Here is a 72,089-nt window from a genome sequence, read left to right as displayed (position 1 = left end):
GCCTGAAGCACAGTCCGGCTGTTTCCGCGGTCTCACGATGTTTTACGCGACGGTGCCCTCTGCTCAGCGTCTTCCCGATCGCCCGCGACATCTTATGAAGCAGAGTTTGTAACTGTTTGCGTCCTGTTTCTTGTGCTTTTTTACTGAGGGCAATCATATGAATCATTGATATCCATTGCAACACCCAGAGGACTAAAAAATAATTTTACAAAATAGGGGAATGCTGTGATCGGCGGACTTTGACCTACGCACGCATGCACGCAGTCGCCGGCAGTCACGAGACTCTAATCATGTATAATGAGCACTGCATTAATCAGCGTCTCCGTAGCACACATGGGAAAGGCAGCGCTGTGCTACATAGCACTTTAAGAATGGCATCGCCAGTTCGAATCCGGCCTGAAGGTCCGGCAGTTTCCGCGGACTCACGTTGTTTTACGCGACGGTGCCCTCTGCTCAGCGTCTTCCCGATCGCCCGCGACATCTTATGAAGCAGAGAACCTGAGTGTTTGTAACTGTTTGCGTCCTGTTTCTTGTCTTTTTTTACTGAGGGCAATCATATGAATCATTGATATTCATTGCAACACCCAGAGGAGTAAAAAATAATTTTACAAAATAGGGGAATGCCGCGATCAGCGGACTTTGACCTACGCACGCACGCACGCAGTAGCCGGCAGTCACGAGACTCTAATCATGTATAATGAGCACTGCATTAATCAGCGTCTCCGTAGCACACATGGGAAAGGCAGCGCTGTGCTACATAGCTCTTTAAGAATGGCATCGCCTGTTCGAATCCGGCCTGAAGCACCGTCCGGCAGTTTCCGCGGACTCACGTTGTTTTACGCGACGGTGCCCTCTGCTCAGCGTCTTCCCGATCGCCGGCGACATCTTATGAAGCAGAGAACCTGAGTGTTTGTAACTGATTGCATTCCTGTTTCTTGTGTTTTTTTACTGAGGGCAATGATATGAATAATCATTGATATCCATTGCAACACCCAGGAGAGTAAAAAATAATTTTACAAAATAGGGGAATGCTGCGATCGGCGGACTTTGACCTACACACGCACGCACGCACGCAGTAGCCGGCAGTCACGAGACTCTAATCATGTATAATGAGCACTGCATTAATGGTGTCTCCGTAGCACACATGGGAAAGGCAGCGCTGTGCTACATAGCACTTTAAGAATGTCATCGCAGGTTCGAATCCAGCCTGAAGCACCGTCCGGCCATTTCCGCGGTCTCGCGTTGTTTTACGCGACGGTGCCCTCTGCTCAGCGTCTTCCCGATCGCCGGCGACATCTTATGAAGCAGAGAACCTGAGTGTTTGTAACTGATTGCATTCCAGTTTCTTGTGTTTTTTTACTGAGGGCAATCATATGAATCATTGATATCCATTGCAACACCCAGGAGAGTAAAAAATAATTTTACAAAATAGGGGAATGCTGCGATCGGCGGACTTTGACCTACACACGCACGCACGCACGCAGTAGCCGGCAGTCACGAGACTCTAATCATGTATAATGAGCACTGCATTAATGGTGTCTCCGTAGCACACATGGGAAAGGCAGCGCTGTGCTACATAGCACTTTAAGAATGTCATCGCAGGTTCGAATCCGGCCTGAAGCACCGTCCGGCAGTTTCCGCGGACTCATGTTGTTTTACGCGACGGTGTCCTCTGCTCAGCGTCTTCTCGATCGCCCGCGACATCTTATGAAGTAAAGAACCTGAGTGTTTGTAACTGTTTGCGTCCTGTTTCTTGTGTTTTTTTACTGAGGGCAATCATATGAATCATTGATATCCATTGCAACACCCAGAGGAGTAAAAAATAATTTTACAAAATAGGGGAATGCCGCGATCAGCGGACTTTGACCTACGCACGCACGCACGCAGTAGCCGGCAGTCACGAGACTCTAATCATGTATAATGAGCACTGCATTAATCAGCGTCTCCGTAGCACACATGGGAAAGGCAGCGCTGTGCTACATAGCACTTTAAGAATGTCATCGCAGGTTCGAATCCGGCCTGAAGCACCGTCCGGCAGTTTCCGCGGACTCATGTTGTTTTACGCGACGGTGTCCTCTGCTCAGCGTCTTCTCGATCGCCCGCGACATCTTATGAAGTAAAGAACCTGAGTGTTTGTAACTGTTTGCGTCCTGTTTCTTGTCTTTTTTTACTGAGGGCAATCATATGAATCATTGATATTCATTGCAACACCCAGAGGAGTAAAAAATAATTTTACAAAATAGGGGAATGCCGCGATCAGCGGACTTTGACCTACGCACGCACGCACGCAGTAGCCGGCAGTCACGAGACTCTAATCATGTATAATGAGCACTGCATTAATCAGCGTCTCCGTAGCACACATGGGAAAGGCAGCGCTGTGCTACATAGCTCTTTAAGAATGGCATCGCCTGTTCGAATCCGGCCTGAAGCACCGTCCGGCAGTTTCCGCGGACTCACGTTGTTTTACGCGACGGTGCCCTCTGCTCAGCGTCTTCCCGATCGCCGGCGACATCTTATGAAGCAGAGAACCTGAGTGTTTGTAACTGATTGCATTCCTGTTTCTTGTGTTTTTTTACTGAGGGCAATGATATGAATCATTGATATCCATTGCAACACCCAGGAGAGTAAAAAATAATTTTACAAAATAGGGGAATGCCGCGATCGGCGGACTTTGACCTACACACGCACGCACGCACGCAGTAGCCGGCAGTCACGAGACTCTAATTATGTATAATGAGCACTGCATTAATGGTGTCTCCGTAGCACACATGGGAAAGGCAGCGCTGTGCTACATAGCACTTTAAGAATGTCATCGCAGGTTCGAATCCAGCCTGAAGCACCGTCCGGCCATTTCCGCGGTCTCGCGTTGTTTTACGCGACGGTGCCCTCTGCTCAGCGTCTTCCCGATCGCCGGCGACATCTTATGAAGCAGAGAACCTGAGTGTTTGTAACTGATTGCATTCCAGTTTCTTGTGTTTTTTTACTGAGGGCAATCATATGAATCATTGATATCCATTGCAACACCCAGGAGAGTAAAAAATAATTTTACAAAATAGGGGAATGCTGCGATCGGCGGACTTTGACCTACACACGCACGCACGCACGCAGTAGCCGGCAGTCACGAGACTCTAATCATGTATAATGAGCACTGCATTAATGGTGTCTCCGTAGCACACATGGGAAAGGCAGCGCTGTGCTACATAGCACTTTAAGAATGTCATCGCAGGTTCGAATCCGGCCTGAAGCACCGTCCGGCAGTTTCCGCGGACTCATGTTGTTTTACGCGACGGTGTCCTCTGCTCAGCGTCTTCTCGATCGCCCGCGACATCTTATGAAGTAAAGAACCTGAGTGTTTGTAACTGTTTGCGTCCTGTTTCTTGTGTTTTTTTACTGAGGGCAATCATATGAATCATTGATATCCATTGCAACACCCAGAGGAGTAAAAAATAATTTTACAAAATAGGGGAATGCCGCGATCAGCGGACTTTGACCTACGCACGCACGCACGCAGTAGCCGGCAGTCACGAGACTCTAATCATGTATAATGAGCACTGCATTAATCAGCGTCTCCGTAGCACACATGGGAAAGGCAGCGCTGTGCTACATAGCTCTTTAAGAATGGCATCGCCTGTTCGAATCCGGCCTGAAGCACCGTCCGGCAGTTTCCGCGGACTCACGTTGTTTTACGCGACGGTGCCCTCTGCTCAGCGTCTTCCCGATCGCCGGCGACATCTTATGAAGCAGAGAACCTGAGTGTTTGTAACTGATTGCATTCCTGTTTCTTGTGTTTTTTTACTGAGGGCAATGATATGAATCATTGATATCCATTGCAACACTTAGGAGAGTAAAAAATAATTTTACCTAATAGGGGAATGCCGCGATCAGCGGACTTTGACCTACGCACGCACGCACGCAGTAGCCGGCAGTCACGAGACTCTAATCATGTATAATGAGCACTGCATTAATCAGCGTCTCCGTAGCACACATGGGAAAGGCAGCGCTGTGCTACATAGCACTTTAAGAATGGCATCGCCGGTTCGAATCCGGCCTGAAGCACCGTCCGGCAGTTTCCGCGGACTCACGTTGTTTTACGCGACGGTGCCCTCTGCTCAGCGTCTTCCCGATCGCCGGCGACATCTTATGAAGCAGAGAACCTGAGTGTTTGTAACTGATTGCATTCCTGTTTCTTGTGTTTTTTTACTGAGGGCAATCATATGAATCATTGATATCCATTGCAACACCCAGGAGAGTAAAAAATAATTTTACAAAATAGGGGAATGCCGCGATCAGCGGACTTTGACCTACGCACGCACGCACGCAGTAGCCGGCAGTCACGAGACTCTAATCATGTATAATTCGCACTGCATTAATCAGCGTCTCCGTAGCACACATGGGAAAGGCAGCGCTGTGCTACATAGCACTTTAAGAATGGCATCGCCGGTTCGAATCCGGCCTGAAGCACCGTCCGGCAGTTTCCGCCGACTCACGTTGTTTTACGCGACGGTGCCCTCTGCTCAGCGTCTTCCCGATCGCCGGCGACATCTTATGAAGCAGAGAACCTGAGTGTTTGTAACTGATTGCATTCCTGTTTCTTGTGTTTTTTTACTGAGGGCAATCATATGAATCATTGATATCCATTGCAACACCCAGGAGAGTAAAAAATAATTTTACAAAATAGGGGAATGCTGCGATCGGCGGACTTTGACCTACACACGCACGCACGCACGCAGTAGCCGGCAGTCACGAGACTCTAATCATGTATAATGAGCACTGCATTAATGGTGTCTCCGTAGCACACATGGGAAAGGCAGCGCTGTGCTACATAGCACTTTAAGAATGTCATCGCAGGTTCGAATCCAGCCTGAAGCACCGTCCGGCCATTTCCGCGGTCTCGCGTTGTTTTACGCGACGGTGCCCTCTGCTCAGCGTCTTCCCGATCGCCGGCGACATCTTATGAAGCAGAGAACCTGAGTGTTTGTAACTGATTGCATTCCTGTTTCTTGTGTTTTTTTACTGAGGGCAATCATATGAATCATTGATATCCATTGCAACACCCAGAGGAGTAAAAAAATATTTTACAAAATAGGGGAATGCTGCGATCGGCGGACTTTGACCTACACACGCACGCACGCACGCAGTAGCCGGCAGTCACGAGACTCTAATCATGTATAATGAGCACTGCACTAATCAGCATCTCCGTAGCACATATGGGAAAGGCAGCGCTGTGCTACATAGCACTTTAAGAATGGCATTGCACGTTCGAATAAGGCCTGAAGCACCGTCCGGCCATTTCCGCGGTCTCGCGTTGTTTTACGCGACGTGCCCTCTGCTCAGCGTCTTCCCGATCGCCGGCGACATCTTATGAAGCAGAGAACCTGAGTGTTTGTAACTGATTGCATTCCTGTTTCTTGTGTTTTTTTACTGAGGGCAATCATATGAATCATTGATATCCATTGCAACACCCAGAGGAGTAAAAAATAATTTTACAAAATAGGGGAATGCTGCGATCGGCGGACTTTGACCTACACACGCACGCACGCACGCAGTAGCCGGCAGTCACGAGACTCTAATCATGTATAATGAGCACTGCACTAATCAGCATCTCCGTAGCACATATGGGAAAGGCAGCGCTGTGCTACATAGCACTTTAAGAATGGCATTGCACGTTCGAATAAGGCCTGAAGCACCGTCCGGCCATTTCCGCGGTCTCGCGTTGTTTTACGCGACGTGCCCTCTGCTCAGCGTCTTCCCGATCGCCGGCGACATCTTATGAAGCAGAGAACCTGAGTGTTTGTAACTGATTGCATTCCTGTTTCTTGTGTTTTTTTACTGAGGGCAATCATATGAATCATTGATATCCATTGCAACACCCAGGAGAGTAAAAAATAATTTTACAAAATAGGGGAATGCTGCGATCGGCGGACTTTGACCTACACACGCACGCACGCACGCAGTAGCCGGCAGTCACGAGACTCTAATCATGTATAATGAGCACTGCATTAATGGTGTCTCCGTAGCACACATGGGAAAGGCAGCGCTGTGCTACATAGCACTTTAAGAATGTCATCGCAGGTTCGAATCCAGCCTGAAGCACCGTCCGGCCATTTCCGCGGTCTCGCGTTGTTTTACGCGACGGTGCCCTCTGCTCAGCGTCTTCCCGATCGCCGGCGACATCTTATGAAGCAGAGAACCTGAGTGTTTGTAACTGATTGCATTCCTGTTTCTTGTGTTTTTTTACTGAGGGCAATCATATGAATCATTGATATCCATTGCAACACCCAGAGGAGTAAAAAAATATTTTACAAAATAGGGGAATGCTGCGATCGGCGGACTTTGACCTACACACGCACGCACGCACGCAGTAGCCGGCAGTCACGAGACTCTAATCATGTATAATGAGCACTGCACTAATCAGCATCTCCGTAGCACATATGGGAAAGGCAGCGCTGTGCTACATAGCACTTTAAGAATGGCATTGCACGTTCGAATAAGGCCTGAAGCACCGTCCGGCCATTTCCGCGGTCTCGCGTTGTTTTACGCGACGTGCCCTCTGCTCAGCGTCTTCCCGATCGCCGGCGACATCTTATGAAGCAGAGAACCTGAGTGTTTGTAACTGATTGCATTCCTGTTTCTTGTGTTTTTTTACTGAGGGCAATCATATGAATCATTGATATCCATTGCAACACCCAGAGGAGTAAAAAATAATTTTACAAAATAGGGGAATGCTGCGATCGGCGGACTTTGACCTACACACGCACGCACGCACGCAGTAGCCGGCAGTCACGAGACTCTAATCATGTATAATGAGCACTGCACTAATCAGCATCTCCGTAGCACATATGGGAAAGGCAGCGCTGTGCTACATAGCACTTTAAGAATGGCATTGCACGTTCGAATAAGGCCTGAAGCACCGTCCGGCCATTTCCGCGGTCTCGCGTTGTTTTACGCGACGTGCCCTCTGCTCAGCGTCTTCCCGATCGCCGGCGACATCTTATGAAGCAGAGAACCTGAGTGTTTGTAACTGATTGCATTCCTGTTTCTTGTGTTTTTTTACTGAGGGCAATCATATGAATCATTGATATCCATTGCAACACCCAGGAGAGTAAAAAATAATTTTACAAAATAGGGGAATGCTGCGATCGGCGGACTTTGACCTACACACGCACGCACGCACGCAGTAGCCGGCAGTCACGAGACTCTAATCATGTATAATGAGCACTGCATTAATGGTGTCTCCGTAGCACACATGGGAAAGGCAGCGCTGTGCTACATAGCACTTTAAGAATGTCATCGCAGGTTCGAATCCAGCCTGAAGCACAGTCCGGCTGTTTCCGCGGTCTCACGATGTTTTACGCGACGGTGCCCTCTGCTCAGCGTCTTCCCGATCGCCCGCGACATCTTATGAAGCAGAGTTTGTAACTGTTTGCGTCCTGTTTCTTGTGGTTTTTACTGAGGGCAATCATATGAATCATTGATATCCATTGCAACACCCAGAGGACTAAAAAATAATTTTACAAAATAGGGGAATGCTGTGATCGGCGGACTTTGACCTACGCACGCATGCACGCAGTCGCCGGCAGTCACGAGACTCTAATCATGTATAATGAGCACTGCATTAATCAGCGTCTCCGTAGCACACATGGGAAAGGCAGCGCTGTGCTACATAGCACTTTAAGAATGGCATCGCCAGTTCGAATCCGGCCTGAAGGTCCGGCAGTTTCCGCGGACTCACGTTGTTTTACGCGACGGTGCCCTCTGCTCAGCGTCTTCCCGATCGCCCGCGACATCTTATGAAGTAGAGAACCTGAGTGTTTGTAACTGTTTGCGTCCTGTTTCTTGTGTTTTTTTACTGAGGGCAATCATATGAATCATTGATATCCATTGCAACACCCAGAGGAGTAAAAAATAATTTTACAAAATAGGTGAATGCCGCGATCACCGGACTTTGACCTACGCACGCACGCACGCAGTAGCCGGCAGTCACGAGACTCTAATCATGTATAATTCGCACTGCATTAATCAGCGTCTCCGTAGCACACATGGGAAAGGCAGCGCTGTGCTACATAGCACTTTAAGAATGGCATCGCCGGTTCGAATCCGGCCTGAAGCACCGTCCGGCAGTTTCCGCCGACTCACGTTGTTTTACGCGACGGTGCCCTCTGCTCAGCGTCTTCCCGATCGCCGGCGACATCTTATGAAGCAGAGAACCTGAGTGTTTGTAACTGATTGCATTCCTGTTTCTTGTGTTTTTTTACTGAGGGCAATCATATGAATCATTGATATCCATTGCAACACCCAGGAGAGTAAAAAATAATTTTACAAAATAGGGGAATGCTGCGATCGGCGGACTTTGACCTACACACGCACGCACGCACGCAGTAGCCGGCAGTCACGAGACTCTAATCATGTATAATGAGCACTGCATTAATGGTGTCTCCGTAGCACACATGGGAAAGGCAGCGCTGTGCTACATAGCACTTTAAGAATGTCATCGCAGGTTCGAATCCAGCCTGAAGCACCGTCCGGCCATTTCCGCGGTCTCGCGTTGTTTTACGCGACGGTGCCCTCTGCTCAGCGTCTTCCCGATCGCCGGCGACATCTTATGAAGCAGAGAACCTGAGTGTTTGTAACTGATTGCATTCCTGTTTCTTGTGTTTTTTTACTGAGGGCAATCATATGAATCATTGATATCCATTGCAACACCCAGAGGAGTAAAAAATTATTTTACAAAATAGGGGAATGCTGCGATCGGCGGACTTTGACCTACACACGCACGCACGCACGCAGTAGCCGGCAGTCACGAGACTCTAATCATGTATAATGAGCACTGCACTAATCAGCATCTCCGTAGCACATATGGGAAAGGCAGCGCTGTGCTACATAGCACTTTAAGAATGGCATTGCACGTTCGAATAAGGCCTGAAGCACCGTCCGGCCATTTCCGCGGTCTCGCGTTGTTTTACGCGACGGTGCCCTCTGCTCAGCGTCTTCCCGATCGCCGGCGACATCTTATGAAGCAGAGAACCTGAGTGTTTGTAACTGATTGCATTCCTGTTTCTTGTGTTTTTTTACTGAGGGCAATCATATGAATCATTGATATCCATTGCAACACCCAGAGGAGTAAAAAAATATTTTACAAAATAGGGGAATGCTGCGATCGGCGGACTTTGACCTACACACGCACGCACGCACGCAGTAGCCGGCAGTCACGAGACTCTAATCATGTATAATGAGCACTGCACTAATCAGCATCTCCGTAGCACATATGGGAAAGGCAGCGCTGTGCTACATAGCACTTTAAGAATGGCATTGCACGTTCGAATAAGGCCTGAAGCACCGTCCGGCCATTTCCGCGGTCTCGCGTTGTTTTACGCGACGTGCCCTCTGCTCAGCGTCTTCCCGATCGCCGGCGACATCTTATGAAGCAGAGAACCTGAGTGTTTGTAACTGATTGCATTCCTGTTTCTTGTGTTTTTTTACTGAGGGCAATCATATGAATCATTGATATCCATTGCAACACCCAGAGGAGTAAAAAATAATTTTACAAAATAGGGGAATGCTGCGATCGGCGGACTTTGACCTACACACGCACGCACGCACGCAGTAGCCGGCAGTCACGAGACTCTAATCATGTATAATGAGCACTGCACTAATCAGCATCTCCGTAGCACATATGGGAAAGGCAGCGCTGTGCTACATAGCACTTTAAGAATGGCATTGCACGTTCGAATAAGGCCTGAAGCACCGTCCGGCCATTTCCGCGGTCTCGCGTTGTTTTACGCGACGTGCCCTCTGCTCAGCGTCTTCCCGATCGCCGGCGACATCTTATGAAGCAGAGAACCTGAGTGTTTGTAACTGATTGCATTCCTGTTTCTTGTGTTTTTTTACTGAGGGCAATCATATGAATCATTGATATCCATTGCAACACCCAGGAGAGTAAAAAATAATTTTACAAAATAGGGGAATGCTGCGATCGGCGGACTTTGACCTACACACGCACGCACGCACGCAGTAGCCGGCAGTCACGAGACTCTAATCATGTATAATGAGCACTGCATTAATGGTGTCTCCGTAGCACACATGGGAAAGGCAGCGCTGTGCTACATAGCACTTTAAGAATGTCATCGCAGGTTCGAATCCAGCCTGAAGCACAGTCCGGCTGTTTCCGCGGTCTCACGATGTTTTACGCGACGGTGCCCTCTGCTCAGCGTCTTCCCGATCGCCCGCGACATCTTATGAAGCAGAGTTTGTAACTGTTTGCGTCCTGTTTCTTGTGCTTTTTTACTGAGGGCAATCATATGAATCATTGATATCCATTGCAACACCCAGAGGACTAAAAAATAATTTTACAAAATAGGGGAATGCTGTGATCGGCGGACTTTGACCTACGCACGCATGCACGCAGTCGCCGGCAGTCACGAGACTCTAATCATGTATAATGAGCACTGCATTAATCAGCGTCTCCGTAGCACACATGGGAAAGGCAGCGCTGTGCTACATAGCACTTTAAGAATGGCATCGCCAGTTCGAATCCGGCCTGAAGGTCCGGCAGTTTCCGCGGACTCACGTTGTTTTACGCGACGGTGCCCTCTGCTCAGCGTCTTCCCGATCGCCCGCGACATCTTATGAAGCAGAGAACCTGAGTGTTTGTAACTGTTTGCGTCCTGTTTCTTGTCTTTTTTTACTGAGGGCAATCATATGAATCATTGATATTCATTGCAACACCCAGAGGAGTAAAAAATAATTTTACAAAATAGGGGAATGCCGCGATCAGCGGACTTTGACCTACGCACGCACGCACGCAGTAGCCGGCAGTCACGAGACTCTAATCATGTATAATGAGCACTGCATTAATCAGCGTCTCCGTAGCACACATGGGAAAGGCAGCGCTGTGCTACATAGCTCTTTAAGAATGGCATCGCCTGTTCGAATCCGGCCTGAAGCACCGTCCGGCAGTTTCCGCGGACTCACGTTGTTTTACGCGACGGTGCCCTCTGCTCAGCGTCTTCCCGATCGCCGGCGACATCTTATGAAGCAGAGAACCTGAGTGTTTGTAACTGATTGCATTCCTGTTTCTTGTGTTTTTTTACTGAGGGCAATGATATGAATCATTGATATCCATTGCAACACCCAGGAGAGTAAAAAATAATTTTACAAAATAGGGGAATGCTGCGATCGGCGGACTTTGACCTACACACGCACGCACGCACGCAGTAGCCGGCAGTCACGAGACTCTAATTATGTATAATGAGCACTGCATTAATGGTGTCTCCGTAGCACACATGGGAAAGGCAGCGCTGTGCTACATAGCACTTTAAGAATGTCATCGCAGGTTCGAATCCAGCCTGAAGCACCGTCCGGCCATTTCCGCGGTCTCGCGTTGTTTTACGCGACGGTGCCCTCTGCTCAGCGTCTTCCCGATCGCCGGCGACATCTTATGAAGCAGAGAACCTGAGTGTTTGTAACTGATTGCATTCCAGTTTCTTGTGTTTTTTTACTGAGGGCAATCATATGAATCATTGATATCCATTGCAACACCCAGGAGAGTAAAAAATAATTTTACAAAATAGGGGAATGCTGCGATCGGCGGACTTTGACCTACACACGCACGCACGCACGCAGTAGCCGGCAGTCACGAGACTCTAATCATGTATAATGAGCACTGCATTAATGGTGTCTCCGTAGCACACATGGGAAAGGCAGCGCTGTGCTACATAGCACTTTAAGAATGTCATCGCAGGTTCGAATCCGGCCTGAAGCACCGTCCGGCAGTTTCCGCGGACTCATGTTGTTTTACGCGACGGTGTCCTCTGCTCAGCGTCTTCTCGATCGCCCGCGACATCTTATGAAGTAAAGAACCTGAGTGTTTGTAACTGTTTGCGTCCTGTTTCTTGTGTTTTTTTACTGAGGGCAATCATATGAATCATTGATATCCATTGCAACACCCAGAGGAGTAAAAAATAATTTTACAAAATAGGGGAATGCCGCGATCAGCGGACTTTGACCTACGCACGCACGCACGCAGTAGCCGGCAGTCACGAGACTCTAATCATGTATAATGAGCACTGCATTAATCAGCGTCTCCGTAGCACACATGGGAAAGGCAGCGCTGTGCTACATAGCTCTTTAAGAATGGCATCGCCTGTTCGAATCCGGCCTGAAGCACCGTCCGGCAGTTTCCGCGGACTCACGTTGTTTTACGCGACGGTGCCCTCTGCTCAGCGTCTTCCCGATCGCCGGCGACATCTTATGAAGCAGAGAACCTGAGTGTTTGTAACTGATTGCATTCCTGTTTCTTGTGTTTTTTTACTGAGGGCAATGATATGAATCATTGATATCCATTGCAACACTTAGGAGAGTAAAAAATAATTTTACCTAATAGGGGAATGCCGCGATCAGCGGACTTTGACCTACGCACGCACGCACGCAGTAGCCGGCAGTCACGAGACTCTAATCATGTATAATGAGCACTGCATTAATCAGCGTCTCCGTAGCACACATGGGAAAGGCAGCGCTGTGCTACATAGCACTTTAAGAATGGCATCGCCGGTTCGAATCCGGCCTGAAGCACCGTCCGGCAGTTTCCGCGGACTCACGTTGTTTTACGCGACGGTGCCCTCTGCTCAGCGTCTTCCCGATCGCCGGCGACATCTTATGAAGCAGAGAACCTGAGTGTTTGTAACTGATTGCATTCCTGTTTCTTGTGTTTTTTTACTGAGGGCAATCATATGAATCATTGATATCCATTGCAACACCCAGGAGAGTAAAAAATAATTTTACAAAATAGGGGAATGCCGCGATCAGCGGACTTTGACCTACGCACGCACGCACGCAGTAGCCGGCAGTCACGAGACTCTAATCATGTATAATTCGCACTGCATTAATCAGCGTCTCCGTAGCACACATGGGAAAGGCAGCGCTGTGCTACATAGCACTTTAAGAATGGCATCGCCGGTTCGAATCCGGCCTGAAGCACCGTCCGGCAGTTTCCGCCGACTCACGTTGTTTTACGCGACGGTGCCCTCTGCTCAGCGTCTTCCCGATCGCCGGCGACATCTTATGAAGCAGAGAACCTGAGTGTTTGTAACTGATTGCATTCCTGTTTCTTGTGTTTTTTTACTGAGGGCAATCATATGAATCATTGATATCCATTGCAACACCCAGGAGAGTAAAAAATAATTTTACAAAATAGGGGAATGCTGCGATCGGCGGACTTTGACCTACACACGCACGCACGCACGCAGTAGCCGGCAGTCACGAGACTCTAATCATGTATAATGAGCACTGCATTAATGGTGTCTCCGTAGCACACATGGGAAAGGCAGCGCTGTGCTACATAGCACTTTAAGAATGTCATCGCAGGTTCGAATCCAGCCTGAAGCACCGTCCGGCCATTTCCGCGGTCTCGCGTTGTTTTACGCGACGGTGCCCTCTGCTCAGCGTCTTCCCGATCGCCGGCGACATCTTATGAAGCAGAGAACCTGAGTGTTTGTAACTGATTGCATTCCTGTTTCTTGTGTTTTTTTACTGAGGGCAATCATATGAATCATTGATATCCATTGCAACACCCAGAGGAGTAAAAAAATATTTTACAAAATAGGGGAATGCTGCGATCGGCGGACTTTGACCTACACACGCACGCACGCACGCAGTAGCCGGCAGTCACGAGACTCTAATCATGTATAATGAGCACTGCACTAATCAGCATCTCCGTAGCACATATGGGAAAGGCAGCGCTGTGCTACATAGCACTTTAAGAATGGCATTGCACGTTCGAATAAGGCCTGAAGCACCGTCCGGCCATTTCCGCGGTCTCGCGTTGTTTTACGCGACGTGCCCTCTGCTCAGCGTCTTCCCGATCGCCGGCGACATCTTATGAAGCAGAGAACCTGAGTGTTTGTAACTGATTGCATTCCTGTTTCTTGTGTTTTTTTACTGAGGGCAATCATATGAATCATTGATATCCATTGCAACACCCAGAGGAGTAAAAAATAATTTTACAAAATAGGGGAATGCTGCGATCGGCGGACTTTGACCTACACACGCACGCACGCACGCAGTAGCCGGCAGTCACGAGACTCTAATCATGTATAATGAGCACTGCACTAATCAGCATCTCCGTAGCACATATGGGAAAGGCAGCGCTGTGCTACATAGCACTTTAAGAATGGCATTGCACGTTCGAATAAGGCCTGAAGCACCGTCCGGCCATTTCCGCGGTCTCGCGTTGTTTTACGCGACGTGCCCTCTGCTCAGCGTCTTCCCGATCGCCGGCGACATCTTATGAAGCAGAGAACCTGAGTGTTTGTAACTGATTGCATTCCTGTTTCTTGTGTTTTTTTACTGAGGGCAATCATATGAATCATTGATATCCATTGCAACACCCAGGAGAGTAAAAAATAATTTTACAAAATAGGGGAATGCTGCGATCGGCGGACTTTGACCTACACACGCACGCACGCACGCAGTAGCCGGCAGTCACGAGACTCTAATCATGTATAATGAGCACTGCATTAATGGTGTCTCCGTAGCACACATGGGAAAGGCAGCGCTGTGCTACATAGCACTTTAAGAATGTCATCGCAGGTTCGAATCCAGCCTGAAGCACAGTCCGGCTGTTTCCGCGGTCTCACGATGTTTTACGCGACGGTGCCCTCTGCTCAGCGTCTTCCCGATCGCCCGCGACATCTTATGAAGCAGAGTTTGTAACTGTTTGCGTCCTGTTTCTTGTGCTTTTTTACTGAGGGCAATCATATGAATCATTGATATCCATTGCAACACCCAGAGGACTAAAAAATAATTTTACAAAATAGGGGAATGCTGTGATCGGCGGACTTTGACCTACGCACGCATGCACGCAGTCGCCGGCAGTCACGAGACTCTAATCATGTATAATGAGCACTGCATTAATCAGCGTCTCCGTAGCACACATGGGAAAGGCAGCGCTGTGCTACATAGCACTTTAAGAATGGCATCGCCAGTTCGAATCCGGCCTGAAGGTCCGGCAGTTTCCGCGGACTCACGTTGTTTTACGCGACGGTGCCCTCTGCTCAGCGTCTTCCCGATCGCCCGCGACATCTTATGAAGCAGAGAACCTGAGTGTTTGTAACTGTTTGCGTCCTGTTTCTTGTCTTTTTTTACTGAGGGCAATCATATGAATCATTGATATTCATTGCAACACCCAGAGGAGTAAAAAATAATTTTACAAAATAGGGGAATGCCGCGATCAGCGGACTTTGACCTACGCACGCACGCACGCAGTAGCCGGCAGTCACGAGACTCTAATCATGTATAATGAGCACTGCATTAATCAGCGTCTCCGTAGCACACATGGGAAAGGCAGCGCTGTGCTACATAGCTCTTTAAGAATGGCATCGCCTGTTCGAATCCGGCCTGAAGCACCGTCCGGCAGTTTCCGCGGACTCACGTTGTTTTACGCGACGGTGCCCTCTGCTCAGCGTCTTCCCGATCGCCGGCGACATCTTATGAAGCAGAGAACCTGAGTGTTTGTAACTGATTGCATTCCTGTTTCTTGTGTTTTTTTACTGAGGGCAATGATATGAATCATTGATATCCATTGCAACACCCAGGAGAGTAAAAAATAATTTTACAAAATAGGGGAATGCTGCGATCGGCGGACTTTGACCTACACACGCACGCACGCACGCAGTAGCCGGCAGTCACGAGACTCTAATTATGTATAATGAGCACTGCATTAATGGTGTCTCCGTAGCACACATGGGAAAGGCAGCGCTGTGCTACATAGCACTTTAAGAATGTCATCGCAGGTTCGAATCCAGCCTGAAGCACCGTCCGGCCATTTCCGCGGTCTCGCGTTGTTTTACGCGACGGTGCCCTCTGCTCAGCGTCTTCCCGATCGCCGGCGACATCTTATGAAGCAGAGAACCTGAGTGTTTGTAACTGATTGCATTCCTGTTTCTTGTGTTTTTTTACTGAGGGCAATCATATGAATCATTGATATCCATTGCAACACCCAGGAGAGTAAAAAATAATTTTACAAAATAGGGGAATGCTGCGATCGGCGGACTTTGACCTACACACGCACGCACGCAAGCAGTAGCCGGCAGTCACGAGACTCTAATCATGTATAATGAGGACTGCATTAATCGGTGTCTCCGTAGCACACATGGGAAAGGCAGCGCTGTGCTACATAGCACTTTAAGAATGTCATCGCAGGTTCGAATCCAGCCTGAAGCACAGTCCGGCTGTTTCCGCGGTCTCACGATGTTTTACGCGACGGTGCCCTCTGCTCAGCGTCTTCCCGATCGCCGGCGACATCTTATGAAGCAGAGAACCTGAGTGTTTGTAACTGATTGCATTCCTGTTTCTTGTGTTTTTTTACTGAGGGCAATCATATGAATCATTGATATCCATTGCAACACCCAGGAGAGTAAAAAATAATTTTACAAAATAGGGGAATGCTGCGATCGGCGGACTTTGACCTACACACGCACGCACGCAAGCAGTAGCCGGCAGTCACGAGACTCTAATCATGTATAATGAGGACTGCATTAATCGGTGTCTCCGTAGCACACATGGGAAAGGCAGCGCTGTGCTACATAGCACTTTAAGAATGTCATCGCAGGTTCGAATCCGGCCTGAAGCACCGTCCGGCAGTTTCCGCGGACTCACGTTGTTTTACGCGACGGTGCCCTCTGCTCAGGTCTTCCCGATCGCCCGCGACATCTTATGAAGTAGAGAACCTGAGTGTTTGTAACTGTTTGCGTCCTGTTTCTTGTGTTTTTTTACTGAGGGCAATCATATGAATCATTGATATCCATTGCAACACCCAGAGGAGTAAAAAATAATTTTACAAAATAGGGGAATGCCGCGATCAGCGGACTTTGACCTACGCACGCACGCACGCAGTAGCCGGCAGTCACGAGACTCTAATCATGTATAATTCGCACTGCATTAATCAGCGTCTCCGTAGCACACATGGGAAAGGCAGCGCTGTGCTACATAGCACTTTAAGAATGGCATCGCCGGTTCGAATCCGGCCTGAAGCACCGTCCGGCAGTTTCCGCCGACTCACGTTGTTTTATGCGACGGTGCCCTCTGCTCAGCGTCTTCCCGATCGCCGGCGACATCTTATGAAGCAGAGAACCTGAGTGTTTGTAACTGATTGCATTCCTGTTTCTTGTGTTTTTTTACTGAGGGCAATCATATGAATCATTGATATCCATTGCAACACCCAGAGGAGTAAAAAATAATTTTACAAAATAGGGGAATGCTTCGATCGGCGGACTTTGACCTACACACGCACGCACGCAGGCAGTAGCCGGCAGTCACGAGACTCTAATCATGTATAATGAGCACTGCACTAATCAGCATCTCCGTAGCACATATGGGAAAGGCAGCGCTGTGCTACATAGCACTTTAAGAATGGCATTGCACGTTCGAATAAGGCCTGAAGCACCGTCCGGCCATTTCCGCGGTCTCGCGTTGTTTTACGCGACGTGCCCTCTGCTCAGCGTCTTCCCGATCGCCGGCGACATCTTATGAAGCAGAGAACCTGAGTGTTTGTAACTGATTGCATTCCTGTTTCTTGTGTTTTTTTACTGAGGGCAATCATATGAATCATTGATATCCATTGCAACACCCAGGAGAGTAAAAAATAATTTTACAAAATAGGGGAATGCTGCGATCGGCGGACTTTGACCTACACACGCACGCACGCACGCAGTAGCCGGCAGTCACGAGACTCTAATCATGTATAATGAGCACTGCATTAATGGTGTCTCCGTAGCACACATGGGAAAGGCAGCGCTGTGCTACATAGCACTTTAAGAATGTCATCGCAGGTTCGAATCCGGCCTGAAGCACCGTCCGGCAGTTTCCGCGGACTCATGTTGTTTTACGCGACGGTGTCCTCTGCTCAGCGTCTTCTCGATCGCCCGCGACATCTTATGAAGTAGAGAACCTGAGTGTTTGTAACTGTTTGCGTCCTGTTTCTTGTGTTTTTTTACTGAGGGCAATCATATGAATCATTGATATCCATTGCAACACCCAGAGGAGTAAAAAATAATTTTACAAAATAGGGGAATGCCGCGATCAGCGGACTTTGACCTACGCACGCACGCACGCAGTAGCCGGCAGTCACGAGACTCTAATCATGTATAATGAGCACTGCATTAATCAGCGTCTCCGTAGCACACATGGGAAAGGCAGCGCTGTGCTACATAGCTCTTTAAGAATGGCATCGCCTGTTCGAATCCGGCCTGAAGCACCGTCCGGCAGTTTCCGCGGACTCACGTTGTTTTACGCGACGGTGCCCTCTGCTCAGCGTCTTCCCGATCGACGGCGACATCTTATGAAGCAGAGAACCTGAGTGTTTGTAACTGATTGCATTCCTGTTTCTTGTTTTTTTTTACTGAGGGCAATGATATGAATCATTGATATCCATTGCAACACCCAGGAGAGTAAAAAATAATTTTACCTAATAGGGGAATGCCGCGATCAGCGGACTTTGACCTACGCACGCACGCACGCAGTAGCCGGCAGTCACGAGACTCTAATCATGTATAATGAGCACTGCATTAATCAGCGTCTCCGTAGCACACATGGGAAAGGCAGCGCTGTGCTACATAGCACTTTAAGAATGGCATCGCCGGTTCTCGAATCCGGCCTGAAGGTCCGGCAGTTTCCGCGGACTCACGTTGTTTTACGCGACGGTGCCCTCTGCTCAGCGTCTTCCCGATCGCCCGCGACATGTTATGAAGCAGAGAACCTGAGTGTTTGTAACTGTTTGCGTCCTGTTTCTTGTGTTTTTTTACTGAGGGCAATCATATGAATCATTGATATCCATTGCAACACCCAGAGGAGTAAAAAATAATTTTACAAAATAGGGGAATGCCGCGATCAGCGGACTTTGACCTACGCACGCACGCACGCAGTAGCCGGCAGTCACGAAACTCTAATCATGTATAATGAGCACTGCATTAATCAGCGTCTCCGTAGCACACATGGGAAAGGCAGCGCTGTGCTACATAGCACTTTAAGAATGGCATCGCCAGTTCGAATCCGGCCTGAAGGTCCGGCAGTTTCCGCGGACTCACGTTGTTTTACGCGACGGTGCCCTCTGCTCAGCGTCTTCCCGATCGCCCGCGACATCTTATGAAGCAGAGAACCTGAGTGTTTGTAACTGTTTGCGTCCTGTTTCTTGTCTTTTTTTACTGAGGGCAATCATATGAATCATTGATATTCATTGCAACACCCAGAGGAGTAAAAAATAATTTTACAAAATAGGGGAATGCCGCGATCAGCGGACGTTGACCTACGCACGCACGCACGCAGTAGCCGGCAGTCACGAGACTCTAATCATGTATAATGAGCACTGCACTAATCAGCATCTCCGTAGCACATATGGGAAAGGCAGCGCTGTGCTACTTAGCACTTTAAGAATGGCATTGCAGGTTCGAATAAGGCCTGAAGCACCGTCCGGCCATTTCCGCGGTCTCGCGTTGTTTTACGCGACGTGCCCTCTGCTCAGCGTCTTCCCGATCGCCGGCGAAAAATAATTTTACAAAATAGGGGAATGCTGCGATCGGCGGACTTTGACCTACACACGCACGCACGCAAGCAGTAGCCGGCAGTCACGAGACTCTAATCATGTATAATGAGGACTGCATTAATCGGTGTCTCCGTAGCACACATGGGAAAGGCAGCGCTGTGCTACATAGCACTTTAAGAATGTCATCGCAGGTTCGAATCCGGCCTGAAGCACCGTCCGGCAGTTTCCGCGGACTCACGTTGTTTTACGCGACGGTGCCCTCTGCTCAGCGTCTTCCCGATCGCCCGCGACATCTTATGAAGTAGAGAACCTGAGTGTTTGTAACTGTTTGCGTCCTGTTTCTTGTGTTTTTTTACTGGGGGCAATCATATGAATCATTGATATCCATTGCAACACCCAGAGGAGTAAAAAATAATTTTACAAAATAGGGGAATGCCGCGATCAGCGGACTTTGACCTACGCTCGCACGCACGCAGTAGCCGGCAGTCACGAAACTCTAATCATGTATAATGAGCACTGCATTAATCAGCGTCTCCGTAGCACACATGGGAAAGGCAGCGCTGTGCTACATAGCACTTTAAGAATGGCATCGCCAGTTCGAATCCGGCCTGAAGGTCCGGCAGTTTCCGCGGACTCACGTTGTTTTACGCGACGGTGCCCTCTGCTCAGCGTCTTCCCGATCGCCCGCGACATCTTATGAAGCAGAGAACCTGAGTGTTTGTAACTGTTTGCGTCCTGTTTCTTGTCTTTTTTTACTGAGGGCAATCATATGAATCATTGATATCCATTGCAACACCCAGGAGAGTAAAAAATAATTTTACAAAATAGGGGAATGCTGCGATCGGCGGACTTTGACCTACACACGCACGCACGCACGCAGTAGCCGGCAGTCACGAGACTCTAATTATGTATAATGAGCACTGCATTAATGGTGTCTCCGTAGCACACATGGGAAAGGCAGCGCTGTGCTACATAGCACTTTAAGAATGTCATCGCAGGTTCGAATCCAGCCTGAAGCACCGTCCGGCCATTTCCGCGGTCTCGCGTTGTTTTACGCGACGGTGCCCTCTGCTCAGCGTCTTCCCGATCGCCGGCGACATCTTATGAAGCAGAGAACCTGAGTGTTTGTAACTGATTGCATTCCTGTTTCTTGTGTTTTTTTACTGAGGGCAATCATATGAATCATTGATATCCATTGCAACACCCAGGAGAGTAAAAAATAATTTTACAAAATAGGGGAATGCTGCGATCGGCGGACTTTGACCTACACACGCACGCACGCAAGCAGTAGCCGGCAGTCACGAGACTCTAATCATGTATAATGAGGACTGCATTAATCGGTGTCTCCGTAGCACACATGGGAAAGGCAGCGCTGTGCTACATAGCACTTTAAGAATGTCATCGCAGGTTCGAATCCAGCCTGAAGCACAGTCCGGCTGTTTCCGCGGTCTCACGATGTTTTACGCGACGGTGCCCTCTGCTCAGCGTCTTCCCGATCGCCCGCGACATCTTATGAAGCAGAGTTTGTAACTGTTTGCGTCCTGTTTCTTGTGCTTTTTTACTGAGGGCAATCATATGAATCATTGATATCCATTGCAACACCCAGAGGACTAAAAAATAATTTTACAAAATAGGGGAATGCTGTGATCGGCGGACTTTGACCTACGCACGCATGCACGCAGTCGCCGGCAGTCACGAGACTCTAATCATGTATAATGAGCACTGCATTAATCAGCGTCTCCGTAGCACACATGGGAAAGGCAGCGCTGTGCTACATAGCACTTTAAGAATGGCATCGCCAGTTCGAATCCGGCCTGAAGGTCCGGCAGTTTCCGCGGACTCACGTTGTTTTACGCGACGGTGCCCTCTGCTCAGCGTCTTCCCGATCGCCCGCGACATCTTATGAAGCAGAGAACCTGAGTGTTTGTAACTGTTTGCGTCCTGTTTCTTGTCTTTTTTTACTGAGGGCAATCATATGAATCATTGATATTCATTGCAACACCCAGAGGAGTAAAAAATAATTTTACAAAATAGGGGAATGCCGCGATCAGCGGACTTTGACCTACGCACGCACGCACGCACGCAGTAGCCGGCAGTCACGAGACTCTAATCATGTATAATGAGCACTGCACTAATCAGCATCTCCGTAGCACATATGGGAAAGGCAGCGCTGTGCTACATAGCACTTTAAGAATGGCATTGCAGGTTCGAATAAGGCCTGAAGCACCGTCCGGCCATTTCCGCGGTCTCGCGTTGTTTTACGCGACGTGCCCTCTGCTCAGCGTCTTCCCGATCGCCGGCGACATCTTATGAAGCAGAGAACCTGAGTGTTTGTAACTGATTGCATTCCTGTTTCTTGTGTTTTTTTACTGAGGGCAATCATATGAATCATTGATATCCATTGCAACACCCAGGAGAGTAAAAAATAATTTTACAAAATAGGGGAATGCTGCGATCGGCGGACTTTGACCTACACACGCACGCACGCAAGCAGTAGCCGGCAGTCACGAGACTCTAATCATCTATAATGAGGACTGCATTAATCGGTGTCTCCGTAGCACACATGGGAAAGGCAGCGCTGTGCTACATAGCACTTTAAGAATGTCATCGCAGGTTCGAATCCGGCCTGAAGCACCGTCCGGCAGTTTCCGCGGACTCACGTTGTTTTACGCGACGGTGCCCTCTGCTCAGCGTCTTCCCGATCGCCCGCGACATCTTATGAAGTAGAGAACCTGAGTGTTTGTAACTGTTTGCGTCCTGTTTCTTGTGTTTTTTTACTGAGGGCAATCATATGAATCATTGATATCCATTGCAACACCCAGAGGAGTAAAAAATAATTTTACAAAATAGGGGAATGCCGCGATCAGCGGACTTTGACCTACGCACGCACGCACGCAGTAGCCGGCAGTCACGAGACTCTAATCATGTATAATTCGCACTGCATTAATCAGCGTCTCCGTAGCACACATGGGAAAGGCAGCGCTGTGCTACATAGTACTTTAAGAATGGCATCGCCGGTTCGAATCCGGCCTGAAGCACCGTCCGGCAGTTTCCGCCGACTCACGTTGTTTTACGCGACGGTGCCCTCTGCTCAGCGTCTTCCCGATCGCCGGCGACATCTTATGAAGCAGAGAACCTGAGTGTTTGTAACTGATTGCATTCCTGTTTCTTGTGTTTTTTTACTGAGGGCAATCATATGAATCATTGATATCCATTGCAACACCCAGGAGAGTAAAAAATAATTTTACAAAATAGGGGAATGCTGCGATCGGCGGACTTTGACCTACACACGCACGCACGCACGCAGTAGCCGGCAGTCACGAGACTCTAATCATGTATAATGAGCGCTGCATTAATGGTGTCTCCGTAGCACACATGGGAAAGGCAGCGCTGTGCTACATAGCACTTTAAGAATGTCATCGCAGGTTCGAATCCAGCCTGAAGCACCGTCCGGCCATTTCCGCGGTCTCGCGTTGTTTTACGCGACGGTGCCCTCTGCTCAGCGTCTTCCCGATCGCCGGCGACATCTTATGAAGCAGAGAACCTGAGTGTTTGTAACTGATTGCATTCCTGTTTCTTGTGTTTTTTTACTGAGGGCAATCATATGAATCATTGATATCCATTGCAACACCCAGGAGAGTAAAAAATAATTTTACAAAATAGGGGAATGCTGCGATCGGCGGACTTTGACCTACAGACGCACGCACGCAAGCAGTAGCCGGCAGTCACGAGACTCTAATCATGTATAATGAGGACTGCATTAATCGGTGTCTCCGTAGCACACATGGGAAAGGCAGCGCTGTGCTACATAGCACTTTAAGAATGTCATCGCAGGTTCGAATCCGGCCTGAAGCACCGTCCGGCAGTTTCCGCGGACTCACGTTGTTTTACGCGACGGTGCCCTCTGCTCAGCGTCTTCCCGATCGCCCGCGACATCTTATGAAGTAGAGAACCTGAGTGTTTGTAACTGTTTGCGTCCTGTTTCTTGTGTTTTTTTACTGAGGGCAATCATATGAATCATTGATATCCATTGCAACACCCAGGAGAGTAAAAAATAATTTTACAAAATAGGGGAATGCTGCGATCGGCGGACTTTGACCTACACACGCACGCACGCACGCAGTAGCCGGCAGTCACGAGACTCTAATCATGTATAATGAGCACTGCATTAATGGTGTCTCCGTAGCACACATGGGAAAGGCAGCGCTGTGCTACATAGCACTTTAAGAATGTCATCGCAGGTTCGAATCCAGCCTGAAGCACCGTCCGGCCATTTCCGCGGTCTCGCGTTGTTTTACGCGACGGTGCCCTCTGCTCAGCGTCTTCCCGATCGCCGGCGACATCTCATGAAGCAGAGAACCTGAGTGTTTGTAACTGATTGCATTCCTGTTTCTTGTGTTTTTTTACTGAGGGCAATCATATGAATCATTGATATCCATTGCAACACCCAGGAGAGTAAAAAATAATTTTACAAAATAGGGGAATGCTGCGATCGGCGGACTTTGACCTACACACGCACGCACGCAAGCAGTAGCCGGCAGTCACGAGACTCTAATCATGTATAATGAGGACTGCATTAATCGGTGTCTCCGTAGCACACATGGGAAAGGCAGCGCTGTGCTACATAGCACTTTAAGAATGTCATCGCAGGTTCGAATCCGGCCTGAAGCACCGTCCGGCAGTTTCCGCGGACTCACGTTGTTTTACGCGACGGTGCCCTCTGCTCAGCGTCTTCCCGATCGCCGGCGACATCTTATGAAGCAGAGAACCTGAGTGTTTGTAACTGATTGCATTCCTGTTTCTTGTGTTTTTTTACTGAGGGCAATCATATGAATCATTGATATCCATTGCAACACCCAGGAGAGTAAAAAATAATTTTACAAAATAGGGGAATGCTGCGATCAGCGGACTTTGACCTACACACGCACGCACGCACGCAGTAGCCGGCAGTCACGAGACTCTAATCATGTATAATGAGCACTGCATTAATGGTGTCTCCGTAGCACACATGGGAAAGGCAGCGCTGTGCTACATAGCACTTTAAGAATGTCATCGCAGGTTCGAATCCAGCCTGAAGCACAGTCCGGCTGTTTCCGCGGTCTCACGATGTTTTACGCGACGGTGCCCTCTGTTCAGCGTCTTCCCGATCGCCCGCGACATGTTATGAAGCAGAGAACCTGAGTGTTTGTAACTGTTTGCGTCCTGTTTCTTGTGTTTTTTTACTGAGGGCAATCATATGAATCATTGATATCCATTGTAACACCCAGAGGAGTAAAAAATAATTTTACAAAATAGGGGAATGCCGCGATCAGCGGACTTTGACCTATGCACGCACGCACGCAGTAGCCGGCAGTCACGAAACTCTAATCATGTATAATGAGCACTGCATTAATCAGCGTCTCCGTAGCACACATGGGAAAGGCAGCGCTGTGCTACATAGCACTTTAAGAATGGCATCGCCAGTTCGAATCCGGCCTGAAGGTCCGGCAGTTTCCGCGGACTCACGTTGTTTTACGCGACGGTGCCCTCTGCTCAGCGTCTTCCCGATTGCCCGCGACATCTTATGAAGCAGAGAACCTGAGTGTTTGTAACTGTTTGCGTCCTGTTTCTTGTCTTTTTTTACTGAGGGCAATCATATGAATCATTGATATTCATTGCAACACCCAGAGGAGTAAAAAATAATTTTACAAAATAGGGGAATGCCGCGATCAGCGGACTTTGACCTACGCACGCACGCACGCAGTAGCCGGCAGTCACGAGACTCTAATCATGTATAATGAGCACTACATTAATCAGCGTCTCCGTAGCACACATGGGAAAGGCAGCGCTGTGCTACATAGCACTTTAAGAATGGCATCGCCGGTTCGAATCCGGCCTGAAGCACCGTCCGGCAGTTTCTGCGGACTCACGTTGTTTTACGCGACGGTGCCCTCTGCTCAGCGTCTTCCCGATCGCCCGCGACATGTTATGAAGCAGAGAACCTGAGTGTTTGTAACTGTTTGCGTCCTGTTTCTTGTGTTTTTTTACTGAGGGCAATCATATGAATCATTGATATCCATTGCAACACCCAGAGGAGTAAAAAATAATTTTACAAAATAGGGGAATGCCGCGATCAGCGGACTTTGACCTACGCACGCACGCACGCAGTAGCCGGCAGTCACGAAACTCTAATCATGTATAATGAGCACTGCATTAATCAGCGTCTCCGTAGCACACATGGGAAAGGCAGCGCTGTGCTACATAGCACTTTAAGAATGGCATCGCCAGTTCGAATCCGGCCTGAAGGTCCGGCAGTTTCCGCGGACTCACGTTGTTTTACGCGACGGTGCCCTCTGCTCAGCGTCTTCCCGATCGCCCGCGACATGTTATGAAGCAGAGAACCTGAGTGTTTGTAACTGTTTGCGTCCTGTTTCTTGTGTTTTTTTACTGAGGGCAATCATATGAATCATTGATATCCATTGCAACACCCAGAGGAGTAAAAAATTATTTTACAAAATAGGGGAATGCCGCGATCAGCGGACTTTGACCTACGCACGCACGCATGCAGTAGCCGGCAGTCACGAGACTCTAATCATGTATAATGAGCACTACATTAATCAGCGTCTCCGTAGCACACATGGGAAAGGCAGCGCTGTGCTACATAGCACTTTAAGAATGGCATCGCCGGTTCGAATCCGGCCTGAAGCACCGTCCAGCAGTTTCTGCGGACTCATGTTGTTTTACGCGACGGTGCCCTCTGCTCAGCGTCTTCCCGATCGCCCGCGACATCTTATGAAGCAGAGTTTGTAACTGTTTGCGTCCTGTTTCTTGTGCTTTTTTACTGAGGGCAATCATATGAATCATTGATATCCATTGCAACACCCAGAGGACTAAAAAATAATTTTACAAAATAGGGGAATGCTGTGATCGGCGGACTTTGACCTACGCACGCATGCACGCAGTCGCCGGCAGTCACGAGACTCTAATCATGTATAATGAGCACTGCATTAATCAGCGTCTCCGTAGCACACATGGGAAAGGCAGCGCTGTGCTACATAGCACTTTAAGAATGGCATCGCCAGTTCGAATCCGGCCTGAAGGTCCGGCAGTTTCCGCGGACTCACGTTGTTTTACGCGACGGTGCCCTCTGCTCAGCGTCTTCCCGATCGCCCGCGACATCTTATGAAGCAGAGAACCTGAGTGTTTGTAACTGTTTGCGTCCTGTTTCTTGTCTTTTTTTACTGAGGGCAATCATATGAATCATTGATATTCATTGCAACACCCAGAGGAGTAAAAAATAATTTTACAAAATAGGGGAATGCCGCGATCAGCGGACTTTGACCTACGCACGCACGCACGCAGTAGCCGGCAGTCACGAGACTCTAATCATGTATAATGAGCACTGCACTAATCAGCATCTCCGTAGCACATATGGGAAAGGCAGCGCTGTGCTACATAGCACTTTAAGAATGGCATTGCAGGTTCGAATAAGGCCTGAAGCACCGTCCGGCCATTTCCGCGGTCTCGCGTTGTTTTACGCGACGTGCCCTCTGCTCAGCGTCTTCCCGATCGCCGGCGACATCTTATGAAGCAGAGAACCTGAGTGTTTGTAACTGATTGCATTCCTGTTTCTTGTGTTTTTTTACTGAGGGCAATCATATGAATCATTGATATCCATTGCAACACCCAGGAGAGTAAAAAATAATTTTACAAAATAGGGGAATGCTGCGATCGGCGGACTTTGACCTACACACGCACGCACGCAAGCAGTAGCCGGCAGTCACGAGACTCTAATCATCTATAATGAGGACTGCATTAATCGGTGTCTCCGTAGCACACATGGGAAAGGCAGCGCTGTGCTACATAGCACTTTAAGAATGTCATCGCAGGTTCGAATCCGGCCTGAAGCACCGTCCGGCAGTTTCCGCGGACTCACGTTGTTTTACGCGACGGTGCCCTCTGCTCAGCGTCTTCCCGATCGCCCGCGACATCTTATGAAGTAGAGAACCTGAGTGTTTGTAACTGTTTGCGTCCTGTTTCTTGTCTTTTTTTACTGAGGGCAATCATATGAATCATTGATATTCATTGCAACACCCAGAGGAGTAAAAAATAATTTTACAAAATAGGGGAATGCCGCGATCAGCGGACTTTGACCTACGCACGCACGCAAGCAGTAGCCGGCAGTCACGAGACTCTAATCATGTATAATGAGCACTGCATTAATCAGCGTCTCCGTAGCACACATGGGAAAGGCAGCGCTGTGCTACATAGCACTTTAAGAATGGCATCGCTGGTTCGAATCCGGCCTGAAGGTTCGGCAGTTTCCGCGGACTCACGTTGTTTTACGCGACGGTGCCCTCTGCTCAGCGTCTTCCCGATCGCCCGCGACATCTTATGAAGCAGAGAACCTGAGTGTTTGTAACTGTTTGCGTCCTGTTTCTTGTCTTTTTTTACTGAGGGCAATCATATGAATCATTGATATTCATTGCAACACCCAGAGGAGTAAAAAATAATTTTACAAAATAGGGGAATGCCGCGATCAGCGGACGTTGACCTACGCACGCACGCACGCAGTAGCCGGCAGTCACGAAACTCTAATCATGTATAATGAGCACTGCATTAATCAGCGTCTCCGTAGCACACATGGGAAAGGCAGCGCTGTGCTACATAGCACTTTAAGAATGGCATCGCCGGTTCGAATCCGGCCTCAAGCAACGTCCAGCAGTTTCCGCTGACTCACGTTGTTTTACGCGACGGTGCCCTCTGCTCAGCGTCTTCCCGATCGCCCGCGACATGTTATGAAGCAGAGAACCTGAGTGTTTGTAACTGTTTGCGTCCTGTTTCTTGTCTTTTTTTACTGAGGGCAATCATATGAATCATTGATATTCATTGCAACACCCAGAGGAGTAAAAAATAATTTTACAAAATAGGGGAATGCCGCGATCAGCGGACGTTGACCTACGCACGCACGCACGCAGTAGCCGGCAGTCACGAAACTCTAATCATGTATAATGAGCACTGCATTAATCAGCGTCTCCGTAGCACACATGGGAAAGGCAGCGCTGTGCTACATAGCACTTTAAGAATGGCATCGCCGGTTCGAATCCGGCCTCAAGCAACGTCCGGCAGTTTCCGCTGACTCACGTTGTTTTACGCGACGGTGCCCTCTGCTCAGCGTCTTCCCGATCGCCCGCGACATGTTATGAAGCAGAGAACCTGAGTGTTTGTAACTGTTTGCGTCCTGTTTCTTGTGTTTTTTTACTGAGGGCAATCATATGAATCATTGATATCCATTGCAACACCCAGAGGAGTAAAAAATAATTTTACAAAATAGGGGAATGCCGCGATCAGCGGACTTTGACCTACGCACGCACGCACGCAGTAGCCGGCAGTCACGAGACTCTAATCATGTATAATTCGCACTGCATTAATCAGCGTCTCCGTAGCACACATGGGAAAGGCAGCGCTGTGCTACATAGCACTTTAAGAATGGCATCGCCCGTTCGAATCCGGCCTGAAGCACCGTCCGGCAGTTTCCGCCGACTCACGTTGTTTTACGCGACGGTGCCCTCTGCTCAGCGTCTTCCCGATCGCCGGCGACATCTTATGAAGCAGAGAACCTGAGTGTTTGTAACTGATTGCATTCCTGTTTCTTGTGTTTTTTTACTGAGGGCAATCATATGAATCATTGATATCCATTGCAACACCCAGAGGAGTAAAAAAATATTTTACAAAATAGGGGAATGCTGCGATCGGCGGACTTTGACCTACACACGCACGCACGCAAGCAGTAGCCGGCAGTCACGAGACTCTAATCATGTATAATGAGGACTGCATTAATCGGTGTCTCCGTAGCACACATGGGAAAGGCAGCGCTGTGCTACATAGCACTTTAAGAATGTCATCGCAGGTTCGAATCCGGCCTGAAGCACCGTCCGGCAGTTTCCGCGGACTCACGTTGTTTTACGCGACGGTGCCCTCTGCTCAGCGTCTTCCCGATCGCCCGCGACATCTTATGAAGTAGAGAACCTGAGTGTTTGTAACTGTTTGCGTCCTGTTTCTTGTGTTTTTTTACTGAGGGCAATCATATGAATCATTGATATCCATTGCAACACCCAGAGGAGTAAAAAATAATTTTACAAAATAGGGGAATGCCGCGATCAGCGGACTTTGACCTACGCACGCACGCACGCAGTAGCCGGCAGTCACGAGACTCTAATCATGTATAATTCGCACTGCATTAATCAGCGTCTCCGTAGCACACATGGGAAAGGCAGCGCTGTGCTACATAGCACTTTAAGAATGGCATCGCCGGTTCGAATCCGGCCTGAAGCACCGTCCGGCAGTTTCCGCCGACTCACGTTGTTTTACGCGACGGTGCCCTCTGCTCAGCGTCTTCCCGATCGCCGGCGACATCTTATGAAGCAGAGAACCTGAGTGTTTGTAACTGATTGCATTCCTGTTTCTTGTGTTTTTTTACTGAGGGCAATCATATGAATCATTGATATCCATTGCAACACCCAGAGGAGTAAAAAAATATTTTACAAAATAGGGGAATGCTGCGATCGGCGGACTTTGACCTACACACGCACGCACGCACGCAGTAGCCGGCAGTCACGAGACTCTAATCATGTATAATGAGCACTGCACTAATCAGCATCTCCGTAGCACATATGGGAAAGGCAGCGCTGTGCTACATAGCACTTTAAGAATGGCATTGCACGTTCGAATAAGGCCTGAAGCACCGTCCGGCCATTTCCGCGGTCTCGCGTTGTTTTACGCGACGTGCCCTCTGCTCAGCGTCTTCCCGATCGCCGGCGACATCTTATGAAGCAGAGAACCTGAGTGTTTGTAACTGATTGCATTCCTGTTTCTTGTGTTTTTTTACTGAGGGCAATCATATGAATCATTGATATCCATTGCAACACCCAGGAGAGTAAAAAATAATTTTACAAAATAGGGGAATGCTGCGATCGGCGGACTTTGACCTACACACGCACGCACGCAAGCAGTAGCCGGCAGTCACGAGACTCTAATCATGTATAAAGAGGACTGCATTAATCGGTGTCTCCGTAGCACACATGGGAAAGGCAGCGCTGTGCTACATAGCACTTTAAGAATGGCATCGCCGGTTCGAATCCGGCCTGAAGCACCGTCCGGCAGTTTCCGCCGACTCACGTTGTTTTACGCGACGGTGCCCTCTGCTCAGCGTCTTCCCGATCGCCGGCGACATCTTATGAAGCAGAGAACCTGAGTGTTTGTAACTGATTGCATTCCTGTTTCTTGTGTTTTTTTACTGAGGGCAATCATATGAATCATTGATATCCATTGCAACACCCAGGAGAGTAAAAAATAATTTTACAAAATAGGGGAATGCTGCGATCGGCGGACTTTGACCTACACACGCACGCACGCACGCAGTAGCCGGCAGTCACGAGACTCTAATCATGTATAATGAGCACTGCATTAATGGTGTCTCCGTAGCACACATGGGAAAGGCAGCGCTGTGCTACATAGCACTTTAAGAATGTCATCGCAGGTTCGAATCCAGCCTGAAGCACCGTCCGGCCATTTCCGCGGTCTCGCGTTGTTTTACGCGACGGTGCCCTCTGCTCAGCGTCTTCCCGATCGCCGGCGACATCTTATGAAGCAGAGAACCTGAGTGTTTGTAACTGATTGCATTCCTGTTTCTTGTGTTTTTTTACTGAGGGCAATCATATGAATCATTGATATCCATTGCAACACCCAGAGGAGTAAAAAAATATTTTACAAAATAGGGGAATGCTGCGATCGGCGGACTTTGACCTACACACGCACGCACGCACGCAGTAGCCGGCAGTCACGAGACTCTAATCATGTATAATGAGCACTGCACTAATCAGCATCTCCGTAGCACATATGGGAAAGGCAGCGCTGTGCTACATAGCACTTTAAGAATGGCATCGCCGGTTCGAATCCGGCCTGAAGCACCGTCCGGCAGTTTCCGCCGACTCACGTTGTTTTACGCGACGGTGCCCTCTGCTCAGCGTCTTCCCGATCGCCGGCGACATCTTATGAAGCAGAGAACCTGAGTGTTTGTAACTGATTGCATTCCTGTTTCTTGTGTTTTTTTACTGAGGGCAATCATATGAATCATTGATATCCATTTCAACACCCAGGAGAGTAAAAAATAATTTTACAAAATAGGGGAATGCTGCGATCGGCGGACTTTGACCTACACACGCACGCACGCACGCAGTAGCCGGCAGTCACGAGACTCTAATCATGTATAATGAGCACTGCATTAATGGTGTCTCCGTAGCACACATGGGAAAGGCAGCGCTGTGCTACATAGCACTTTAAGAATGTCATCGCAGGTTCGAATCCAGCCTGAAGCACCGTCCGGCCATTTCCGCGGTCTCGCGTTGTTTTACGCGACGGTGCCCTCTGCTCAGCGTCTTCCCGATCGCCGGCGACATCTTATGAAGCAGAGAACCTGAGTGTTTGTAACTGATTGCATTCCTGTTTCTTGTGTTTTTTTACTGAGGGCAATCATATGAATCATTGATATCCATTGCAACACCCAGAGGAGTAAAAAATTATTTTACAAAATAGGGGAATGCTGCGATCGGCGGACTTTGACCTACACACGCACGCACGCACGCAGTAGCCGGCAGTCACGAGACTCTAATCATGTATAATGAGCACTGCACTATTCAGCATCTCCGTAGCACATATGGGAAAGGCAGCGCTGTGCTACATAGCACTTTAAGAATGGCATTGCACGTTCGAATAAGGCCTGAAGCACCGTCCGGCCATTTCCGCGGTCTCGCGTTGTTTTACGCGACGTGCCCTCTGCTCAGCGTCTTCCCGATCGCCGGCGACATCTTATGAAGCAGAGAACCTGAGTGTTTGTAACTGATTGCATTCCTGTTTCTTGTGTTTTTTTACTGAGGGCAATCATATGAATCATTGATATCCATTGCAACACCCAGAGGAGTAAAAAATTATTTTACAAAATAGGGGAATGCTGCGATCGGCGGACTTTGACCTACACACGCACGCACGCACGCAGTAGCCGGCAGTCACGAGACTCTAATCATGTATAATGAGCACTGCACTAATCAGCATCTCCGTAGCACATATGGGAAAGGCAGCGCTGTGCTACATAGCACTTTAAGAATGGCATTGCACGTTCGAATAAGGCCTGAAGCACCGTCCGGCCATTTCCGCGGTCTCGCGTTGTTTTACGCGACGTGCCCTCTGCTCAGCGTCTTCCCGATCGCTGGCGACATCTTATGAAGCAGAGAACCTGAGTGTTTGTAACTGATTGCATTCCTGTTTCTTGTGTTTTTTTACTGAGGGCAATCATATGAATCATTGATATCCATTGCAACACCCAGGAGAGTAAAAAATAATTTTACAAAATAGGGGAATGCTGCGATCGGCGGACTTTGACCTACACACGCACGCACGCACGCAGTAGCCGGCAGTCACGAGACTCTAATCATGTATAATGAGCACTGCATTAATGGTGTCTCCGTAGCACACATGGGAAAGGCAGCGCTGTGCTACATAGCACTTTAAGAATGTCATCGCAGGTTCGAATCCAGCCTGAAGCACAGTCCGGCTGTTTCCGCGGTCTCACGATGTTTTACGCGACGGTGCCCTCTGTTCAGCGTCTTCCCGATCGCCCGCGACATGTTATGAAGCAGAGAACCTGAGTGTTTGTAACTGTTTGCGTCCTGTTTCTTGTGTTTTTTTACTGAGGGCAATCATATGAATCATTGATATCCATTGCAACACCCAGAGGAGTAAAAAATAATTTTACAAAATAGGGGAATGCCGCGATCAGCGGACTTTGACCAACGCACGCACGCACGCAGTAGCCGGCAGTCACGAAACTCTAATCATGTATAATGAGCACTGCATTAATCAGCGTCTCCGTAGCACACATGGGAAAGGCAGCGCTGTGCTACATAGCACTTTAAGAATGGCATCGCCAGTTCGAATCCGGCCTGAAGGTCCGGCAGTTTCCGCGGACTCACGTTGTTTTACGCGACGGTGCCCTCTGCTCAGCGTCTTCCCGATCGCCCGCGACATCTTATGAAGCAGAGAACCTGAGTGTTTGTAACTGTTTGCGTCCTGTTTCTTGTCTTTTTTTACTGAGGGCAATCATATGAATCATTGATATTCATTGCAACACCCAGAGGAGTAAAAAATAATTTTACAAAATAGGGGAATGCCGCGATCAGCGGACTTTGACCTACGCACGCACGCACGCAGTAGCCGGCAGTCACGAGACTCTAATCATGTATAATGAGCACTGCACTAATCAGCATCTCCGTAGCACATATGGGAAAGGCAGCGCTGTGCTACATAGCACTTTAAGAATGGCATTGCAGGTTCGAATAAGGCCTGAAGCACCGTCCGGCCATTTCCGCGGTCTCGCGTTGTTTTACGCGACGTGCCCTCTGCTCAGCGTCTTCCCGATCGCCGGCGACATCTTATGAAGCAGAGAACCTGAGTGTTTGTAACTGATTGCATTCCTGTTTCTTGTGTTTTTTTACTGAGGGCAATCATATGAATAATCATTGATATCCATTGCAACACCCAGAGGAGTAAAAAAATATTTTACAAAATAGGGGAATGCTGCGATCGGCGGACTTTGACCTACACACGCACGCACGCACGCAGTAGCCGGCAGTCACGAGACTCTAATCATGTATAATTCGCACTGCATTAATCAGCGTCTCCGTAGCACACATGGGAAAGGCAGCGCTGTGCTACATAGCACTTTAAGAATGGCATCGCCGGTTCGAATCCGGCCTGAAGCACCGTCCGGCAGTTTCCGCCGACTCACGTTGTTTTACGCGACGGTGCCCTCTGCTCAGCGTCTTCCCGATCGCCGGCGACATCTTATGAAGCAGAGAACCTGAGTGTTTGTAACTGATTGCATTCCTGTTTCTTGTGTTTTTTTACTGAGGGCAATCATATGAATCATTGATATCCATTGCAACACCCAGGAGAGTAAAAAATAATTTTACAAAATAGGGGAATGCTGCGATCGGCGGACTTTGACCTACACACGCACGCACGCACGCAGTAGCCGGCAGTCACGAGACTCTAATCATGTATAATGAGCACTGCATTAATGGTGTCTCCGTAGCACACATGGGAAAGGCAGCGCTGTGCTACATAGCACTTTAAGAATGTCATCGCAGGTTCGAATCCAGCCTGAAGCACCGTCCGGCCATTTCCGCGGTCTCGCGTTGTTTTACGCGACGGTGCCCTCTGCTCAGCGTCTTCCCGATCGCCGGCGACATCTTATGAAGCAGAGAACCTGAGTGTTTGTAACTGATTGCATTCCTGTTTCTTGTGTTTTTTTACTGAGGGCAATCATATGAATCATTGATATCCATTGCAACACCCAGGAGAGTAAAAAATAATTTTACAAAATAGGGGAATGCTGCGATCGGCGGACTTTGACCTACACACGCACGCACGCAAGCAGTAGCCGGCAGTCACGAGACTCTAATCATGTATAATGAGGACTGCATTAATCGGTGTCTCCGTAGCACACATGGGAAAGGCAGCGCTGTGCTACATAGCACTTTAAGAATGGCATCGCCGGTTCGAATCCAGCCTGAAGCACCGTCCGGCCATTTCCGCGGTCTCGCGTTGTTTTACGCGACGGTGCCCTCTGCTCAGCGTCTTCCCGATCGCCGGCGACATCTTATGAAGCAGAGAACCTGAGTGTTTGTAACTGATTGCATTCCTGTTTCTTGTGTTTTTTTACTGAGGGCAATCATATGAATCATTGATATCCATTGCAACACCCAGAGGAGTAAAAAATAATTTTACAAAATAGGGGAATGCCGCGATCAGCGGACTTTGACCTACGCACGCACGCACGCAGTAGCCGGCAGTCACGAGACTCTAATCATGTATAATTCGCACTGCATTAATCAGCGTCTCCGTAGCACACATGGGAAAGGCAGCGCTGTGCTACATAGCACTTTAAGAATGGCATCGCCGGTTCGAATCCGGCCTGAAGCACCGTCCGGCAGTTTCCGCCGACTCACGTTGTTTTACGCGACGGTGCCCTCTGCTCAGCGTCTTCCCGATCGCCGGCGACATCTTATGAAGCAGAGTTTGTAACTGTTTGCGTCCTGTTTCTTGTGCTTTTTTACTGAGGGCAATCATATGAATCATTGATATCCATTGCAACACCCAGGAGAGTAAAAAATAATTTTACAAAATAGGGGAATGCTGCGATCGGCGGACTTTGACCTACACACGCACGCACGCACGCAGTAGCCGGCAGTCACGAGACTCTAATTATGTATAATGAGCACTGCATTAATGGTGTCTCCGTAGCACACATGGGAAAGGCAGCGCTGTGCTACATAGCACTTTAAGAATGTCATCGCAGGTTCGAATCCAGCCTGAAGCACCGTCCGGCCATTTCCGCGGTCTCGCGTTGTTTTACGCGACGGTGCCCTCTGCTCAGCGTCTTCCCGATCGCCGGCGACATCTTATGAAGCAGAGAACCTGAGTGTTTGTAACTGATTGCATTCCTGTTTCTTGTGTTTTTTTACTGAGGGCAATCATATGAATCATTGATATCCATTGCAACACCCAGGAGAGTAAAAAATAATTTTACAAAATAGGGGAATGCTGCGATCGGCGGACTTTGACCTACACACGCACGCACGCAAGCAGTAGCCGGCAGTCACGAGACTCTAATCATGTATAATGAGGACTGCATTAATCGGTGTCTCCGTAGCACACATGGGAAAGGCAGCGCTGTGCTACATAGCACTTTAAGAATGTCATCGCAGGTTCGAATCCAGCCTGAAGCACAGTCCGGCTGTTTCCGCGGTCTCACGATGTTTTACGCGACGGTGCCCTCTGCTCAGCGTCTTCCCGATCGCCCGCGACATCTTATGAAGCAGAGTTTGTAACTGTTTGCGTCCTGTTTCTTGTGCTTTTTTACTGAGGGCAATCATATGAATCATTGATATCCATTGCAACACCCAGAGGAGTAAAAAATAATTTTACAAAATAGGGGAATGCCGCGATCAGCGGACTTTGACCTACGCACGCACGCACGCAGTAGCCGGCAGTCACGAGACTCTAATCATGTATAATGAGCACTGCACTAATCAGCATCTCCGTAGCACATATGGGAAAGGCAGCGCTGTGCTACATAGCACTTTAAGAATGGCATTGCAGGTTCGAATAAGGCCTGAAGCACCGTCCGGCCATTTCCGCGGTCTCGCGTTGTTTTACGCGACGTGCCCTCTGCTCAGCGTCTTCCCGATCGCCGGCGACATCTTATGAAGCAGAGAACCTGAGTGTTTGTAACTGATTGCATTCCTGTTTCTTGTGTTTTTTTACTGAGGGCAATCATATGAATCATTGATATCCATTGCAACACCCAGGAGAGTAAAAAATAATTTTACAAAATAGGGGAATGCTGCGATCGGCGGACTTTGACCTACACACGCACGCACGCACGCAGTAGCCGGCAGTCACGAGACTCTAATCATGTATAATGAGCACTGCATTAATGGTGTCTCCGTAGCACACATGGGAAAGGCAGCGCTGTGCTACATAGCACTTTAAGAATGTCATCGCAGGTTCGAATCCAGCCTGAAGCACCGTCCGGCCATTTCCGCGGTCTCGCGTTGTTTTACGCGACGGTGCCCTCTGCTCAGCGTCTTCCCGATCGCCGGCGACATCTTATGAAGCAGAGAACCTGAGTGTTTGTAACTGATTGCATTCCTGTTTCTTGTGTTTTTTTACTGAGGGCAATCATATGAATCATTGATATCCATTGCAACACCCAGGAGAGTAAAAAATAATTTTACAAAATAGGGGAATGCTGCGATCGGCGGACTTTGACCTACACACGCACGCACGCAAGCAGTAGCCGGCAGTCACGAGACTCTAATCATGTATAATGAGGACTGCATTAATCGGTGTCTCCGTAGCACACATGGGAAAGGCAGCGCTGTGCTACATAGCACTTTAAGAATGGCATCGCCGGTTCGAATCCAGCCTGAAGCACCGTCCGGCCATTTCCGCGGTCTCGCGTTGTTTTACGCGACGGTGCCCTCTGCTCAGCGTCTTCCCGATCGCCGGCGACATCTTATGAAGCAGAGAACCTGAGTGTTTGTAACTGATTGCATTCCTGTTTCTTGTGTTTTTTTACTGAGGGCAATCATATGAATCATTGATATCCATTGCAACACCCAGAGGAGTAAAAAATAATTTTACAAAATAGGGGAATGCCGCGATCAGCGGACTTTGACCTACGCACGCACGCACGCAGTAGCCGGCAGTCACGAGACTCTAATCATGTATAATTCGCACTGCATTAATCAGCGTCTCCGTAGCACACATGGGAAAGGCAGCGCTGTGCTACATAGCACTTTAAGAATGGCATCGCCGGTTCGAATCCGGCCTGAAGCACCGTCCGGCAGTTTCCGCCGACTCACGTTGTTTTACGCGACGGTGCCCTCTGCTCAGCGTCTTCCCGATCGCCGGCGACATCTTATGAAGCAGAGTTTGTAACTGTTTGCGTCCTGTTTCTTGTGCTTTTTTACTGAGGGCAATCATATGAATCATTGATATCCATTGCAACACCCAGGAGAGTAAAAAATAATTTTACAAAATAGGGGAATGCTGCGATCGGCGGACTTTGACCTACACACGCACGCACGCACGCAGTAGCCGGCAGTCACGAGACTCTAATTATGTATAATGAGCACTGCATTAATGGTGTCTCCGTAGCACACATGGGAAAGGCAGCGCTGTGCTACATAGCACTTTAAGAATGTCATCGCAGGTTCGAATCCAGCCTGAAGCACCGTCCGGCCATTTCCGCGGTCTCGCGTTGTTTTACGCGACGGTGCCCTCTGCTCAGCGTCTTCCCGATCGCCGGCGACATCTTATGAAGCAGAGAACCTGAGTGTTTGTAACTGATTGCATTCCTGTTTCTTGTGTTTTTTTACTGAGGGCAATCATATGAATCATTGATATCCATTGCAACACCCAGAGGAGTAAAAAAATATTTTACAAAATAGGGGAATGCTGCGATCGGCGGACTTTGACCTACACACGCACGCACGCACGCAGTAGCCGGCAGTCACGAGACTCTAATCATGTATAATGAGCACTGCACTAATCAGCATCTCCGTAGCACATATGGGAAAGGCAGCGCTGTGCTACATAGCACTTTAAGAATGGCATTGCACGTTCGAATAAGGCCTGAAGCACCGTCCGGCCATTTCCGCGGTCTCGCGTTGTTTTACGCGACGTGCCCTCTGCTCAGCGTCTTCCCGATCGCCGGCGACATCTTATGAAGCAGAGAACCTGAGTGTTTGTAACTGATTGCATTCCTGTTTCTTGTGTTTTTTTACTGAGGGCAATCATATGAATCATTGATATCCATTGCAACACCCAGAGGAGTAAAAAATTATTTTACAAAATAGGGGAATGCTGCGATCGGCGGACTTTGACCTACACACGCACGCACGCACGCAGTAGCCGGCAGTCACGAGACTCTAATTATGTATAATGAGCACTGCATTAATGGTGTCTCCGTAGCACACATGGGAAAGGCAGCGCTGTGCTACATAGCACTTTAAGAATGTCATCGCAGGTTCGAATCCAGCCTGAAGCACCGTCCGGCCATTTCCGCGGTCTCGCGTTGTTTTACGCGACGGTGCCCTCTGCTCAGCGTCTTCCCGATCGCCGGCGACATCTTATGAAGCAGAGAACCTGAGTGTTTGTAACTGATTGCATTCCTGTTTCTTGTGTTTTTTTACTGAGGGCAATCATATGAATCATTGATATCCATTGCAACACCCAGGAGAGTAAAAAATAATTTTACAAAATAGGGGAATGCTGCGATCGGCGGACTTTGACCTACACACGCACGCACGCAAGCAGTAGCCGGCAGTCACGAGACTCTAATCATGTATAATGAGGACTGCATTAATCGGTGTCTCCGTAGCACACATGGGAAAGGCAGCGCTGTGCTACATAGCACTTTAAGAATGTCATCGCAGGTTCGAATCCAGCCTGAAGCACAGTCCGGCTGTTTCCGCGGTCTCACGATGTTTTACGCGACGGTGCCCTCTGCTCAGCGTCTTCCCGATCGCCCGCGACATCTTATGAAGCAGAGTTTGTAACTGTTTGCGTCCTGTTTCTTGTGCTTTTTTACTGAGGGCAATCATATGAATCATTGATATCCATTGCAACACCCAGAGGAGTAAAAAATAATTTTACAAAATAGGGGAATGCCGCGATCAGCGGACTTTGACCTACGCACGCACGCACGCAGTAGCCGGCAGTCACGAGACTCTAATCATGTATAATGAGCACTGCACTAATCAGCATCTCCGTAGCACATATGGGAAAGGCAGCGCTGTGCTACATAGCACTTTAAGAATGGCATTGCAGGTTCGAATAAGGCCTGAAGCACCGTCCGGCCATTTCCGCGGTCTCGCGTTGTTTTACGCGACGTGCCCTCTGCTCAGCGTCTTCCCGATCGCCGGCGACATCTTATGAAGCAGAGAACCTGAGTGTTTGTAACTGATTGCATTCCTGTTTCTTGTGTTTTTTTACTGAGGGCAATCATATGAATCATTGATATCCATTGCAACACCCAGGAGAGTAAAAAATAATTTTACAAAATAGGGGAATGCTGCGATCGGCGGACTTTGACCTACACACGCACGCACGCACGCAGTAGCCGGCAGTCACGAGACTCTAATCATGTATAATGAGCACTGCATTAATGGTGTCTCCGTAGCACACATGGGAAAGGCAGCGCTGTGCTACATAGCACTTTAAGAATGTCATCGCAGGTTCGAATCCAGCCTGAAGCACCGTCCGGCCATTTCCGCGGTCTCGCGTTGTTTTACGCGACGGTGCCCTCTGCTCAGCGTCTTCCCGATCGCCGGCGACATCTTATGAAGCAGAGAACCTGAGTGTTTGTAACTGATTGCATTCCTGTTTCTTGTGTTTTTTTACTGAGGGCAATCATATGAATCATTGATATCCATTGCAACACCCAGGAGAGTAAAAAATAATTTTACAAAATAGGGGAATGCTGCGATCGGCGGACTTTGACCTACACACGCACGCACGCAAGCAGTAGCCGGCAGTCACGAGACTCTAATCATGTATAATGAGGACTGCATTAATCGGTGTCTCCGTAGCACACATGGGAAAGGCAGCGCTGTGCTACATAGCACTTTAAGAATGGCATCGCCGGTTCGAATCCAGCCTGAAGCACCGTCCGGCCATTTCCGCGGTCTCGCGTTGTTTTACGCGACGGTGCCCTCTGCTCAGCGTCTTCCCGATCGCCGGCGACATCTTATGAAGCAGAGAACCTGAGTGTTTGTAACTGATTGCATTCCTGTTTCTTGTGTTTTTTTACTGAGGGCAATCATATGAATCATTGATATCCATTGCAACACCCAGAGGAGTAAAAAATAATTTTACAAAATAGGGGAATGCCGCGATCAGCGGACTTTGACCTACGCACGCACGCACGCAGTAGCCGGCAGTCACGAGACTCTAATCATGTATAATTCGCACTGCATTAATCAGCGTCTCCGTAGCACACATGGGAAAGGCAGCGCTGTGCTACATAGCACTTTAAGAATGGCATCGCCGGTTCGAATCCGGCCTGAAGCACCGTCCGGCAGTTTCCGCCGACTCACGTTGTTTTACGCGACGGTGCCCTCTGCTCAGCGTCTTCCCGATCGCCGGCGACATCTTATGAAGCAGAGTTTGTAACTGTTTGCGTCCTGTTTCTTGTGCTTTTTTACTGAGGGCAATCATATGAATCATTGATATCCATTGCAACACCCAGGAGAGTAAAAAATAATTTTACAAAATAGGGGAATGCTGCGATCGGCGGACTTTGACCTACACACGCACGCACGCACGCAGTAGCCGGCAGTCACGAGACTCTAATTATGTATAATGAGCACTGCATTAATGGTGTCTCCGTAGCACACATGGGAAAGGCAGCGCTGTGCTACATAGCACTTTAAGAATGTCATCGCAGGTTCGAATCCAGCCTGAAGCACCGTCCGGCCATTTCCGCGGTCTCGCGTTGTTTTACGCGACGGTGCCCTCTGCTCAGCGTCTTCCCGATCGCCGGCGACATCTTATGAAGCAGAGAACCTGAGTGTTTGTAACTGATTGCATTCCTGTTTCTTGTGTTTTTTTACTGAGGGCAATCATATGAATCATTGATATCCATTGCAACACCCAGAGGAGTAAAAAAATATTTTACAAAATAGGGGAATGCTGCGATCGGCGGACTTTGACCTACACACGCACGCACGCACGCAGTAGCCGGCAGTCACGAGACTCTAATCATGTATAATGAGCACTGCACTAATCAGCATCTCCGTAGCACATATGGGAAAGGCAGCGCTGTGCTACATAGCACTTTAAGAATGGCATTGCACGTTCGAATAAGGCCTGAAGCACCGTCCGGCCATTTCCGCGGTCTCGCGTTGTTTTACGCGACGTGCCCTCTGCTCAGCGTCTTCCCGATCGCCGGCGACATCTTATGAAGCAGAGAACCTGAGTGTTTGTAACTGATTGCATTCCTGTTTCTTGTGTTTTTTTACTGAGGGCAATCATATGAATCATTGATATCCATTGCAACACCCAGAGGAGTAAAAAATTATTTTACAAAATAGGGGAATGCTGCGATCGGCGGACTTTGACCTACACACGCACGCACGCACGCAGTAGCCGGCAGTCACGAGACTCTAATTATGTATAATGAGCACTGCATTAATGGTGTCTCCGTAGCACACATGGGAAAGGCAGCGCTGTGCTACATAGCACTTTAAGAATGTCATCGCAGGTTCGAATCCAGCCTGAAGCACCGTCCGGCCATTTCCGCGGTCTCGCGTTGTTTTACGCGACGGTGCCCTCTGCTCAGCGTCTTCCCGATCGCCGGCGACATCTTATGAAGCAGAGAACCTGAGTGTTTGTAACTGATTGCATTCCTGTTTCTTGTGTTTTTTTACTGAGGGCAATCATATGAATCATTGATATCCATTGCAACACCCAGGAGAGTAAAAAATAATTTTACAAAATAGGGGAATGCTGCGATCGGCGGACTTTGACCTACACACGCACGCACGCAAGCAGTAGCCGGCAGTCACGAGACTCTAATCATGTATAATGAGGACTGCATTAATCGGTGTCTCCGTAGCACACATGGGAAAGGCAGCGCTGTGCTACATAGCACTTTAAGAATGTCATCGCAGGTTCGAATCCAGCCTGAAGCACAGTCCGGCTGTTTCCGCGGTCTCACGATGTTTTACGCGACGGTGCCCTCTGCTCAGCGTCTTCCCGATCGCCCGCGACATCTTATGAAGCAGAGTTTGTAACTGTTTGCGTCCTGTTTCTTGTGCTTTTTTACTGAGGGCAATCATATGAATCATTGATATCCATTGCAACACCCAGAGGAGTAAAAAATAATTTTACAAAATAGGGGAATGCCGCGATCAGCGGACTTTGACCTACGCACGCACGCACGCAGTAGCCGGCAGTCACGAGACTCTAATCATGTATAATGAGCACTGCACTAATCAGCATCTCCGTAGCACATATGGGAAAGGCAGCGCTGTGCTACATAGCACTTTAAGAATGGCATTGCAGGTTCGAATAAGGCCTGAAGCACCGTCCGGCCATTTCCGCGGTCTCGCGTTGTTTTACGCGACGTGCCCTCTGCTCAGCGTCTTCCCGATCGCCGGCGACATCTTATGAAGCAGAGAACCTGAGTGTTTGTAACTGATTGCATTCCTGTTTCTTGTGTTTTTTTACTGAGGGCAATCATATGAATCATTGATATCCATTGCAACACCCAGGAGAGTAAAAAATAATTTTACAAAATAGGGGAATGCTGCGATCGGCGGACTTTGACCTACACACGCACGCACGCAAGCAGTAGCCGGCAGTCACGAGACTCTAATCATGTATAATGAGGACTGCATTAATCGGTGTCTCCGTAGCACACATGGGAAAGGCAGCGCTGTGCTACATAGCACTTTAAGAATGTCATCGCAGGTTCGAATCCGGCCTGAAGCACCGTCCGGCAGTTTCCGCGGACTCACGTTGTTTTACGCGACGGTGCCCTCTGCTCAGCGTCTTCCCGATCGCCCGCGACATCTTATGAAGTAGAGAACCTGAGTGTTTGTAACTGTTTGCGTCCTGTTTCTTGTGTTTTTTTACTGAGGGCAATCATATGAATCATTGATATCCATTGCAACACCCAGAGGAGTAAAAAATAATTTTACAAAATAGGGGAATGCCGCGATCAGCGGACTTTGACCTACGCACGCACGCACGCAGTAGCCGGCAGTCACGAGACTCTAATCATGTATAATTCGCACTGCATTAATCAGCGTCTCCGTAGCACACATGGGAAAGGCAGCGCTGTGCTACATAGCACTTTAAGAATGGCATCGCCGGTTCGAATCCGGCTTGAAGCACCGTCCGGCAGTTTCCGCCGACTCACGTTGTTTTACGCGACGGTGCCCTCTGCTCAGCGTCTTCCCGATCGCCGGCGACATCTTATGAAGCAGAGAACCTGAGTGTTTGTAACTGATTGCATTCCTGTTTCTTGTGTTTTTTTACTGAGGGCAATCATATGAATCATTGATATCCATTGCAACACCCAGGAGAGTAAAAAATAATTTTACAAAATAGGGGAATGCTGCGATTGGCGGACTTTGACCTACACACGCACGCACGCAGTAGCCGGCAGTCACGAGACTCTAATCATGTATAATGAGCACTGCATTAATGGTGTCTCCGTAGCACACATGGGAAAGGCAGCGCTGTGCTACATAGCACTTTAAGAATGTCATCGCAGGTTCGAATCCAGCCTGAAGCACCGTCCGGCCATTTCCGCGGTCTCGTGTTGTTTTACGCGACGGTGCCCTCTGCTCAGCGTCTTCCCGATCGCCGGCGACATCTTATGAAGCAGAGAACCTGAGTGTTTGTAACTGATTGCATTCCTGTTTCTTGTGTTTTTTTACTGAGGGCAATCATATGAATCATTGATATCCATTGCAACACCCAGAGGAGTAAAAAAATATTTTACAAAATAGGGGAATGCTGCGATCGGCGGACTTTGACCTACACACGCACGCACGCAAGCAGTAGCCGGCAGTCACGAGACTCTAATCATGTATAATGAGGACTGCATTAATCGGTGTCTCCGTAGCACACATGGGAAAGGCAGCGCTGTGCTACATAGCACTTTAAGAATGTCATCGCAGGTTCGAATCCGGCCTGAAGCACCGTCCGGCAGTTTCCGCGGACTCACGTTGTTTTACGCGACGGTGCCCTCTGCTCAGCGTCTTCCCGATCGCCCGCGACATCTTATGAAGTAGAGAACCTGAGTGTTTGTAACTGTTTGCGTCCTGTTTCTTGTGTTTTTTTACTGAGGGCAATCATATGAATCATTGATATCCATTGCAACACCCAGAGGAGTAAAAAATAATTTTACAAAATAGGGGAATGCCGCGATCAGCGGACTTTGACCTACGCACGCACGCACGCAGTAGCCGGCAGTCACGAGACTCTAATCATGTATAATTCGCACTGCATTAATCAGCGTCTCCGTAGCACACATGGGAAAGGCAGCGCTGTGCTACATAGCACTTTAAGAATGGCATCGCCGGTTCGAATCCGGCCTGAAGCACCGTCCGGCCATTTCCGCGGTCTCGCGTTGTTTTACGCGACGTGCCCTCTGCTCAGCGTCTTCCCGATCGCCGGCGACATCTTATGAAGCAGAGAACCTGAGTGTTTGTAACTGATTGCATTCCTGTTTCTTGTGTTTTTTTACTGAGGGCAATCATATGAATCATTGATATCCATTGCAACACCCAGGAGAGTAAAAAATAATTTTACAAAATAGGGGAATGCTGCGATCGGCGGACTTTGACCTACACACGCACGCACGCACGCAGTAGCCGGCAGTCACGAGACTCTAATCATGTATAATGAGCACTGCATTAATGGTGTCTCCGTAGCACACATGGGAAAGGCAGCGCTGTGCTACATAGCACTTTAAGAATGTCATCGCAGGTTCGAATCCAGCCTGAAGCACAGTCCGGCTGTTTCCGCGGTCTCACGATGTTTTACGCGACGGTGCCCTCTGTTCAGCGTCTTCCCGATCGCCCGCGACATGTTATGAAGCAGAGAACCTGAGTGTTTGTAACTGTTTGCGTCCTGTTTCTTGTGTTTTTTTACTGAGGGCAATCATATGAATCATTGATATCCATTGCAACACCCAGAGGAGTAAAAAATAATTTTACAAAATAGGGGAATGCCGCGATCAGCGGACTTTGACCTACGCACGCACGCACGCAGTAGCCGGCAGTCACGAAACTCTAATCATGTATAATGAGCACTGCATTAATCAGCGTCTCCGTAGCACACATGGGAAAGGCAGCGCTGTGCTACATAGCACTTTAAGAATGGCATCGCCAGTTCGAATCCGGCCTGAAGGTCCGGCAGTTTCCGCGGACTCACGTTGTTTTACGCCGACGGTGCCCTCTGCTCAGCGTCTTCCCGATCGCCCGCGACATCTTATGAAGCAGAGAACCTGAGTGTTTGTAACTGTTTGCGTCCTGTTTCTTGTCTTTTTTTACTGAGGGCAATCATATGAATCATTGATATTCATTGCAACACCCAGAGGAGTAAAAAATAATTTTACAAAATAGGGGAATGCCGCGATCAGCGGACGTTGACCTACGCACGCACGCAAGCAGTAGCCGGCAGTCACGAGACTCTAATCATGTATAATGAGCACTGCATTAATCAGCGTCTCCGTAGCACACATGGGAAAGGCAGCGCTGTGCTACATAGCACTTTAAGAATGGCATCGCTGGTTCGAATCCGGCCTGAAGGTTCGGCAGTTTCCGCGGACTCACGTTGTTTTACGCGACGGTGCCCTCTGCTCAGCGTCTTCCCGATCGCCCGCGACATCTTATGAAGCAGAGAACCTGAGTGTTTGTAACTGTTTGCGTCCTGTTTCTTGTCTTTTTTTACTGAGGGCAATCATATGAATCATTGATATTCATTGCAACACCCAGAGGAGTAAAAAATAATTTTACAAAATAGGGGAATGCCGCGATCAGCGGACTTTGACCTATGCACGCACGCATGCAGTAGCCGGCAGTCACGAGACTCTAATCATGTATAATGAGCACTACATTAATCAGCGTCTCCGTAGCACACATGGGAAAGGCAGCGCTGTGCTACATAGCACTTTAAGAATGGCATCGCCAGTTCGAATCCGGCCTGAAGGTCCGGCAGTTTCCGCGGACTCACGTTGTTTTACGCGACGGTGCCCTCTGCTCAGCGTCTTCCCGATCGCCCGCGACATCTTATGAAGCAGAGAACCTGAGTGTTTGTAACTGTTTGCGTCCTGTTTCTTGTCTTTTTTTACTGAGGGCAATCATATGAATCATTGATATTCATTGCAACACCCAGAGGAGTAAAAAATAATTTTACAAAATAGGGGAATGCCGCGATCAGCGGACGTTGACCTACGCACGCACGCACGCAGTAGCCGGCAGTCACGAGACTCTAATCATGTATAATGAGCACTGCACTAATCAGCATCTCCGTAGCACATATGGGAAAGGCAGCGCTGTGCTACATAGCACTTTAAGAATGGCATTGCAGGTTCGAATAAGGCCTGAAGCACCGTCCGGCCATTTCCGCGGTCTCGCGTTGTTTTACGCGACGTGCCCTCTGCTCAGCGTCTTCCCGATCGCCGGCGAAAAATAATTTTACAAAATAGGGGAATGCTGCGATCGGCGGACTTTGACCTACACACGCACGCACGCAAGCAGTAGCCGGCAGTCACGAGACTCTAATCATGTATAATGAGGACTGCATTAATCGGTGTCTCCGTAGCACACATGGGAAAGGCAGCGCTGTGCTACATAGCACTTTAAGAATGTCATCGCAGGTTCGAATCCGGCCTGAAGCACCGTCCGGCAGTTTCCGCGGACTCACGTTGTTTTACGCGACGGTGCCCTCTGCTCAGCGTCTTCCCGATCGCCCGCGACATCTTATGAAGTAGAGAACCTGAGTGTTTGTAACTGTTTGCGTCCTGTTTCTTGTGTTTTTTTACTGGGGGCAATCATATGAATCATTGATATCCATTGCAACACCCAGAGGAGTAAAAAATAATTTTACAAAATAGGGGAATGCCGCGATCAGCGGACTTTGACCTACGCTCGCACGCACGCAGTAGCCGGCAGTCACGAAACTCTAATCATGTATAATGAGCACTGCATTAATCAGCGTCTCCGTAGCACACATGGGAAAGGCAGCGCTGTGCTACATAGCACTTTAAGAATGGCATCGCCAGTTCGAATCCGGCCTGAAGGTCCGGCAGTTTCCGCGGACTCACGTTGTTTTACGCGACGGTGCCCTCTGCTCAGCGTCTTCCCGATCGCCCGCGACATCTTATGAAGTAGAGAACCTGAGTGTTTGTAACTGTTTGCGTCCTGTTTCTTGTGTTTTTTTACTGAGGGCAATCATATGAATCATTGATATCCATTGCAACACCCAGAGGAGTAAAAAATAATTTTACAAAATAGGGGAATGCCGCGATCAGCGGACTTTGACCTACGCACGCACGCACGCAGTAGCCGGCAGTCACGAGACTCTAATCATGTATAATGAGCACTGCACTAATCAGCATCTCCGTAGCACATATGGGAAAGGCAGCGCTGTGCTACATAGCACTTTAAGAATGGCATTGCAGGTTCGAATAAGGCCTGAAGCACCGTCCGGCCATTTCCGCGGTCTCGCGTTGTTTTACGCGACGTGCCCTCTGCTCAGCGTCTTCCCGATCGCCGGCGACATCTTATGAAGCAGAGAACCTGAGTGTTTGTAACTGATTGCATTCCTGTTTCTTGTGTTTTTTTACTGAGGGCAATCATATGAATCATTGATATCCATTGCAACACCCAGGAGAGTAAAAAATAATTTTACAAAATAGGGGAATGCTGCGATCGGCGGACTTTGACCTACACACGCACGCACGCAAGCAGTAGCCGGCAGTCACGAGACTCTAATCATGTATAATGAGGACTGCATTAATCGGTGTCTCCGTAGCACACATGGGAAAGGCAGCGCTGTGCTACATAGCACTTTAAGAATGTCATCGCAGGTTCGAATCCGGCCTGAAGCACCGTCCGGCAGTTTCCGCGGACTCACGTTGTTTTACGCGACGGTGCCCTCTGCTCAGCGTCTTCCCGATCGCCCGCGACATCTTATGAAGTAGAGAACCTGAGTGTTTGTAACTGTTTGCGTCCTGTTTCTTGTGTTTTTTTACTGAGGGCAATCATATGAATCATTGATATCCATTGCAACACCCAGAGGAGTAAAAAATAATTTTACAAAATAGGGGAATGCCGCGATCAGCGGACTTTGACCTACGCACGCACGCACGCAGTAGCCGGCAGTCACGAGACTCTAATCATGTATAATTCGCACTGCATTAATCAGCGTCTCCGTAGCACACATGGGAAAGGCAGCGCTGTGCTACATAGCACTTTAAGAATGGCATCGCCGGTTCGAATCCGGCTTGAAGCACCGTCCGGCAGTTTCCGCCGACTCACGTTGTTTTACGCGACGGTGCCCTCTGCTCAGCGTCTTCCCGATCGCCGGCGACATCTTATGAAGCAGAGAACCTGAGTGTTTGTAACTGATTGCATTCCTGTTTCTTGTGTTTTTTTACTGAGGGCAATCATATGAATCATTGATATCCATTGCAACACCCAGGAGAGTAAAAAATAATTTTACAAAATAGGGGAATGCTGCGATTGGCGGACTTTGACCTACACACGCACGCACGCACGCAGTAGCCGGCAGTCACGAGACTCTAATCATGTATAATGAGCACTGCATTAATGGTGTCTCCGTAGCACACATGGGAAAGGCAGCGCTGTGCTACATAGCACTTTAAGAATGTCATCGCAGGTTCGAATCCAGCCTGAAGCACCGTCCGGCCATTTCCGCGGTCTCGCGTTGTTTTACGCGACGGTGCCCTCTGCTCAGCGTCTTCCCGATCGCCGGCGACATCTTATGAAGCAGAGAACCTGAGTGTTTGTAACTGATTGCATTCCTGTTTCTTGTGTTTTTTTACTGAGGGCAATCATATGAATCATTGATATCCATTGCAACACCCAGAGGAGTAAAAAATAATTTTACAAAATAGGGGAATGCCGCGATCAGCGGACTTTGACCTACGCACGCACGCACGCAGTAGCCGGCAGTCACGAGACTCTAATCATGTATAATGAGCACTGCATTAATGGTGTCTCCGTAGCACACATGGGAAAGGCAGCGCTGTGCTATATAGCACTTTAAGAATGTCATCGCAGGTTCGAATCCGGCCTGAAGCACCGTCCGGCAGTTTCCGCGGACTCATGTTGTTTTACGCGACGGTGTCCTCTGCTCAGCGTCTTCTCGATCGCCCGCGACATCTTATGAAGTAGAGAACCTGAGTGTTTGTAACTGTTTGCGTCCTGTTTCTTGTGTTTTTTTACTGAGGGCAATCATATGAATCATTGATATCCATTGCAACACCCAGAGGAGTAAAAAATAATTTTACAAAATAGGGGAATGCCGTGATCAGCGGACTTTGACCTACGCACGCACGCACGCAGTAGCCGGCAGTCACGAGACTCTAATCATGTATAATGAGCACTGCATTAATCAGCGTCTCCGTAGCACACATGGGAAAGGCAGCGCTGTGCTACATAGCTCTTTAAGAATGGCATCGCCTGTTCGAATCCGGCCTGAAGCACCGTCCGGCAGTTTCCGCGGACTCACGTTGTTTTACGCGACGGTGCCCTCTGCTCAGCGTCTTCCCGATCGCCGGCGACATCTTATGAAGCAGAGAACCTGAGTGTTTGTAACTGATTGCATTCCTGTTTCTTGTGTTTTTTTACTGAGGGCAATGATATGAATCATTGATATCCATTGCAACACCCAGGAGAGTAAAAAATAATTTTACCTAATAGGGGAATGCCGCGATCAGCGGACTTTGACCTACGCACGCACGCACGCAGTAGCCGGCAGTCACGAGACTCTAATCATGTATAATGAGGACTGCATTAATCGGTGTCTCCGTAGCACACATGGGAAAGGCAGCGCTGTGCTACATAGCACTTTAAGAATGTCATCGCAGGTTCGAATCCGGCCTGAAGCACCGTCCGGCAGTTTCCGCGGACTCACGTTGTTTTACGCGACGGTGCCCTCTGCTCAGCGTCTTCCCGATCGCCCGCGACATCTTATGAAGTAGAGAACCTGAGTGTTTGTAACTGTTTGCGTCCTGTTTCTTGTGTTTTTTTACTGAGGGCAATCATATGAATCATTGATATCCATTGCAACACCCAGAGGAGTAAAAAATAATTTTACAAAATAGGGGAATGCCGCGATCAGCGGACTTTGACCTACGCACGCACGCACGCAGTAGCCGGCAGTCACGAGACTCTAATCATGTATAATTCGCACTGCATTAATCAGCGTCTCCGTAGCACACATGGGAAAGGCAGCGCTGTGCTACATAGCACTTTAAGAATGGCATCGCCGGTTCGAATCCGGCCTGAAGCACCGTCCGGCCATTTCCGCGGTCTCGCGTTGTTTTACGCGACGTGCCCTCTGCTCAGCGTCTTCCCGATCGCCGGCGACATCTTATGAAGCAGAGAACCTGAGTGTTTGTAACTGATTGCATTCCTGTTTCTTGTGTTTTTTTACTGAGGGCAATCATATGAATCATTGATATCCATTGCAACACCCAGGAGAGTAAAAAATAATTTTACAAAATAGGGGAATGCTGCGATCGGCGGACTTTGACCTACACACGCACGCACGCACGCAGTAGCCGGCAGTCACGAGACTCTAATCATGTATAATGAGCACTGCATTAATGGTGTCTCCGTAGCACACATGGGAAAGGCAGCGCTGTGCTACATAGCACTTTAAGAATGTCATCGCAGGTTCGAATCCAGCCTGAAGCACAGTCCGGCTGTTTCCGCGGTCTCACGATGTTTTACGCGACGGTGCCCTCTGTTCAGCGTCTTCCCGATCGCCCGCGACATGTTATGAAGCAGAGAACCTGAGTGTTTGTAACTGTTTGCGTCCTGTTTCTTGTGTTTTTTTACTGAGGGCAATCATATGAATCATTGATATCCATTGCAACACCCAGAGGAGTAAAAAATAATTTTACAAAATAGGGGAATGCCGCGATCAGCGGACTTTGACCTACGCACGCACGCACGCAGTAGCCGGCAGTCACGAAACTCTAATCATGTATAATGAGCACTGCATTAATCAGCGTCTCCGTAGCACACATGGGAAAGGCAGCGCTGTGCTACATAGCACTTTAAGAATGGCATCGCCAGTTCGAATCCGGCCTGAAGGTCCGGCAGTTTCCGCGGACTCACGTTGTTTTACGCCGACGGTGCCCTCTGCTCAGCGTCTTCCCGATCGCCCGCGACATCTTATGAAGCAGAGAACCTGAGTGTTTGTAACTGTTTGCGTCCTGTTTCTTGTCTTTTTTTACTGAGGGCAATCATATGAATCATTGATATTCATTGCAACACCCAGAGGAGTAAAAAATAATTTTACAAAATAGGGGAATGCCGCGATCAGCGGACTTTGACCTATGCACGCACGCATGCAGTAGCCGGCAGTCACGAGACTCTAATCATGTATAATGAGCACTACATTAATCAGCGTCTCCGTAGCACACATGGGAAAGGCAGCGCTGTGCTACATAGCACTTTAAGAATGGCATCGCCAGTTCGAATCCGGCCTGAAGGTCCGGCAGTTTCCGCGGACTCACGTTGTTTTACGCGACGGTGCCCTCTGCTCAGCGTCTTCCCGATCGCCCGCGACATCTTATGAAGCAGAGAACCTGAGTGTTTGTAACTGTTTGCGTCCTGTTTCTTGTCTTTTTTTACTGAGGGCAATCATATGAATCATTGATATTCATTGCAACACCCAGAGGAGTAAAAAATAATTTTACAAAATAGGGGAATGCCGCGATCAGCGGACGTTGACCTACGCACGCACGCACGCAGTAGCCGGCAGTCACGAGACTCTAATCATGTATAATGAGCACTGCACTAATCAGCATCTCCGTAGCACATATGGGAAAGGCAGCGCTGTGCTACATAGCACTTTAAGAATGGCATTGCAGGTTCGAATAAGGCCTGAAGCACCGTCCGGCCATTTCCGCGGTCTCGCGTTGTTTTACGCGACGTGCCCTCTGCTCAGCGTCTTCCCGATCGCCGGCGAAAAATAATTTTACAAAATAGGGGAATGCTGCGATCGGCGGACTTTGACCTACACACGCACGCACGCAAGCAGTAGCCGGCAGTCACGAGACTCTAATCATGTATAATGAGGACTGCATTAATCGGTGTCTCCGTAGCACACATGGGAAAGGCAGCGCTGTGCTACATAGCACTTTAAGAATGTCATCGCAGGTTCGAATCCGGCCTGAAGCACCGTCCGGCAGTTTCCGCGGACTCACGTTGTTTTACGCGACGGTGCCCTCTGCTCAGCGTCTTCCCGATCGCCCGCGACATCTTATGAAGTAGAGAACCTGAGTGTTTGTAACTGTTTGCGTCCTGTTTCTTGTGTTTTTTTACTGGGGGCAATCATATGAATCATTGATATCCATTGCAACACCCAGAGGAGTAAAAAATAATTTTACAAAATAGGGGAATGCCGCGATCAGCGGACTTTGACCTACGCTCGCACGCACGCAGTAGCCGGCAGTCACGAAACTCTAATCATGTATAATGAGCACTGCATTAATCAGCGTCTCCGTAGCACACATGGGAAAGGCAGCGCTGTGCTACATAGCACTTTAAGAATGGCATCGCCAGTTCGAATCCGGCCTGAAGGTCCGGCAGTTTCCGCGGACTCACGTTGTTTTACGCGACGGTGCCCTCTGCTCAGCGTCTTCCCGATCGCCCGCGACATCTTATGAAGTAGAGAACCTGAGTGTTTGTAACTGTTTGCGTCCTGTTTCTTGTGTTTTTTTACTGAGGGCAATCATATGAATCATTGATATCCATTGCAACACCCAGAGGAGTAAAAAATAATTTTACAAAATAGGGGAATGCCGCGATCAGCGGACTTTGACCTACGCACGCACGCACGCAGTAGCCGGCAGTCACGAGACTCTAATCATGTATAATGAGCACTGCACTAATCAGCATCTCCGTAGCACATATGGGAAAGGCAGCGCTGTGCTACATAGCACTTTAAGAATGGCATTGCAGGTTCGAATAAGGCCTGAAGCACCGTCCGGCCATTTCCGCGGTCTCGCGTTGTTTTACGCGACGTGCCCTCTGCTCAGCGTCTTCCCGATCGCCGGCGACATCTTATGAAGCAGAGAACCTGAGTGTTTGTAACTGATTGCATTCCTGTTTCTTGTGTTTTTTTACTGAGGGCAATCATATGAATCATTGATATCCATTGCAACACCCAGGAGAGTAAAAAATAATTTTACAAAATAGGGGAATGCTGCGATCGGCGGACTTTGACCTACACACGCACGCACGCAAGCAGTAGCCGGCAGTCACGAGACTCTAATCATGTATAATGAGGACTGCATTAATCGGTGTCTCCGTAGCACACATGGGAAAGGCAGCGCTGTGCTACATAGCACTTTAAGAATGTCATCGCAGGTTCGAATCCGGCCTGAAGCACCGTCCGGCAGTTTCCGCGGACTCACGTTGTTTTACGCGACGGTGCCCTCTGCTCAGCGTCTTCCCGATCGCCCGCGACATCTTATGAAGTAGAGAACCTGAGTGTTTGTAACTGTTTGCGTCCTGTTTCTTGTGTTTTTTTACTGAGGGCAATCATATGAATCATTGATATCCATTGCAACACCCAGAGGAGTAAAAAATAATTTTACAAAATAGGGGAATGCCGCGATCAGCGGACTTTGACCTACGCACGCACGCACGCAGTAGCCGGCAGTCACGAGACTCTAATCATGTATAATTCGCACTGCATTAATCAGCGTCTCCGTAGCACACATGGGAAAGGCAGCGCTGTGCTACATAGCACTTTAAGAATGGCATCGCCGGTTCGAATCCGGCTTGAAGCACCGTCCGGCAGTTTCCGCCGACTCACGTTGTTTTACGCGACGGTGCCCTCTGCTCAGCGTCTTCCCGATCGCCGGCGACATCTTATGAAGCAGAGAACCTGAGTGTTTGTAACTGATTGCATTCCTGTTTCTTGTGTTTTTTTACTGAGGGCAATCATATGAATCATTGATATCCATTGCAACACCCAGGAGAGTAAAAAATAATTTTACAAAATAGGGGAATGCTGCGATTGGCGGACTTTGACCTACACACGCACGCACGCACGCAGTAGCCGGCAGTCACGAGACTCTAATCATGTATAATGAGCACTGCATTAATGGTGTCTCCGTAGCACACATGGGAAAGGCAGCGCTGTGCTACATAGCACTTTAAGAATGTCATCGCAGGTTCGAATCCAGCCTGAAGCACCGTCCGGCCATTTCCGCGGTCTCGCGTTGTTTTACGCGACGGTGCCCTCTGCTCAGCGTCTTCCCGATCGCCGGCGACATCTTATGAAGCAGAGAACCTGAGTGTTTGTAACTGATTGCATTCCTGTTTCTTGTGTTTTTTTACTGAGGGCAATCATATGAATCATTGATATCCATTGCAACACCCAGAGGAGTAAAAAATAATTTTACAAAATAGGGGAATGCCGCGATCAGCGGACTTTGACCTACGCACGCACGCACGCAGTAGCCGGCAGTCACGAGACTCTAATCATGTATAATGAGCACTGCATTAATGGTGTCTCCGTAGCACACATGGGAAAGGCAGCGCTGTGCTATATAGCACTTTAAGAATGTCATCGCAGGTTCGAATCCGGCCTGAAGCACCGTCCGGCAGTTTCCGCGGACTCATGTTGTTTTACGCGACGGTGTCCTCTGCTCAGCGTCTTCTCGATCGCCCGCGACATCTTATGAAGTAGAGAACCTGAGTGTTTGTAACTGTTTGCGTCCTGTTTCTTGTGTTTTTTTACTGAGGGCAATCATATGAATCATTGATATCCATTGCAACACCCAGAGGAGTAAAAAATAATTTTACAAAATAGGGGAATGCCGTGATCAGCGGACTTTGACCTACGCACGCACGCACGCAGTAGCCGGCAGTCACGAGACTCTAATCATGTATAATGAGCACTGCATTAATCAGCGTCTCCGTAGCACACATGGGAAAGGCAGCGCTGTGCTACATAGCTCTTTAAGAATGGCATCGCCTGTTCGAATCCGGCCTGAAGCACCGTCCGGCAGTTTCCGCGGACTCACGTTGTTTTACGCGACGGTGCCCTCTGCTCAGCGTCTTCCCGATCGCCGGCGACATCTTATGAAGCAGAGAACCTGAGTGTTTGTAACTGATTGCATTCCTGTTTCTTGTGTTTTTTTACTGAGGGCAATGATATGAATCATTGATATCCATTGCAACACCCAGGAGAGTAAAAAATAATTTTACCTAATAGGGGAATGCCGCGATCAGCGGACTTTGACCTACGCACGCACGCACGCAGTAGCCGGCAGTCACGAGACTCTAATCATGTATAATGAGCACTGCATTAATCAGCGTCTCCGTAGCACACATGGGAAAGGCAGCGCTGTGCTACATAGCACTTTAAGAATGGCATCGCCGGTTCGAATCCGGCCTGAAGCACCGTCCGGCAGTTTCCGCGGACTCACGTTGTTTTACGCGACGGTGCCCTCTGCTCAGCGTCTTCCCGATCGCCGGCGACATCTTATGAAGCAGAGAACCTGAGTGTTTGTAACTGATTGCATTCCTGTTTCTTGTGTTTTTTTACTGAGGGCAATCATATGAATCATTGATATCCATTGCAACACCCAGAGGAGTAAAAAATAATTTTACAAAATAGGGGAATGCCGTGATCAGCGGACTTTGACCTACGCACGCACGCACGCAGTAGCCGGCAGTCACGAGACTCTAATCATGTATAATGAGCACTGCATTAATCAGCGTCTCCGTAGCACACATGGGAAAGGCAGCGCTGTGCTACATAGCTCTTTAAGAATGGCATCGCCTGTTCGAATCCGGCCTGAAGCACCGTCCGGCAGTTTCCGCGGACTCACGTTGTTTTACGCGACGGTGCCCTCTGCTCAGCGTCTTCCCGATCGCCGGCGACATCTTATGAAGCAGAGAACCTGAGTGTTTGTAACTGATTGCATTCCTGTTTCTTGTGTTTTTTTACTGAGGGCAATGATATGAATCATTGATATCCATTGCAACACCCAGGAGAGTAAAAAATAATTTTACCTAATAGGGGAATGCCGCGATCAGCGGACTTTGACCTACGCACGCACGCACGCAGTAGCCGGCAGTCACGAGACTCTAATCATGTATAATGAGGACTGCATTAATCGGTGTCTCCGTAGCACACATGGGAAAGGCAGCGCTGTGCTACATAGCACTTTAAGAATGTCATCGCAGGTTCGAATCCGGCCTGAAGCACCGTCCGGCAGTTTCCGCGGACTCACGTTGTTTTACGCGACGGTGCCCTCTGCTCAGCGTCTTCCCGATCGCCCGCGACATCTTATGAAGTAGAGAACCTGAGTGTTTGTAACTGTTTGCGTCCTGTTTCTTGTGTTTTTTTACTGAGGGCAATCATATGAATCATTGATATCCATTGCAACACCCAGAGGAGTAAAAAATAATTTTACAAAATAGGGGAATGCCGCGATCAGCGGACTTTGACCTACGCACGCACGCACGCAGTAGCCGGCAGTCACGAGACTCTAATCATGTATAATTCGCACTGCATTAATCAGCGTCTCCGTAGCACACATGGGAAAGGCAGCGCTGTGCTACATAGCACTTTAAGAATGGCATCGCCGGTTCGAATCCGGCCTGAAGCACCGTCCGGCCATTTCCGCGGTCTCGCGTTGTTTTACGCGACGTGCCCTCTGCTCAGCGTCTTCCCGATCGCCGGCGACATCTTATGAAGCAGAGAACCTGAGTGTTTGTAACTGATTGCATTCCTGTTTCTTGTGTTTTTTTACTGAGGGCAATCATATGAATCATTGATATCCATTGCAACACCCAGGAGAGTAAAAAATAATTTTACAAAATAGGGGAATGCTGCGATCGGCGGACTTTGACCTACACACGCACGCACGCACGCAGTAGCCGGCAGTCACGAGACTCTAATCATGTATAATGAGCACTGCATTAATGGTGTCTCCGTAGCACACATGGGAAAGGCAGCGCTGTGCTACATAGCACTTTAAGAATGTCATCGCAGGTTCGAATCCAGCCTGAAGCACAGTCCGGCTGTTTCCGCGGTCTCACGATGTTTTACGCGACGGTGCCCTCTGTTCAGCGTCTTCCCGATCGCCCGCGACATGTTATGAAGCAGAGAACCTGAGTGTTTGTAACTGTTTGCGTCCTGTTTCTTGTGTTTTTTTACTGAGGGCAATCATATGAATCATTGATATCCATTGCAACACCCAGAGGAGTAAAAAATAATTTTACAAAATAGGGGAATGCCGCGATCAGCGGACTTTGACCTACGCACGCACGCACGCAGTAGCCGGCAGTCACGAAACTCTAATCATGTATAATGAGCACTGCATTAATCAGCGTCTCCGTAGCACACATGGGAAAGGCAGCGCTGTGCTACATAGCACTTTAAGAATGGCATCGCCAGTTCGAATCCGGCCTGAAGGTCCGGCAGTTTCCGCGGACTCACGTTGTTTTACGCCGACGGTGCCCTCTGCTCAGCGTCTTCCCGATCGCCCGCGACATCTTATGAAGCAGAGAACCTGAGTGTTTGTAACTGTTTGCGTCCTGTTTCTTGTCTTTTTTTACTGAGGGCAATCATATGAATCATTGATATTCATTGCAACACCCAGAGGAGTAAAAAATAATTTTACAAAATAGGGGAATGCCGCGATCAGCGGACTTTGACCTATGCACGCACGCATGCAGTAGCCGGCAGTCACGAGACTCTAATCATGTATAATGAGCACTACATTAATCAGCGTCTCCGTAGCACACATGGGAAAGGCAGCGCTGTGCTACATAGCACTTTAAGAATGGCATCGCCAGTTCGAATCCGGCCTGAAGGTCCGGCAGTTTCCGCGGACTCACGTTGTTTTACGCGACGGTGCCCTCTGCTCAGCGTCTTCCCGATCGCCCGCGACATCTTATGAAGCAGAGAACCTGAGTGTTTGTAACTGTTTGCGTCCTGTTTCTTGTCTTTTTTTACTGAGGGCAATCATATGAATCATTGATATTCATTGCAACACCCAGAGGAGTAAAAAATAATTTTACAAAATAGGGGAATGCCGCGATCAGCGGACGTTGACCTACGCACGCACGCACGCAGTAGCCGGCAGTCACGAGACTCTAATCATGTATAATGAGCACTGCACTAATCAGCATCTCCGTAGCACATATGGGAAAGGCAGCGCTGTGCTACATAGCACTTTAAGAATGGCATTGCAGGTTCGAATAAGGCCTGAAGCACCGTCCGGCCATTTCCGCGGTCTCGCGTTGTTTTACGCGACGTGCCCTCTGCTCAGCGTCTTCCCGATCGCCGGCGAAAAATAATTTTACAAAATAGGGGAATGCTGCGATCGGCGGACTTTGACCTACACACGCACGCACGCAAGCAGTAGCCGGCAGTCACGAGACTCTAATCATGTATAATGAGGACTGCATTAATCGGTGTCTCCGTAGCACACATGGGAAAGGCAGCGCTGTGCTACATAGCACTTTAAGAATGTCATCGCAGGTTCGAATCCGGCCTGAAGCACCGTCCGGCAGTTTCCGCGGACTCACGTTGTTTTACGCGACGGTGCCCTCTGCTCAGCGTCTTCCCGATCGCCCGCGACATCTTATGAAGTAGAGAACCTGAGTGTTTGTAACTGTTTGCGTCCTGTTTCTTGTGTTTTTTTACTGGGGGCAATCATATGAATCATTGATATCCATTGCAACACCCAGAGGAGTAAAAAATAATTTTACAAAATAGGGGAATGCCGCGATCAGCGGACTTTGACCTACGCTCGCACGCACGCAGTAGCCGGCAGTCACGAAACTCTAATCATGTATAATGAGCACTGCATTAATCAGCGTCTCCGTAGCACACATGGGAAAGGCAGCGCTGTGCTACATAGCACTTTAAGAATGGCATCGCCAGTTCGAATCCGGCCTGAAGGTCCGGCAGTTTCCGCGGACTCACGTTGTTTTACGCGACGGTGCCCTCTGCTCAGCGTCTTCCCGATCGCCCGCGACATCTTATGAAGTAGAGAACCTGAGTGTTTGTAACTGTTTGCGTCCTGTTTCTTGTGTTTTTTTACTGAGGGCAATCATATGAATCATTGATATCCATTGCAACACCCAGAGGAGTAAAAAATAATTTTACAAAATAGGGGAATGCCGCGATCAGCGGACTTTGACCTACGCACGCACGCACGCAGTAGCCGGCAGTCACGAGACTCTAATCATGTATAATGAGCACTGCACTAATCAGCATCTCCGTAGCACATATGGGAAAGGCAGCGCTGTGCTACATAGCACTTTAAGAATGGCATTGCAGGTTCGAATAAGGCCTGAAGCACCGTCCGGCCATTTCCGCGGTCTCGCGTTGTTTTACGCGACGTGCCCTCTGCTCAGCGTCTTCCCGATCGCCGGCGACATCTTATGAAGCAGAGAACCTGAGTGTTTGTAACTGATTGCATTCCTGTTTCTTGTGTTTTTTTACTGAGGGCAATCATATGAATCATTGATATCCATTGCAACACCCAGGAGAGTAAAAAATAATTTTACAAAATAGGGGAATGCTGCGATCGGCGGACTTTGACCTACACACGCACGCACGCAAGCAGTAGCCGGCAGTCACGAGACTCTAATCATGTATAATGAGGACTGCATTAATCGGTGTCTCCGTAGCACACATGGGAAAGGCAGCGCTGTGCTACATAGCACTTTAAGAATGTCATCGCAGGTTCGAATCCGGCCTGAAGCACCGTCCGGCAGTTTCCGCGGACTCACGTTGTTTTACGCGACGGTGCCCTCTGCTCAGCGTCTTCCCGATCGCCCGCGACATCTTATGAAGTAGAGAACCTGAGTGTTTGTAACTGTTTGCGTCCTGTTTCTTGTGTTTTTTTACTGAGGGCAATCATATGAATCATTGATATCCATTGCAACACCCAGAGGAGTAAAAAATAATTTTACAAAATAGGGGAATGCCGCGATCAGCGGACTTTGACCTACGCACGCACGCACGCAGTAGCCGGCAGTCACGAGACTCTAATCATGTATAATTCGCACTGCATTAATCAGCGTCTCCGTAGCACACATGGGAAAGGCAGCGCTGTGCTACATAGCACTTTAAGAATGGCATCGCCGGTTCGAATCCGGCTTGAAGCACCGTCCGGCAGTTTCCGCCGACTCACGTTGTTTTACGCGACGGTGCCCTCTGCTCAGCGTCTTCCCGATCGCCGGCGACATCTTATGAAGCAGAGAACCTGAGTGTTTGTAACTGATTGCATTCCTGTTTCTTGTGTTTTTTTACTGAGGGCAATCATATGAATCATTGATATCCATTGCAACACCCAGGAGAGTAAAAAATAATTTTACAAAATAGGGGAATGCTGCGATTGGCGGACTTTGACCTACACACGCACGCACGCACGCAGTAGCCGGCAGTCACGAGACTCTAATCATGTATAATGAGCACTGCATTAATGGTGTCTCCGTAGCACACATGGGAAAGGCAGCGCTGTGCTACATAGCACTTTAAGAATGTCATCGCAGGTTCGAATCCAGCCTGAAGCACCGTCCGGCCATTTCCGCGGTCTCGCGTTGTTTTACGCGACGGTGCCCTCTGCTCAGCGTCTTCCCGATCGCCGGCGACATCTTATGAAGCAGAGAACCTGAGTGTTTGTAACTGATTGCATTCCTGTTTCTTGTGTTTTTTTACTGAGGGCAATCATATGAATCATTGATATCCATTGCAACACCCAGAGGAGTAAAAAATAATTTTACAAAATAGGGGAATGCCGCGATCAGCGGACTTTGACCTACGCACGCACGCACGCAGTAGCCGGCAGTCACGAGACTCTAATCATGTATAATGAGCACTGCATTAATGGTGTCTCCGTAGCACACATGGGAAAGGCAGCGCTGTGCTATATAGCACTTTAAGAATGTCATCGCAGGTTCGAATCCGGCCTGAAGCACCGTCCGGCAGTTTCCGCGGACTCATGTTGTTTTACGCGACGGTGTCCTCTGCTCAGCGTCTTCTCGATCGCCCGCGACATCTTATGAAGTAGAGAACCTGAGTGTTTGTAACTGTTTGCGTCCTGTTTCTTGTGTTTTTTTACTGAGGGCAATCATATGAATCATTGATATCCATTGCAACACCCAGAGGAGTAAAAAATAATTTTACAAAATAGGGGAATGCCGTGATCAGCGGACTTTGACCTACGCACGCACGCACGCAGTAGCCGGCAGTCACGAGACTCTAATCATGTATAATGAGCACTGCATTAATCAGCGTCTCCGTAGCACACATGGGAAAGGCAGCGCTGTGCTACATAGCTCTTTAAGAATGGCATCGCCTGTTCGAATCCGGCCTGAAGCACCGTCCGGCAGTTTCCGCGGACTCACGTTGTTTTACGCGACGGTGCCCTCTGCTCAGCGTCTTCCCGATCGCCGGCGACATCTTATGAAGCAGAGAACCTGAGTGTTTGTAACTGATTGCATTCCTGTTTCTTGTGTTTTTTTACTGAGGGCAATGATATGAATCATTGATATCCATTGCAACACCCAGGAGAGTAAAAAATAATTTTACCTAATAGGGGAATGCCGCGATCAGCGGACTTTGACCTACGCACGCACGCACGCAGTAGCCGGCAGTCACGAGACTCTAATCATGTATAATGAGCACTGCATTAATCAGCGTCTCCGTAGCACACATGGGAAAGGCAGCGCTGTGCTACATAGCACTTTAAGAATGGCATCGCCGGTTCGAATCCGGCCTGAAGCACCGTCCGGCAGTTTCCGCGGACTCACGTTGTTTTACGCGACGGTGCCCTCTGCTCAGCGTCTTCCCGATCGCCGGCGACATCTTATGAAGCAGAGAACCTGAGTGTTTGTAACTGATTGCATTCCTGTTTCTTGTGTTTTTTTACTGAGGGCAATGATATGAATCATTGATATCCATTGCAACACCCAGGAGAGTAAAAAATAATTTTACCTAATAGGGGAATGCCGCGATCAGCGGACTTTGACCTACGCACGCACGCACGCAGTAGCCGGCAGTCACGAGACTCTAATCATGTATAATGAGCACTGCATTAATCAGCGTCTCCGTAGCACACATGGGAAAGGCAGCGCTGTGCTACATAGCACTTTAAGAATGGCATCGCCGGTTCGAATCCGGCCTGAAGCACCGTCCGGCAGTTTCCGCGGACTCACGTTGTTTTACGCGACGGTGCCCTCTGCTCAGCGTCTTCCCGATCGCCGGCGACATCTTATGAAGCAGAGAACCTGAGTGTTTGTAACTGATTGCATTCCTGTTTCTTGTGTTTTTTTACTGAGGGCAATCATATGAATCATTGATATCCATTGCAACACCCAGGAGAGTAAAAAATAATTTTACAAAATAGGGGAATGCTGCGATCGGCGGACTTTGACCTACACACGCACGCACGCACGCAGTAGCCGGCAGTCACGAGACTCTAATCATGTATAATGAGCACTGCATTAATGGTGTCTCCGTAGCACACATGGGAAAGGCAGCGCTGTGCTACATAGCACTTTAAGAATGTCATCGCAGGTTCGAATCCAGCCTGAAGCACCGTCCGGCCATTTCCGCGGTCTCGCGTTGTTTTACGCGACGGTGCCCTCTGCTCAGCGTCTTCCCGATCGCCGGCGACATCTTATGAAGCAGAGAACCTGAGTGTTTGTAACTGATTGCATTCCTGTTTCTTGTGTTTTTTTACTGAGGGCAATCATATGAATCATTGATATCCATTGCAACACCCAGAGGAGTAAAAAAATATTTTACAAAATAGGGGAATGCTGCGATCGGCGGACTTTGACCTACACACGCACGCACGCACGCAGTAGCCGGCAGTCACGAGACTCTAATCATGTATAATTCGCACTGCATTAATCAGCGTCTCCGTAGCACACATGGGAAAGGCAGCGCTGTGCTACATAGCACTTTAAGAATGGCATCGCCGGTTCGAATCCGGCCTGAAGCACCGTCCGGCAGTTTCCGCCGACTCACGTTGTTTTACGCGACGGTGCCCTCTGCTCAGCGTCTTCCCGATCGCCGGCGACATCTTATGAAGCAGAGAACCTGAGTGTTTGTAACTGATTGCATTCCTGTTTCTTGTGTTTTTTTACTGAGGGCAATCATATGAATCATTGATATCCATTGCAACACCCAGGAGAGTAAAAAATAATTTTACAAAATAGGGGAATGCTGCGATCGGCGGACTTTGACCTACACACGCACGCACGCACGCAGTAGCCGGCAGTCACGAGACTCTAATCATGTATAATGAGCACTGCATTAATGGTGTCTCCGTAGCACACATGGGAAAGGCAGCGCTGTGCTACATAGCACTTTAAGAATGTCATCGCAGGTTCGAATCCAGCCTGAAGCACAGTCCGGCTGTTTCCGCGGTCTCACGATGTTTTACGCGACGGTGCCCTCTGTTCAGCGTCTTCCCGATCGCCCGCGACATGTTATGAAGCAGAGAACCTGAGTGTTTGTAACTGTTTGCGTCCTGTTTCTTGTGTTTTTTTACTGAGGGCAATCATATGAATCATTGATATCCATTGCAACACCCAGAGGAGTAAAAAATAATTTTACAAAATAGGGGAATGCCGCGATCAGCGGACTTTGACCTACGCACGCACGCACGCAGTAGCCGGCAGTCACGAAACTCTAATCATGTATAATGAGCACTGCATTAATCAGCGTCTCCGTAGCACACATGGGAAAGGCAGCGCTGTGCTACATAGCACTTTAAGAATGGCATCGCCAGTTCGATTCCGGCCTGAAGGTCCGGCAGTTTCCGCGGACTCACGTTGTTTTACGCGACGGTGCCCTCTGCTCAGCGTCTTCCCGATCGCCCGCGACATCTTATGAAGCAGAGAACCTGAGTGTTTGTAACTGTTTGCGTCCTGTTTCTTGTCTTTTTTTACTGAGGGCAATCATATGAATCATTGATATTCATTGCAACACCCAGAGGAGTAAAAAATAATTTTACAAAATAGGGGAATGCCGCGATCAGCGGACTTTGACCTACGCACGCACGCACGCAGTAGCCGGCAGTCACGAGACTCTAATCATGTATAATGAGCACTGCACTAATCAGCATCTCCGTAGCACATATGGGAAAGGCAGCGCTGTGCTACATAGCACTTTAAGAATGGCATTGCAGGTTCGAATAAGGCCTGAAGCACCGTCCGGCCATTTCCGCGGTCTCGCGTTGTTTTACGCGACGTGCCCTCTGCTCAGCGTCTTCCCGATCGCCGGCGACATCTTATGAAGCAGAGAACCTGAGTGTTTGTAACTGATTGCATTCCTGTTTCTTGTGTTTTTTTACTGAGGGCAATCATATGAATCATTGATATCCATTGCAACACCCAGAGGAGTAAAAAAATATTTTACAAAATAGGGGAATGCTGCGATCGGCGGACTTTGACCTACACACGCACGCACGCACGCAGTAGCCGGCAGTCACGAGACTCTAATCATGTATAATGAGCACTGCACTATTCAGCATCTCCGTAGCACATATGGGAAAGGCAGCGCTGTGCTACATAGCACTTTAAGAATGGCATTGCACGTTCGAATAAGGCCTGAAGCACCGTCCGGCCATTTCCGCGGTCTCGCGTTGTTTTACGCGACGTGCCCTCTGCTCAGCGTCTTCCCGATCGCCGGCGACATCTTATGAAGCAGAGAACCTGAGTGTTTGTAACTGATTGCATTCCTGTTTCTTGTGTTTTTTTACTGAGGGCAATCATATGAATCATTGATATCCATTGCAACACCCAGAGGAGTAAAAAATTATTTTACAAAATAGGGGAATGCTGCGATCGGCGGACTTTGACCTACACACGCACGCACGCACGCAGTAGCCGGCAGTCACGAGACTCTAATCATGTATAATGAGCACTGCACTAATCAGCATCTCCGTAGCACATATGGGAAAGGCAGCGCTGTGCTACATAGCACTTTAAGAATGGCATTGCACGTTCGAATAAGGCCTGAAGCACCGTCCGGCCATTTCCGCGGTCTCGCGTTGTTTTACGCGACGTGCCCTCTGCTCAGCGTCTTCCCGATCGCCGGCGACATCTTATGAAGCAGAGAACCTGAGTGTTTGTAACTGATTGCATTCCTGTTTCTTGTGTTTTTTTACTGAGGGCAATCATATGAATCATTGATATCCATTGCAACACCCAGGAGAGTAAAAAATAATTTTACAAAATAGGGGAATGCTGCGATCGGCGGACTTTGACCTACACACGCACGCACGCACGCAGTAGCCGGCAGTCACGAGACTCTAATCATGTATAATGAGCACTGCATTAATGGTGTCTCCGTAGCACACATGGGAAAGGCAGCGCTGTGCTACATAGCACTTTAAGAATGTCATCGCAGGTTCGAATCCAGCCTGAAGCACAGTCCGGCTGTTTCCGCGGTCTCACGATGTTTTACGCGACGGTGCCCTCTGTTCAGCGTCTTCCCGATCGCCCGCGACATGTTATGAAGCAGAGAACCTGAGTGTTTGTAACTGTTTGCGTCCTGTTTCTTGTGTTTTTTTACTGAGGGCAATCATATGAATCATTGATATCCATTGCAACACCCAGAGGAGTAAAAAATAATTTTACAAAATAGGGGAATGCCGCGATCAGCGGACTTTGACCTACGCACGCACGCACGCAGTAGCCGGCAGTCACGAAACTCTAATCATGTATAATGAGCACTGCATTAATCAGCGTCTCCGTAGCACACATGGGAAAGGCAGCGCTGTGCTACATAGCACTTTAAGAATGGCATCGCCAGTTCGATTCCGGCCTGAAGGTCCGGCAGTTTCCGCGGACTCACGTTGTTTTACGCGACGGTGCCCTCTGCTCAGCGTCTTCCCGATCGCCCGCGACATCTTATGAAGCAGAGAACCTGAGTGTTTGTAACTGTTTGCGTCCTGTTTCTTGTCTTTTTTTACTGAGGGCAATCATATGAATCATTGATATTCATTGCAACACCCAGAGGAGTAAAAAATAATTTTACAAAATAGGGGAATGCCGCGATCAGCGGACTTTGACCTACGCACGCACGCACGCAGTAGCCGGCAGTCACGAGACTCTAATCATGTATAATGAGCACTGCACTAATCAGCATCTCCGTAGCACATATGGGAAAGGCAGCGCTGTGCTACATAGCACTTTAAGAATGGCATTGCAGGTTCGAATAAGGCCTGAAGCACCGTCCGGCCATTTCCGCGGTCTCGCGTTGTTTTACGCGACGTGCCCTCTGCTCAGCGTCTTCCCGATCGCCGGCGACATCTTATGAAGCAGAGAACCTGAGTGTTTGTAACTGATTGCATTCCTGTTTCTTGTGTTTTTTTACTGAGGGCAATCATATGAATCATTGATATCCATTGCAACACCCAGGAGAGTAAAAAATAATTTTACAAAATAGGGGAATGCTGCGATCGGCGGACTTTGACCTACACACGCACGCACGCAAGCAGTAGCCGGCAGTCACGAGACTCTAATCATGTATAATGAGGACTGCATTAATCGGTGTCTCCGTAGCACACATGGGAAAGGCAGCGCTGTGCTACATAGCACTTTAAGAATGTCATCGCAGGTTCGAATCCGGCCTGAAGCACCGTCCGGCAGTTTCCGCGGACTCACGTTGTTTTACGCGACGGTGCCCTCTGCTCAGCGTCTTCCCGATCGCCCGCGACATCTTATGAAGTAGAGAACCTGAGTGTTTGTAACTGTTTGCGTCCTGTTTCTTGTGTTTTTTTACTGAGGGCAATCATATGAATCATTGATATCCATTGCAACACCCAGAGGAGTAAAAAATAATTTTACAAAATAGGGGAATGCCGCGATCAGCGGACTTTGACCTACGCACGCACGCACGCAGTAGCCGGCAGTCACGAGACTCTAATCATGTATAATTCGCACTGCATTAATCAGCGTCTCCGTAGCACACATGGGAAAGGCAGCGCTGTGCTACATAGCACTTTAAGAATGGCATCGCCGGTTCGAATCCGGCCTGAAGCACCGTCCGGCAGTTTCCGCCGACTCACGTTGTTTTACGCGACGGTGCCCTCTGCTCAGCGTCTTCCCGATCGCCGGCGACATCTTATGAAGCAGAGAACCTGAGTGTTTGTAACTGATTGCATTCCTGTTTCTTGTGTTTTTTTACTGAGGGCAATCATATGAATCATTGATATCCATTGCAACACCCAGAGGAGTAAAAAAATATTTTACAAAATAGGGGAATGCTGCGATCGGCGGACTTTGACCTACACACGCACGCACGCACGCAGTAGCCGGCAGTCACGAGACTCTAATCATGTATAATGAGCACTGCACTATTCAGCATCTCCGTAGCACATATGGGAAAGGCAGCGCTGTGCTACATAGCACTTTAAGAATGGCATTGCACGTTCGAATAAGGCCTGAAGCACCGTCCGGCCATTTCCGCGGTCTCGCGTTGTTTTACGCGACGTGCCCTCTGCTCAGCGTCTTCCCGATCGCCGGCGACATCTTATGAAGCAGAGAACCTGAGTGTTTGTAACTGATTGCATTCCTGTTTCTTGTGTTTTTTTACTGAGGGCAATCATATGAATCATTGATATCCATTGCAACACCCAGAGGAGTAAAAAATTATTTTACAAAATAGGGGAATGCTGCGATCGGCGGACTTTGACCTACACACGCACGCACGCACGCAGTAGCCGGCAGTCACGAGACTCTAATCATGTATAATGAGCACTGCACTAATCAGCATCTCCGTAGCACATATGGGAAAGGCAGCGCTGTGCTACATAGCACTTTAAGAATGGCATTGCACGTTCGAATAAGGCCTGAAGCACCGTCCGGCCATTTCCGCGGTCTCGCGTTGTTTTACGCGACGTGCCCTCTGCTCAGCGTCTTCCCGATCGCCGGCGACATCTTATGAAGCAGAGAACCTGAGTGTTTGTAACTGATTGCATTCCTGTTTCTTGTGTTTTTTTACTGAGGGCAATCATATGAATCATTGATATCCATTGCAACACCCAGGAGAGTAAAAAATAATTTTACAAAATAGGGGAATGCTGCGATCGGCGGACTTTGACCTACACACGCACGCACGCACGCAGTAGCCGGCAGTCACGAGACTCTAATCATGTATAATGAGCACTGCATTAATGGTGTCTCCGTAGCACACATGGGAAAGGCAGCGCTGTGCTACATAGCACTTTAAGAATGTCATCGCAGGTTCGAATCCAGCCTGAAGCACAGTCCGGCTGTTTCCGCGGTCTCACGATGTTTTACGCGACGGTGCCCTCTGTTCAGCGTCTTCCCGATCGCCCGCGACATGTTATGAAGCAGAGAACCTGAGTGTTTGTAACTGTTTGCGTCCTGTTTCTTGTGTTTTTTTACTGAGGGCAATCATATGAATCATTGATATCCATTGCAACACCCAGAGGAGTAAAAAATAATTTTACAAAATAGGGGAATGCCGCGATCAGCGGACTTTGACCTACGCACGCACGCAGTAGCCGGCAGTCACGAAACTCTAATCATGTATAATGAGCACTGCATTAATCAGCGTCTCCGTAGCACACATGGGAAAGGCAGCGCTGTGCTACATAGCACTTTAAGAATGGCATCGCCAGTTCGAATCCGGCCTGAAGGTCCGGCAGTTTCCGCGGACTCACGTTGTTTTACGCGACGGTGCCCTCTGCTCAGCGTCTTCCCGATCGCCCGCGACATCTTATGAAGCAGAGAACCTGAGTGTTTGTAACTGTTTGCGTCCTGTTTCTTGTCTTTTTTTACTGAGGGCAATCATATGAATCATTGATATTCATTGCAACACCCAGAGGAGTAAAAAATAATTTTACAAAATAGGGGAATGCCGCGATCAGCGGACTTTGACCTACGCACGCACGCACGCAGTAGCCGGCAGTCACGAGACTCTAATCATGTATAATGAGCACTGCACTAATCAGCATCTCCGTAGCACATATGGGAAAGGCAGCGCTGTGCTACATAGCACTTTAAGAATGGCATTGCAGGTTCGAATAAGGCCTGAAGCACCGTCCGGCCATTTCCGCGGTCTCGCGTTGTTTTACGCGACGTGCCCTCTGCTCAGCGTCTTCCCGATCGCCGGCGACATCTTATGAAGCAGAGAACCTGAGTGTTTGTAACTGATTGCATTCCTGTTTCTTGTGTTTTTTTACTGAGGGCAATCATATGAATCATTGATATCCATTGCAACACCCAGAGGAGTAAAAAAATATTTTACAAAATAGGGGAATGCTGCGATCGGCGGACTTTGACCTACACACGCACGCACGCACGCAGTAGCCGGCAGTCACGAGACTCTAATCATGTATAATGAGCACTGCATTAATGGTGTCTCCGTAGCACACATGGGAAAGGCAGCGCTGTGCTACATAGCACTTTAAGAATGTCATCGCAGGTTCGAATCCAGCCTGAAGCACCGTCCGGCCATTTCCGCGGTCTCGCGTTGTTTTACGCGACGGTGCCCTCTGCTCAGCGTCTTCCCGATCGCCGGCGACATCTTATGAAGCAGAGAACCTGAGTGTTTGTAACTGATTGCATTCCTGTTTCTTGTGTTTTTTTACTGAGGGCAATCATATGAATCATTGATATCCATTGCAACACCCAGGAGAGTAAAAAATAATTTTACAAAATAGGGGAATGCTGCGATCGGCGGACTTTGACCTACACACGCACGCACGCACGCAGTAGCCGGCAGTCACGAGACTCTAATCATGTATAATGAGCACTGCATTAATGGTGTCTCCGTAGCACACATGGGAAAGGCAGCGCTGTGCTACATAGCACTTTAAGAATGTCATCGCAGGTTCGAATCCAGCCTGAAGCACCGTCCGGCCTTTTCCGCGGTCTCGCGTTGTTTTACGCGACGGTGCCCTCTGCTCAGCGTCTTCCCGATCGCCGGCGACATCTTATGAAGCAGAGAACCTGAGTGTTTGTAACTGATTGCATTCCTGTTTCTTGTGTTTTTTTACTGAGGGCAATCATATGAATCATTGATATCCATTGCAACACCCAGGAGAGTAAAAAATAATTTTACAAAATAGGGGAATGCTGCGATCGGCGGACTTTGACCTACACACGCACGCACGCAAGCAGTAGCCGGCAGTCACGAGACTCTAATCATGTATAATGAGGACTGCATTAATCGGTGTCTCCGTAGCACACATGGAAAGGCAGCGCTGTGCTACATAGCACTTTAAGAATGTCATCGCAGGTTCGAATCCGGCCTGAAGCACCGTCCGGCAGTTTCCGCGGACTCACGTTGTTTTACGCGACGGTGCCCTCTGCTCAGCGTCTTCCCGATCGCCCGCGACATCTTATGAAGTAGAGAACCTGAGTGTTTGTAACTGTTTGCGTCCTGTTTCTTGTGTTTTTTTACTGAGGGCAATCATATGAATCATTGATATCCATTGCAACACCCAGAGGAGTAAAAAATAATTTTACAAAATAGGGGAATGCCGCGATCAGCGGACTTTGACCTACGCACGCACGCACGCAGTAGCCGGCAGTCACGAGACTCTAATCATGTATAATTCGCACTGCATTAATCAGCGTCTCCGTAGCACACATGGGAAAGGCAGCGCTGTGCTACATAGCACTTTAAGAATGGCATTGCACGTTCGAATAAGGCCTGAAGCACCGTCCGGCCATTTCCGCGGTCTCGCGTTGTTTTACGCGACGTGCCCTCTGCTCAGCGTCTTCCCGATCGCCGGCGACATCTTATGAAGCAGAGAACCTGAGTGTTTGTAACTGATTGCATTCCTGTTTCTTGTGTTTTTTTACTGAGGGCAATCATATGAATCATTGATATCCATTGCAACACCCAGGAGAGTAAAAAATAATTTTACAAAATAGGGGAATGCTGCGATCGGCGGACTTTGACCTACACACGCACGCACGCACGCAGTAGCCGGCAGTCACGAGACTCTAATCATGTATAATGAGCACTGCATTAATGGTGTCTCCGTAGCACACATGGGAAAGGCAGCGCTGTGCTACATAGCACTTTAAGAATGTCATCGCAGGTTCGAATCCAGCCTGAAGCACCGTCCGGCCATTTCCGCGGTCTCGCGTTGTTTTACGCGACGGTGCCCTCTGCTCAGCGTCTTCCCGATCGC

The sequence above is a fragment of the Alosa pseudoharengus genome, unplaced genomic scaffold (genome assembly GCF_046254945.1).
Source record: "Alosa pseudoharengus isolate Yale_2024_CS ecotype anadromous, Long Island Sound unplaced genomic scaffold, YU_APseudo_1.1 YU_APseudo_1.1_scf_16, whole genome shotgun sequence".
Classification (NCBI taxonomy): Eukaryota; Metazoa; Chordata; class Actinopteri; order Clupeiformes; family Clupeidae; genus Alosa; species Alosa pseudoharengus.
The sequence above is the reverse complement of the archived record's forward strand: the minus strand, read 5'-3'. Positions refer to the sequence as shown.